This window comes from Anoplopoma fimbria, chromosome 4, assembly GCF_027596085.1.
Source record: "Anoplopoma fimbria isolate UVic2021 breed Golden Eagle Sablefish chromosome 4, Afim_UVic_2022, whole genome shotgun sequence".
Classification (NCBI taxonomy): Eukaryota; Metazoa; Chordata; class Actinopteri; order Perciformes; family Anoplopomatidae; genus Anoplopoma; species Anoplopoma fimbria.
The window spans coordinates 15,867,232-15,923,065 of record NC_072452.1 but is presented as its reverse complement, the minus strand read 5'-3'; the positions used below and the strand labels follow the sequence as shown (position 1 = coordinate 15,923,065).

Here is a 55,834-nt window from a genome sequence, read left to right as displayed (position 1 = left end):
ACTGAAACTGCCAAGAGCATGGCATTTACAAAGCCTACCTGGTGCTCATTGGCCCATTTCCCTGATGGGTCTTATATTTCATATTTCAACTAAACTACACCTTGTCATAATGAGGACACATATGCAGGATGTTTTTTTGTTCAATGTGGTTGATCATATGAAAGGATTGTGGGTGAAACGTGAATGCTAGATGACTAAAGCTTCAGGAATGCATGATGCCACACCATGTCTCTTATTGTGACATGTCCCAACATGTGGAGCACCTTTTTTCCCCCTGATTACATCCATTCATTCACCAGCTGTTTCGTTTATGTCTTATTTGATTAGGACATGTCTGCTTATCAGACACACACATTTGGGTGCATACATTCTTTTTTAAGTTTATGTATATTCTTATGTGAGGGTTGGTAAGTAAGTTGTTGTTTTCTGATTTTCTTCAAATTTCCCCTACTAAAGTGTCTGGAATTAATGAAGGAAGTTTAGATTTGATAACCAATTACTCACCCTAAAACTCATTTACTCACCCTAAAACTACTCCTCCACACCCACCCACCCACACATTCATCCCACACACACATGCTTCACAGAACATAAAAACATCCTCATGACACACACTGAAATGTATTTGGTTTAGTGGGTTTTGCCTTGTCAGTTCATGATTAAGTGCCTAGATTATTATACCGGGTTGTACAGTAGAGTTTTGCACATGCCTGTAAAAAAACCAAATTATCCAGGTCATGGTTTGTTGAGGTATATATCAAGAAATAATCACTTCAATTAAATACAATGTGAATAATATTAATTCACTACAATCCATATGGTTTGGGAAATATAATTTACCTTGGTATTACAAATGTTAAAGTAAATGTACATTAGCAGCTTAATGTACTCAGGTAAGTAGTTAAAGCACTGTAGAGGTGGTAAAAGTAAAAATCTTTAAATGTATAAATACCTCAATATAGTAAGTTAAACTGTTTAAAGTAATAGAAACCAAATGTTCTTAAGTTGCAAAAGTGAAAGTAGCAGCTTTTCAGCTGGACCAGATGGAGCATTTTTATAGAGTGTATATTGTAGACCACTCTTTAGTAGTTTTATGTCATGTTAAGGTTCATGAATTCAACATATGCTCAGAATTTAATCTGCAGAGTATGTAGTAACTCCGTCCACTATGTTGAATTTAAACAAATAATGCACCATTATGCCTTTAAACATTACATTACATTAAATTACATTACAGTCATTTAGCAGACGCTTTTATCCAAAGCGACTTACAATCAGTAGTATATTACATATCATTCACCCATTCACACACTGATGACAGGCTACCATGCAAGGTGCCACCATCAGACTCTAACTAACATTCATGCAACATCCAGTCCACACTGATGGCAAGCCTTCGGGAGCAACTTGGGGTTAAGTGTCTTGCCCAAGGACACATCGACTGCCGAAGCCGGGTATCGAACCACCGATCCTCTGATTGGATCGGTGGTTCGATACCCGGCTTCGGCAGTCGAGCCCTGTAGAGGTGGTGAATGTAAAAAGCTTTACATGTCTAAATACCTCAATATAGTAAGTTAAACTGTTTGAAGTAATAGAAACCAAATGTTCTTAGGTTGCAAAAGTGAAAGTGGCAGCTTTTCAGCTGCACCAGAGTTTATATTGTAGACTACTCTTTAGTAGTTTTATGTCATGTTAAGGTTCGTTTGTGGCGTAGTGGAGAGCAAGGTAGTTCTCCGATCGGTGGTTCGATACCCGGCTTCGGCAGTTGATGTGTCCTTGGGCAAGATACTTAACCCCAAGTTGCTCCCGAAGGCTTTCCATCGGTGTGGACTGGATGATGAATGTTAGTTAGAGTCTGATGGTGGCACCTTGCATGGTAGCCTGTCATCAGTGTGTGAATGGGTGAATGATATGTAATATACTACTGATTGTAAGTCGCTTTGGATAAAAGCGTCTGCTAAATGACTGTAATGTAATGTAATGTAATGGTTCATGAATTCAACATATGTTCATAATTTAATCTGCAGAGTATGTAGTAACTCCATCCACTATGTTGAATTTAAACAAATAATGCACCATTATGCTTTTAAACGCAGTGGAGCAACGTTAAAAGTATAAAGTAAGAGTCACACGTGGAGGTAGTAGTCACTCTGTTCTTTCATGGTTTGTTGAGGTATAGATCAAGAAATAATGACTACAATTAAATACAATGTGAATAATATTAATTCACTACAATCCATATGGTTTGGGAAATATAATTTACCTTGGTATTACAAATGTTAAAGTAAATGTACATTAGCAGCTTAATGTACTCAGGTGAGTAGTTAAAGCCCTGTAGAGGTGGTGAATGTAAAAAGCTTTAAATGTCTAAATACCTCAATATAGTAAATTAAACTGTTTGAAGTAATAGAAACCAAATGTTCTTAGGTTGCAAAAGTGAAAGTGGCAGCTTTCCAGCTGGACCAGAGTTTATATTGTAGACTACTCTTTAGTAGTTTTATGTCATGTTAAGGTTCATGAATTCAACATATGTTCATAATTTAATCTGCAGAGTATGTAGTAACTCCGTCCACTATGTTGAATTTAAACAAATAACGCACCATTATGCTTTTAAACGCAGTGGAGCAACGTTAAAAGTATAAAGTAAGAGTCACACGTGGAGGTAGCAGTCACTCTGTAGTCCGTGGTTTGTGCCACGCAGGCACGCAGGAGTCAGCCCCTCGGGTGGGAGGGATCATCAGTCTGTAGCCACGTAGCGAGCTAACAGCGTTAGCCGTGCAGGTAAGTGCTGCTGTGCTCGTTTTTGACTTTATTCTCGTAATGATATCTCTCCTACAAACTGTGTCGGCATTTGATATGTAGCTGTGTGTCTGCCACGTGCCTCTCCACCGACTGTTACCCGACCATGTGATGTTATATTAGCTTAGCTGGTCCGGATAGCTCGCTAGCGTTGACTGGTTGCTATAGGGGTTAGCTAGCAGGGTTAGCATAAGTATGTAGCATGCTAACCTCTTATTGATACAGTGTAACGTTAACTCATCAGATGTTCTCAATGGGACTGTGGTGTAACATAACAGGGCTTAATTCAGAGGATATAGTTACTTTTAAGTTAACGAGCTGAGACTTGATTAAGATAAATGTTTATAAACGTGTCATTGTTTTTATTTCTAGAGAGCGTCACGATGGAGTTGCCACATCCGGGGTACCGAGCAAGTAAGTGGTGTCTGCAAAATATGTCACATAACGGAGGAGTACAACAACATGATCCAGTTAATGAGGTGATGTGGCACCGACGTTGATGCAGTGTAAGACGACCGGTACTGGATCAGTCTCACATGCACGAGGGTGTTAATGACAATCCGATTGAACGGTTGTCAGTTTAATGCAACACAATTCAACAGCACCACAAACTACAGCCTCCAAAAGGTCCATTCAATTAAAATACATTTTGAGCAGAAACTTTATCGTATAACCTTTGTGAAGGTAGGATTTAGTGCAGAACTGCATTAGTTTATATTCTACTGCATTAGTTTATATTATACTGCATTAGTTTATATTCTACTGCATTAGTTTATATTATACTGCATTAGTTTATATTATATTATACTGCATTAGTTTATATTATACTGCATTCGTTTATATTATACTGCATTAGTTTTAACTTTAGGTACCTAATAAACTGGCAACTGAGTGTAAACCTTGGCTCTTACTAATCTTCACTCATAGTATTTTACTGCCTGTTTATGTTTGATTGTCTTGATAATAAGATAGTAACTCTATGAAGTGTAAATAAAAGTAAATTTTTGGTATACAAATTCAAATGCCCTTCATTTACTCTATTCACAGCTAAACCGAGGGCTCGTGCAGCTCCTACAGCTGATTCCATCCTGTTTGATGACACCAGCTCTGCAGCACCAGCAATGAACAATCAACCTTATTACACTCCTGGGTACAATATGGCAGGACCCTCAAATGACATGCAAGGAGGTGCTGTGCCGAACAACCTGTTTACTGACCCAGTGGCCAATGCTGCAATGATGTACGGCTCCTCATTGGCCAACCAAGGAAAGGATATAGTGAACAAAGAGGTGAGGAAAAAACGCGATGTTGAAAGGTTTCCTTCAGATATGATATATGCTACAGAAGGGGGTGTTAATCCAGTAATCTATGAATATGATTAATTATAACAACAGCTTTACACCTGCCACAAAAATATGTTTTGGGGGATTCAATCTCAAGTTGACAGTTGTAAATACTAAATATGCACCAATTGCAGTTTTTCTTGTCGGATTCAGATTTTAAACAATTGTCTGACTGGCTGTTTCAGATTTTTGCCACTTGCAATTTTTTGTCTTTCTAAAAACTATAATTGACAGACACAACATTTTTTGTAACCTTTCTTTCAAAAGTGAATTTTGTAGTAAGTTCATAAAACATTGAACATTAAGCAACTCCAAACTGTACCAAGTTACAGGACCTTCTTGTTGTCAAAACCTTTTTATTAAGGATGTTCCTCGAAGGCTTATTTTTGATTTCTAGGTGTTGCAAAGTATGAACTTTGTCCTGACATGATGTGTATGTAGCTGTCCGTGTGTGTGCTACATTCAGGTTGCATGTGTGTGGCTGTGTACACAAAGTAAAACTTTATCAAACCAAAAATGTATACATGAAATTATTGGCCAATCAGTCTGCGCATCTCTTTTTAATTCAGGTTTAAATGCACCCCAAACACATTTTTATAAGGTTTTGAAGTTTCTCTGGAGCAACATAACGAAAGCATAAAAGCAAGACACAGCCTGACTCTTGATATGGAGAGATAAAATATCTAATCAGGAGAAGAGAGTCCTCTCAAAAAAACACCACTTTGCTCTACAACTGTGATTAACTAATGTTTTCCTCCATGGTGCTTTTTTTGTGCCTTGTAATTACATTTTTGTTCCTAAAGGTGACTCAACAAGTTCATCATTTAAAGTTTTTCTACTTAGAGAACCATACAAATGTGTTATTTTATTGACATGGCCACTCTCCAGGAGCAGACTAATACTTTCTGCTTTTCAGCTACTCTGAAATACTTCTTTGCCAGATAGTAGTCAGGATTAAACTGATGTTGTTCGACTAGATTGATGGCTCATTGTACATAGACTGGTGTCAAAGTGATGCACAGTCCTTAGGACAGCCACAGCCTTTTGGTTTTTAAAAAATGCCTATGACTCAACTGTATTAATTATCTTTGACATACTGTCACTCTACATCTGTAGAATTAATGTTTGTACTTCCTTTGCCTTTCAGTTCAGCAGATTCATGTCTGTGAACAAGCTGAAATACTTCTTTGCAGTGGACACCAGATATGTAATGAAGAAGCTTATGATCCTTATGTTCCCTTACACACATCAGGTAATCAGTGCCATTCACCCATCACTGTTCTACATCAACGCACGAGATGACACAAAACATTAAATAGCGTGCATAACTGCCTGATAAATTTCCCTGGTATCATATTTTCCCCCACTTATCAAGTGAAACCATGTAAACAATATAATCAGCCACTTAATCACCACTACAGCTTTATTTATGAACATGAGAATGCTGTGATTGCCAGTGTGGCTATAAAAGCACACAGAGCTCAGTTTATTCCCACACGCTTTAACTTACTGAGATTGTAAATTAACTCACCACTCCAAACATTTTGTGCCCTGATAACGTACGAACAACGCAGAGTGCAAACTCTTCTTACAAGACCAGGGTCACAATAAGCCATACTAAAGAAGATCCTTGTCTTGATTTACTTTTCCCACAATGTGATACTGTGCTTTAAGTTTAATATTTTATGCTCCATTTACTCCAGTTTTACTTCAAATGATCATCTACTACTGCTGTTGCCCCTAATTTATTATTGAGCTTTAATCTTATCAAGTTTATGTGAACTTTCATTCATTTTATTGTTTAATGAAGCCAAGTTGGCTTACATTCAGGGGGGAAAAAAAGAGCCCGAAACATAATTTGCATATATTATTTTTAGTCCAGTCTTTAAGGCGATTCTTACTGTACTTGTGTGTTAATGGTAGGATTGGGAAGTTCGTTACCATCGGGACACTCCACTGACTCCAAGACAGGATGTGAATGCACCGGATCTTTACATACCAAGTAAGATTACTATAAAAAAATAAATATTTTTTTTTTAGAAAAAGCAGAGCACTCTGTGGTGCCTATATAATGTTTTAAATGTACTTTTTTCTTTTTTAGCAATGGCTTTCATTACCTACATTTTACTTGCTGGAATGGCCCTTGGCATTCAAAAACGGTGAGTGACCCTTCCTTATCTAATTTAATCTATGACTCAAAGTAAATTTGTTTGTATCAGTTAAGCTAAATAAGGAGTGTGGATTGTCTTTGTGTGAAGGTTCAGTCCAGAGGTTCTTGGACTGTGTGCCAGCACCGCCCTCGTGTGGGTCATCATCGAGGTCTTGGTGATGTTGTTGAGTTTGTACCTGCTGACGGTACACAGCGACCTCTCAACCTTCGATCTCATCGCCTACAGCGGATACAAATATGTCGGGTAAATGTAATGTTATACTTGAGATAAATATGCTGTGATGAAATGAGGGTTAGTCTAAGGACAAAGCTTCAACCTGTTGTGTATTTTAGCTATAATGATTAACTGCTAAACAAAGATGTAAATACATTTATTCAGAATCAGCTCAGTGGTTAAAAAGTTCCTTTTGGAAATAAGGCATTTTTAAATGTATCTCTGCTCATGTTAACTGCATGATAAATTGATATTGAAGGACATTATAAACATTTGTTGATGCTTCTCCTCTAGGATGATCTTCACAGTGTTGTGTGGCTTGCTGTTCGGCAGTGATGGTTATTATGTGGCACTCGCCTGGTCCTCTTGTGCCCTTATGTTCTTCATCGTAAGTATTTCGAGCAATTTTGGAAGTTAATTCAGATTCAGTGAATTCTCTTACGCAGAAAATTTTATCAGTCTAAATCCGGTTTTAGTCATTTTTATCCTTCATAGTTTTCGTCTAATTTCAGTTGACAACTCAAAACGTCTTAGTCCAGTTTTAGTCATTACTTTTTGTCAAAATGTTATTAATTATCGTAAACTGTTGAAAAACACAGGTTGAATGATTAAGAATGCAATTATTGCAGTATTGTTTTCTTCAGCGAAGGATATTTTTAGTTCAGAAAATGTGCTAATTTCCTATTTAATTATATTCTATAAGTAGGTCAGATATAAACATATTTAGAAGCTGTGTTTTACCATGTCAAGTGTTCTTTCCCAGGATGTTTAAAAAAAGAATAGCTAAGAAACAAATATACACAGAAGAAAGTACAGCTAATACACACAAAACCTAAATAAATATCTCTATGAACAATATTAATAATCCTTAGGTTTAGGCTTTACAGTGCAACCACCAAGTGTGATAAATACACTGTCTAATGCATCTAAAAAGTACACCTTTTTGCATTGTTATGTGTTGCATTATTAAACTAAAATACATTTAGTAAGTAACAAACCTCAACAAAGACCAATTACTTTACATATGCTACAATATTTTACTGAAAATATACTTTTTGTTGTAGCCTTATTTGCAGTTTAAAGATGTTTCTGACTTTGCAGGTTCGGTCTCTGAAAATGAAGATCCTTCCCTCGCTCTCTGCGGACTCCATTGGAACTGGATCAAGTGCCAAACCCCAGTTCCGTCTTTATATCACTGTGGCTACTGCAGTGTTTCAGCCAGTCGTTATATATTGGTTAACCTCTCATTTGGTCAGGTGACCGTGATGCAGTCAACAACTTGAAGTCTAATATTATTGGAGCCAAAACATTTTGTTGTTGGGTGTTCGTACTCCTGCCTTTATACGCTCATTTGTCAGTAAACTCAAAACGTATGTTGAACTGCAGCGTGTGTTGATCTTATTAATGAAATGGTTTCACTGATTTAACTACAAAGTGGGACACAGAAAATGTCTAATTTACAGTAACTCTGACAAATGCTTATTTTTGGCCACCTAACTTTGAAGTCAAGGGCTTTCTTTGTGAAATCTGTTCATACATAACTCTGATTCAGTTCAAGTTTCCTTTTTATATAATGTCCCCCAACCTGCTTTACAGTATTTCACCCCACAGAACACACACTCACACCACAAAGACATAAATTGCACATTACACACATGATTCAAGTACCATTTTTCTGGTATGATGGGTATGTTGCTGCATAATCCCCCTTTTTTCTTGTGAGTCTTGGATCGTATTTATCTAAATTTGACAAAGCATGACAATGTTTGGATTTTTTGTAGGAAAAAAATAAATATATTTAGCTTTTGTGTATTCAATTTGAACCATTTGTGAGACCTTTTTTGTTTTGTTCTAATGGAAAAACCAGTCATGCTGCATTATAACCGCTTTTGATACTTAAAGTACTATTCGCTGATTCTCCTTTACATTTTTGAAGGCAAGACTTTTACTTAAAACAGTATTTCTACACTGTGATCATGCTACTTTTACTTTAGTAAAAAGACAGAATGCTTCTTTCACTACTGGGAATTTGGTACTGCCCACCATTTCCTTCTTGTTTAACCATGTGCATCACTTTAAAAAGTTGCTCTCTCCGTGTTGAAAATCATCCTAGCCATCAAATTCTAATGTTTACTTTAGCCACTGTTATTTTAATAAAATAAAATGAATAACTTCTTGTAAGCTTTACTACATGCTAGGAGTTTCTCACAGAGATGTGTCAGATGATTAGCATCAAACACATAATGCAGCAGCAACGCCCCTAGTGGACACCAGGAAAATAACACAATAGTCCCACAGGGCCAACATGAGAAAATGGCTCAATCTGGTGGAAAATAGTGAAAACTACAATTGTGAAGCCATGGCTTCAGATTTAAAGTCTGATACGATAGGATCAATGATTTAATGCTTTAATGGGTGTGGGATCAAAGTGTGTGGTTTTCACTGGGAACATGTTTGTCCTTAAGGGTCTGAGTTTCTTTAACTAGACAGTTAATTATTGACTTATAATAGGAGGTTGAACTTTCCAAATTTGAAAAGAAACCAACACCATTGTCATAATTGAAGCTGTACACATAACCTGGTGATGCATAAGGACACAAGGTGTTTGACATCGTGACATTGTTTGTTCATGACCACGTTATTATGCTGATGTAAAGTCTAAGTTTTTTTTGTTGGTGCTGGACTGTATAATTTGTGCGGGAGCGCGCATGTGAACGCGCACCCAGCGACGCGTCCTTTTTGTTTCCATGGAGACCTCGGAGGGCAACAGAACACGGAGGGAAGGTGTCCGCGCGGAGTCTCGTTCTGAACCAGCTTCACCTTTAACTCCTCAAACGACGCGTTGACGTCGGAGGAGATCTGGACTCTGCTTCAGTTACCGCTTCCGTTATTTGGTAAGTTAAAAAAAAAGTTCATATGAGACATTTTTTAAGCACAAGGTAACAACACCTGTGAGGGGAAAAGGCGGCTTTCTTCACTAAATGTAACTTTATATCGTTCCGCCATTTGGCTCCTGAACCGCCTCGTAGAGCCATGTGGCCTCACACACACATACATACACACATACACACACACACACACACACATACACACACACACATACATACATACATACATACACACACACACACACACACACACACACACAACACTGATTTGACTCGCATGTTAGTTTGTTAAATGCATTTAATCGATTTAGCACAACCTCCAGTATGTATAGCTGCGATCAACAATGCCTTTCTGATAGACCTGCACCTGTGCACTGGTTTTTGATAGACCTGCACCTGTGCACTGGTTTTTGATAGACCTGCACCTGTGCACTGGTTTTTGTAGACCTGCACCTGTCCACTGGTTTTTGTAGACCTGCACCTGTGCACTGGTTTTTGTAGACCTGCACCTGTGCACTGGTTTTTGTAGACCTGCACCTGTGCACTGGTTTTTGTGTGGTCACATAGTGGACTTTGTGCGTTTAGGGGATGCTCACCAGAGGGGAACGGAAAGCTAACATTTAACTGAAATATTTCTCTTTACTCCTGCATTTTCCATCAGCTTCTTTAGTCAGTAAGTTAGTAAACTTGGAGTTTGAATGGACCTGGAAGTAAATAAAGTTTGGTTTACTATGCCTTTACAAAGGGGGAAAACAATGCAAATACGTAGAGTGCAATTTCACTATTGTTATTTCTGTCCTCTCAAAAGACATGTTGTATCTGGACAGATTGTAATGCTCTTTGTGATTTGTGGGCTAGGCTGAATAGATAAAACCGACTCCACTTGACTTCTGTCCATAGTGCAAAGTGTCTCTCTGCTACTTTTATATTAAATTTGTTTAGCTTTGATTCAACTTCATTGTAATTGTACAGATTACAGGTACAAGAAATTCAGTTTAGCATTAAGTGCATAAAACAGTAACGTGCAGAGGAATATTTAGAGCAATAGTATAAACAGTAAGGGATAGATATCATGTACTACAGATATATTCCATATGAACATGTGCAGCAGTTACAGTACACTTTTAATCCTGATTTACATGATTAATTCCTTCTAGCAGTAACTTTGATTGATTTGATTGATTTCTGTCATTTCTTCCAGCAGTGTGCTGAATGACCCTGGAAGTTGCCACTTGGGAGAGAGATGGAGATTAGCTCTCATACACTGCCACCCTCGTCACCATGTCCTTCCACTTTTGAAGGGTCCCTACCGTTCTCCTCCTCACCGCGGCAGGCCTGCTCAGATGGTCGTGTTTCACTCCCACTCTCACCTATTTCGTTCCCCTCGTCCCCTACCTCACTTTCTCCAGCAACAGGCGAGTCGATTCATTCTTCCTCACCTCTTTCACACTGCTCAGCCTCTCACTGCCTCGAAGAACAAAACATACAGTGCCTCAGCCTGGCGAACGTATCTGACCAGGATGACCTGACCTGCCTCAACTGGCTGCATCAGAGGGGCAACCTGCTACCTCTGCAGTCCCTTCACAAAATGACCCCACTGCCTCAGCTAGAGTCCTCTGTGCCCACCCGTCCTCTTCCTCCTGCCTCGTCCAAGCCACCGTACTCCTTCAGTAGTCTTATTTTCATGGCAATAGAAGACTCTCCTGACAGGAGGCTTCCAGTGAAGGACATCTACAATTGGATTGTGAATAATTTCCCCTACTACCGGACAGCTTCTGGAGGCTGGAGGAACTCTGTTAGACACAACCTGTCCCTGAGCAAGAGCTTCCGTCGTATTCAGAGGGACAAGAGCCAGGTGAGGACATGACTTATGTTTACCACATTCAGAGCCACTCAATAGTGTACGCTTATATTAAAGGACAGATGTTCAAGCATCCATATCACTGGAATGTCCTTGAGCAACACAGTGAATGCAGATGTGCCGTTCTGTAGTCGAGTCAGCAACTAAACTGCTCTACAGGGATTTTTTTTATTATGTACTCCATATGTGTTGAGGTTGTGATATGGTCTACTGCCAGTGTTGCTTAAGACTATCTTCTTTGCATGGGCATTTGCAGTTTGAGTGTTTCAAGTGTTTTCGTATGTTTTTTTCAGTCAGTGGGTAAGGGATCGCTGTGGTGTGTGTGTCCAGATTATCGGCCGGCGCTCCTCGAGGTGCTGAGGAAGACCCACAGTTATCACAGCACCAACATCAATCTGTTAAACAAGCCTGCACTGTGAGTGTTATCACACCTTTTTTAAAGTATGAGCAAAAAATATTTTCATTATGAATGAATACATCTTTTTTTCATATTTAATGTATTCAGTTCATGACTATAACAATTCATACAGTTGCTGTTGACTTATTCTAGATATAAAGTCAATACTTAATGTTAGTGGCAATACGATTTGTTGATTACAGAAAAATCATTCAACAATTCAAGAACAAATGCCAAACATCAAATAGGAGAACTTAAACAACTTAAATTGAATATCTTTTGATTTTGGGCTATTGGTTGGACAAAACATATCATTTTAAGACTTATTGCAAAGTGCAATGTGAATCTTTCACTATTTTCTGTTTTTCATAGATAAATTGATTGATTGATGAATTGTAAAAAGAAGAAACATAATCATTAGTGTCAGCCCTATAAAATGGTACTTTTATTTTCTGTTAATACTTTACATTCTATGGTTTTTGCTTTCCATCCAGAGAAGTAAATTATAGCTACTTTGCCTCTAGTGGATGAGAAGTTTTTGAATTTTGAACTTTCTTACTGAGGTGTATTTTATGTACTTCTCCAACTAACTATTTGGTCATTTTATGTGCAGGTTGGAGGGAGCTGAATTTGGGGTGCCTGCAGTGTGCGACTCTATGGAAATGTCAGGTTAGTGAGGCGGAGACCCACAGCACTTAATTAGCACATGAGCTAACATATTTGACCTTTAATACATTTCTTTATATGTCATCAATGGAGTAGTTGGTCTCTGTGACACTTTCATTACCTGCAACTTTTCTCCCTCTCTCTCGCTTTCTCAGCGTGCAACATTGTTCCTGTGTTTGTGTTCCGTTGTCATGGCAACAACCTTCTATTACCTTGGCAACCCAGCAATAGTCTCGCTTAGTCTCCTTTATGTCCCCACATTTCATTTTCGGGGCCTATGGCGCTATATGGGCCCATGTGTGCTCACTGAAGAGTCTGACAAGTGGTTGTTCGACCAGGCTGCATGAAAACAGGTTATTAATATTAATGTCTTACTTTCTGACTCATATTCTGCTTGATGTTTTGTTTTGTTCTCTCATGCAGATCCTCTCTCACATGCCCTCCTACTCTCCACACCCTCATCCCAAATCCTGACCGCCGATAACCCAACTTTCTCGGAAAACCCTTTGTGCCCTTTGACCCCAGATCACGAGGAGCTCGTCACCATGGAGTCGGTTGAATACCAGCAGGGGGAGGTCAGTGAGGAGATGGAGAAGGACCCCCTGTCAGACAGCGGGTACATCGAGCTTCACTATTACCAGTCTCACCAGTACCAGTACCTGGTGCTGCCGGGAGACACAGAGTTGGACCTGGAGACTGTGGAGATCCTTCAGCTCGATGCCGAGGCCCAGGAGGCTGCTGGGTCACTGCTGGACCTGGCAGGCGGCGGATATTAATGTTACATCCCATTTAACAATCACAACTGATAGAAAGCTTCAGTCCATTGTAAGCAAATACTCCAACAAAAAAACATAAATAGGGATTTATGTTTTAAAGTCCTAAGTGATAATGGATGGGGTGATGATGATGATGCAAGATGGCTGCTTAATCCTGAAACGTTGACACTGCCCTACGGCTTGTTTTGTAGTTAGGTAAATAATATAGATCATCTTTTTGATGGACAAACAAGAACATGGATCATATTACTTAATATGTGTTCAGGCACTTTCAATGCAAAAGCTGAATTTACCGCCGTACAATACCATACATACAATGACAACATGGACAAAGACTTGTGAGTGTAATGTTCAACTGAAATATGGGAGGGAAAAGTATTAGTAGAGAATGAGCTTCACATACAAAACGTTCTGATGTTTTCCACTGTGTTTTTTACTCTTTAAGTTCATCACTCTCAGGGTGAAAGGAGTGCTTCCAACTCAAGTTGAAGTACAGTTTTTTAATGAGGATGTTTCCCAAGTTAAAGTATGTGACCAAATGTTCTTTATAAGAAGGTTTTTAGAGGTTACTTTTTGAGCAAAAAATCTTAAAAACAAACTTAAGTTGAATATCTTGTCCTTGACTATGTTACAGTTACCCGTTCTGACAATGCTGCCTTTTTAAAAGTAGTTGATTATATTAACTGATTTAAAAGTACTTTAATTCATAATGTAGTTGCAATTGTAGATTGCTCTCAAAAATTGGGCTAACGCCACTCAATTAGTACCTCCAGTTTAAGTTCTGACTGATTTTCTTCCGCCTGTTGTCATTCTCCTGATCATATATGCTAGAGTTGATTTATGTAGGCTTCATATTGTTATGTTACCGAAGTTCTACTGATTTTCTGTGAAAACTTAGATTGAATCCTGTAAGATAACTAAATTGTCTTCAATCAGGAATAGTTTGATTGGAATTTTGAGTAAAAATGCAAAAGGAACTCACTGCCATTTAAATTACTTTACATTTCAGGTACACTAAATTTGTGTTTGTAAATTGCATGTATTTTCAAAAACTAGATAATTTCATATAATAATAGAATCTGTTATGCCGTTCTGTGAATAAAATTAGCTTGTTTTTATTTTATTTTTGTTTGTTTTAAATTGCACTGCAGTTTTTTTTTATGTATTCATCATCTATCCTGCATTGTTATTTCTTACACTAAAGAAACAATTGAGGGGAAATTAAATTAGAACTACAATTAAGTAACTGCCAAATATCTATCATGGTAACGTCATCAGTCAAAACCAGTTGCTAAGATACTCAGATATGATTTGTTTACACGCAAAACACCGAACTCCTGCTTTACATCACCTGTCGTAGTTCCGTATTCGTTTAATGATTTATCTTCACATTAAAAACTACATTTCCCAGAGCGTTGGGACCGGTCGGGCCCGTCGGGTAGCGAAGTTCGTTGACGGACTGAGTCAAATGCACGACACCGCATTCGAAACTCTATTTCCCAGAAGACCTTGCGCGGGGTAAAGCCGGAAGTGTGTGACTTTCGTGGTGGAAAAAAGTTCTCATAGTTTTTTTCACGCCAGTGTGAAAAACAAAGTCCTCTGTTGTGTTGAAGCCGTTTGAAGACGCCAAAGGTAAAAGTCTCTGTGGAATAAACACGTTGTTAAGACAGGTTTACGTTTAACAAGATGCCGTTAACACAGTTACGTGTCCGCTTTTCTCTGTTTCCTTTGAGTTCACTCATGTATTCAGCCGATTGGCTACAACTCTTCACTAGCTAGCTGATTAGCCAATCAATACTTGTGTGATTTAGCTCGATAGATAGCTGCTGAGCTTCTAGATTACATCAGGATTAGTGTTGGAGGTGTGTTTATCTTGTCCACACTGGTGTGAGACCTGCCAGTGTGGCAGATGCTAAGATCAAGCTAGGTCAACTTTAGAGAAAGTACTGCAGAGTTTAGCTTGGGCTTTCAAAAAGCACAGGCAGATTACAACATTTTAATCTCAGAGCTGCAGAAATTCTTTCTACATTGCAACACATTCACTGCAGAGAAATGCCAGGCATGCTGCTTCTGGGTGCCACACCTTTTTGAGTTTTTTGGTGAAGGGAGAAAGGGAGCTTTGGGTAGTACAACCACAGATAAACAAAAAAAAGCAGTGCACCTCCCTGTGTTAGTCATCATGGGAGAGAGGACGTCCAACCACAATGAAGTCCTCAGAGGCAGCTGAAGTGAACAGTGTGTTGGAGAGCATGGTGAATCCACTAGCTGGAGGCAAAGCACCATGACACCCATAACAGACGGCTTCACACAGCAAAATATTTTGTTTGACGAAAGGATCAGTGCATGTCAGATTTTTCAGTATGCACTGGTGGAATGGTATTTCTGAGTAAACAGCTTTAGTTTGGATTATCATCTAAAACTCATATTTCATTGACGCTAGAAAGAAAGCCAGTTGCTGGCCCAGCAATTTGACCTTCAAGGAATTTACGCTTTGGGCCTACAACTAATGGCTATTGTCATTATTGATTAATGTACTGGTTATTTTTCCATTAGTTTTCTTGTGACCAATTTTTTTTTTATTTCTGCTCTGGTCATGGATAGACAATAACTTTATTGTGAAATTCCATTACAAGTAACTTGAGTCCAAAACATTTCTTAGAGTTGCTTGTGACCAGCAAACACAGAAAAACAAAACAACTTGAAGTTGTTCTAAAAGTTTATATAATAACTTAAGATAAAGAAAAGTAAGCAACTCTACACATTTGTGAAACTGGAACCAGCAGTTGTTTGATGGTTGTGTTTGGTAAATATTGATAACACAACGGGGAAATTTGCAGGATTACAGCAGCAAAGAGGATAGTGCAAACAAGAGACATAGTAAAAACAAGATCAAAACAAGTACTATAAATAAGTCAAATAAATAGATAAAAAAAGAGGAAATAGCTCAGTTTTGAGCAGGAGCTGCTGTAACAGGCTGCCACTTGCGCGGTGCCATTTCTTTAACTGGCATATCATTATTTGGAACATATTGATTGATTAATTGTTAAAGTTGTTAATCTAAAAAAAAAAAATTACAGATTCACTATTCCCACTTTCCTACGTAATTATTTGCTGCCTTTATATGCTTTATGTCATTTTAAATTGATATTTGTTTTACTTGTCAACCAATGGTTTCTAGTACTAACATTTTGTTTTTGTCTGTGATGTTGACATGGACCAGAACCTCTTAAGGATGGCAAGTAAACCAGGCCCAGTTCAGATCGTCACAGTGTGTAAGGAGGATCACCTCTTTGCTTTGGACACAGAGGCTTTGGCTCGGGTCCTGTTGGCCCCCGAGGTCAGGGACAAAAATGTGGTGGTGCTGTCGGTGGCCGGAGCCTTCAGAAAGGGCAAGAGCTTCCTGCTTGATTTCATGCTCCGCTACATGTACAGAAAGGTGAGTCGCACTCTGTAACAGGATCTTTCAGTGCCCCACTTCACCAGACAGTTTATCTTACTCACCATATCTATCGACTGTACTCTGAGCTCAAGATCACCTGAAATATAGTCATTTTAACTAATGGGTGATAATGATACTGCAAATTCATCCTCTTGTGTTGAAGGTGTGATAACCTGTAAAATCACTAATAGTCTGATGTTGAATGCTTCATTAATGCCCATCCCTGCTGTAACATGTGAACTAACTTGTTTACATCACAGGAGTGTCTGAGAACGTAGTCATGATCTATAGTAAGGAGTGGAGTCAATGTCGATGCCCTTAATTCTTTTTGTACATGTAGTTTAAAATACCTAATAACTGGCATTACATTTGCTGTGCTAGTTGATCACTCACATTGATTTTGGTAACTCCATTACCTTTAACACCAAACCTATTTATTTGTACATAATCGTTAAATGTTTATCCTTACCTTTGTTCTTCTTTGATCTCCTTGTCTTTTATTTTTTTGTCTATTTCCATGTATATACAGTACCAGTCAAAAGTTTGGACACACCTTCTCATTCAATGGTTTTTCTTTATTTATATATATATATATATATATATATATATATATATATATATATATATATATATATATATTATATATTATATTACAGAACCAGTCAAAAGTTTGGACACACCTTCTCATTCAACTACTCTGAAGAATCTAAAATATAAAACATATTCTGGTTTGTTGAGCATTTGTTTGTTTACCACATAATTCCATATGTGTTCCTTCATAGTTTGGATGTCTTCAATATTAATCTACAATGTAGAAAAATAAATAAAAGAAAAACCATTGAATGAGAAGGTGTGTCCAAACTTTTGACTGGTACTGTACGTTAGTGAGTGGAAGAAACCAGAGTAAAATTCTTTGCTGATTCTGACCTTTGCTGCAGTGCCACCATCAGGCCAAATGTTTGTCATGTAACCAGTACAGCCAAAGTATCGCTAACTGGGTAATCATGGATAATTATGACCTGACTAAGATCTACAAGTACTAGTACTTTTCTGTGTTGATGAACAGCCAGGATTTTTTATTAACAATTTAGTGTGAAATGTGTGCAGCTGCTGCTATATTCTGCTGAATTATTGGAACTACGTGACGAGGCATGTTGAATTTTTTTGTATAAGCCAGAAGGTTTTTATGCAGCGAGTTTCATGTAGAAGCGTCATTTTGCCCCAAACTTATCTAAAAAGTGTATTTTGTATTTCTGCAGGATGATGAAAACTGGCTGGGTGACGATGAGGAGCCGCTGACGGGATTTTCTTGGAGAGGAGGTTCTGAACCAGAGACAACAGGCATCCAGCTGTGGAGCGAAGTTTTCCCCATCCAAAAGAGCGATGGAACAGAGGTACGTTAAATATATTTGTTTATCTATGGACCATATGTTTGTCAAGAAACAAAGTATTTAGAACTTAGATAATGATGTCAAATAATATCTATAAAAGGTTTCTACTTGGGTCAATATCTGATTTTTGTTTTTTCAAAATTCATCCCATATTTTCCTCTTATTAATCTTTTCACTTTTCATCTTTAGAGCTTCACTTTCTCATTTGTTTGCTTGACTTGCATGTTTGTTTTGCTAAAAAAAAAAGAAGGAAATCTACAATAAAAGTAGTGAACAATCTTGCTAATCAAATAATTGTTTCAGTAATAAATCAAGAAAAATGTCAAACATTTTCTGGTTGCAACTAATTAAATGTGATTATTTGCTTTTATGCCTCTGTGCCAGCGACAAGCATTATGTTTTCTGGTTGTACGTCAGTCCGTCTGTATGTAGCATCCTTCCATCTGGTCCATTCTTGTGAAGGGAATTTCTTTAAATTTGTCGTCCACCTGGACTCGGGGATGAATTGATTATTAGCAGCCTTGCAATGGGTACATTTTTGGAAGAAATTTGAGTAGTTTTCTAATATTGCACTCAGTGTTAATGTCTTTTTCTGTGTTTTTGTGGCAGGTGGCAGTAGTGTTGATGGACACTCAGGGAGCCTTTGATAACCAGTCCACCGTGAAGGACTGTGCCACCATCTTCGCCCTCAGCACCATGACCAGCTCAATACAGGTGACTGATCTCTGATTGTCGCTGATTTAATAATTTCTTTAAATTCATGTAATGTATGCTTAAATAGTATCTCTTTTTTAGATCTACAACCTGTCACAGAACATACAAGAGGACGATCTGCAGCAGCTACAGGTCTGTTTACTTAATCATGAGATCAGATTAGTCAGAGTCAACCTGAGCGTTACAGCAGGTATTTTGGTTAAATGGACTTGCATTTATATAGCACTTTTCTAGTCTTCTGCCTGCTGAAGGCGCTTTAATCTACATGTTAACATTCACCCATTAACACACACATTCATAGCATTCATGCCATGCAAGGTGCCAACCTGCCTGTCAGGATCTTTTATAATGCTCATTCACACACAGAGGCACAACCGAGGAGCGTTTTGTGGCTCAGTATCTTACACCTACATGTTCGAAGGATTGAGACACAGGATATGAAATACAAAGTTCTTATAATAAGCTTTTCTGCGTCTGACAGAAGGGTCTGTTCGTAATCTCACTTCTTAACATAAGTGCTCTTCAGATTTTTCTGTCTCAGTAATAACTTTGTATATTCATAGCTGTTCACGGAGTACGGTCGTCTTGCCATGGATGAGATCTTTCAGAAGCCCTTTCAGGTAAGAGAAACCACAATATGTGATTCATTCATTGCTGATGTTTGACATTCATCCGATTGTTGCTCTGTTTAACAAAATGTTCTTTAATTAAACATCTTTCATTGTCCTCTTACAGTCTTTGATGTTCCTGATCAGGGACTGGAGCTTTCCCTATGAATATTCCTACGGGTTCAAAGGAGGCAATGCATTCCTGGATAAACGGTTACAGGTACCAGTTCTGTCTTATTGAATTGGAAAATTATAATGAGTATACTTGGCTGATCTTAAATACTGAGTATTGGATTTTGCCTTACTGTTGATGTCTAAAGGTGAATGAGTCCCAGCATGAGGAGCTGCAAACAGTGAGGGATCACATCCATTCATGCTTCACCAACATTTCCTGCTTCCTGTTACCTCACCCTGGGTTGAAGGTTGCCACCAGCCCTAATTTTGAGGGGCAGCTTAATGGTAAGATCCCCCGTTTCAGTTTTCTACTGTGTTTATGGTTTGTGTTTAGCAGAATGCCGGATGTACCATGTGCTGTCCTAACTTTTGGCAAATATTTATTAACTCAGCTGTTGCCCCGGAGTTCAAAGACGAGCTGAGGAGCCTGATCCCTAAACTGCTGCATCCCGATCGTCTGTCTGAGAAAGAAATAAATGGAAACAAAGTCACTTGCAGGGGCCTGCTCGAGTTCTTCAAGGTAACATCTTCTCCATGTTAGCAGGAAAACATGTTAGCAGTTTTCCTGCTAAACCGGAGACAGTTTTTCATGTCTAATATTGTAATTTTCTTCCTACCAGGCTTACATCAAGATTTACCAGGGAGAAGATTTGCCACAGCCAAAGACTATGCTCATGGTATGTACAGGATTAACACAAGTTTTCACATGTAGTTTTCTTTTTGTTTTTTAACTTCAACACAATAAACATGTGGCACTTTTGTTTCACCAGGCTACAGCAGAGGCCAACAATCTGGCAGCCGTGGCAACAGCCAAAGATCAGTATAGCAAGAACATGGAGAAGGTGGGTTCACTTGAATGATGCATCAACTACCCTTTTTCACTCTGTTTGTTTATCATTGTTGGCACTGTGGGACATTGGAAAAGGTATTTTCATATAATCATGTCTACAAACGTTCTTTCTTTCTGCTCTAAGGTCTGCGGGGGCGACTTGCCCTATGTGGCCCCTGAGTCTCTGGAGGAAAAGCATCACTTTTACTTCCGAGAGGCTCTCCACAACTTCTCCAAGACCAAGAAGATGGGCGGACAAGATTTTTGTGACCGTTACCAAGCAGAGCTGGAAACAGAGCTGGAGGAAATGTGGCAGTCACTCAGCAAGCACAATGCGGTAAGAGACTACTCCATAAACATGAGAACCTTTATTTGACTTTGAAATAAATATCAGCAAGTTAAACATTGAAGTTGTCAGATTTATCAATCAAAACACAACTGTTTTACCACTACAACCGATTGATTGTTGTGTTTTATTATTGAATGCATCGCTGTTTAAGGCAGTGATATTATTTTCTAATCATCTGTTTTTTCTCTTTGCTGTAAAAAGGCAAAAAACCTCTTCAGTGCCTTCCGGACGCCTGCGGTGCTGTTTGTCCTGGTGTGCCTTCTCTACGTGCTGTCTGGTGTGTTGTTCTTCGTTGGCCTGTCTACCTTCGCCTTGGTGTGTGACTGCACTCTGGGTGTGGTCATGATGTCCATGCTGACGTGGGCCTTCATCCGCTACTCTGGACGGTACCAAAATGTGGGAGGAGCCATCGACCAGGCCGCAGGTGTCGTCCTCGAGCAGGTGAGAATAATGTGGCTGGTGTCTGTATGTAAGGCTTTCAGAGCCTTTAGCTTTGTCATTATAGACTTTGTTTAGTCACTGCATGTACCCATAAACGTCACTAGAGGGAGAAATTGATTTTGGGAAGAACAAAAATGGTATCCAGCAATCTCGGGGTAAGAGACATTTGTAATAATCCAGCTATTGACTCACCTGCCAAAAAACTGGTAAGAAAAACAAAATGGACAATTTAATATGTAAAGAGAAGTTCCATTCTAGTTTATAGAGGTATTTACTGTATGACAGAAGCTGGATATGAGCACAGTAACTTTAATTTTAAAATATGCTCACTGCCTTAAACAATAGGTCTGTAACATGTAACAACTCTAAGAACACAAGGGAAGGAGAGGGTTTTTAGATACAACCATCTAACAACAACAAGTACTTTTGTTGCAGTGTACTGGGTAGTAAACTTATCAATTTATTAGCTTGATGCTTGACATTGTTCACCAGGTGCAGTATTCGCTAACTTGGTGTGTCTGGTTTTTGGTGCAGGAACGGTTGCATACAGTGGGTTTACCAGAGCTGGTTTGCTTCTTAAAAACAGGGTTGGTAGGGGTGGTGAGACTGAACCGACCAGTACACAGTAAATGTGTATAAAAAACAATGAGCTGTTAGAGACACAAAAACGGTATATCTGCAGAGTTGGGTGATAATTATTTGTGGGTCCTTAAAGACTTGTATAATAGAATTGCAGGACTTGTATGTTTGGATTTTAGCTTGTAAACCTGCTAAAACACCGAATGTGGTTGAGGTCTGATTTGTTGATTTAACCGTCCTCATGACTGAATAAGGCAGGTAAGGGAAGCCTAGGCGCCACATCTAGTTGCTGGTTTTGCCAATTCAAACCGGTGTTAATGTTTAATTTAAATCCCTCTAGTAACCAAACCCCACCCACATATTCTGTTGCACATGGAAATACGATTCTCTGTGACTTTAACTATTGCCACCATTTTCATTTAGCCGTTAAGCTGGATCCAACATCAACAGAGTTCAAATAGAAAATTAAACTAACTTTGGTCTAGTCTGAAAGTCCTCAGAGGACGTTTGGAGTTCATCAAGTTGACACCTTTTTACTTATACAAAACCGGAAGTGGGTTTTATTCGTCGACTCAACTCTTTCCTGACAGATGAGACTGAGCGGCCTCAGTGAATTTACCACAAGCTAAAAAAAAAAAGAGGAAATGAGCGACTGTTGCAAGAAGCGCTTGACACAGTATGTCGTCACATTTAAAGTCACTTTTTGTTTCTCCTCTGTTTCCAGGCCACCGTGGTGATGAACAAGTCAAGAGGTGTGGGCACTGTAGACCAGAAGAAATCCAGATAAAGGACCTCTGGACCTTCGTATCTCGATGCAATGCTACCAGCACCCAACACAAGCACACATTCAGCACTAAAGCCTTATCATGCCTCCCATTGGAACAAACATGCAGATCAACCACATTGGCACAAGGTACAAACATGATGCCAATTCACCAGCATCTTTATAATGCACATTGAAGTCCTAGTTTATGTAAAGTTGACTGGATTCACTGAGGCAGGGATTCAAATCATCCCAACCCCTCTTATTGATACTTCATGTCTTAAATTGACACTGCCATCATTTTACAAGTTTACAATTGGTCTTAAGAGACATGTCAATGTTTACCTTTAAACCTTTGAACCTATAAAACACTTACTTGGTTTGTCAGGGTGATTATCAAAGAAAGCTTCTGCAGTAAATCTTATTACCTTAAAAAAACAAAACAGCTTTATAGCTTATATGTTTATACATATCACTTTGTGGCTATATTTTTTTACTTTGCGGCCTTAAAACATTCCATTCTGTTTGTAGATTTGCTTTATATTTGATATAAACTAGCATTTCTACTTTGAAAGGATAAGAGGATACGCACTTTCTATATAGCACAGTAGATTTTGGAAGTTGCATGTTATGGGAGTTCAGTTGAATCTCATTCGTCTCAAGTGCTTTGCCGTTTATTCCTTGATGGAACGTGTTACACTTTGTAGATTTTGATACTTTATGCTAGACTCTTCTAGGGAAAATGATATAGAGGAACTTGTATTCTGGACACTTTTCAACTCCAAAGATAAGACATTATTGGAATACTCAGAGGTGTTTAACGCACAAAATACTATCTACTAAGCTAGCGACCAGTCAGCCAAAGAGTTAGCTTTTAATATTTGATTTATACTTTGATTTAAACTCAGTGAAAAAACACTTTGCAACTCAAACATAGCAAGTGTTGAACAAACATAGAACAAATAACAAGCAGGATGTAAAACGGTAATAAGAATAAGGAGTAATAATCAGTAGATACCAATAGAAAATGTTACAGCATGGCTGTTGGTACACTTCTCCATTTTCAGTTGCACCTCAGATTAATTCTTGATGTAATGCTTTTAGCGGACATTTTGTAGCCTGTGCTATCAGCTCCACTGTGAGAAAACACTCTGTGATTCATCACTATGACGCATTGCTCACATTAGTGATCCGGCTGCAGCTGAAAGTTTCAATGTGATAATTACTGAACTCGGACTTCTTTTTTAATATGACAAAAAAAAAATTTGGTTAATTTTCACTTTAAGTTTATTTCAATCAAGCTTAAAACCATTGCGTGCTTAGGTCAGAGCTTTGCTTCAATAGAATTGCATGCAATGGTTACATAACATATAATGAAAACATTTAGCATAAAAATAATAAATGCTGACTATTTTCTTAGGTCCTCGGTTGCCTGCAGCATTTAACCATCAGCCGTATTTTTCCAAAATCAGTCGTTCTTGGAATTTAGAAGGTAGACTTCACAGTGGATTTATTATGTTTTAGTTTTCCTTTGCAGGGCCAAGCAGGACATCTCAGGCCAACTCAGAAAGAACACGTCATTGCATTAAAGGACTCTGATTATTTAAAACTATGCCTTACATCTCTTAACATGAGAGGTGGATTCTTTCAGAATTATTCAATTGGAGAACTGGAATGGTAATCATTTAGTATTGTATTCTAGGTCTTTAAAATGCCACAAGATTGTTAGACCTGAGAGCGGATGTAGGATAATATAGACTAATGATTTTTCATTGTGTACTTCAACAACTAACCATATATTAACTGCGCTCGAATACAGAATGGTCACAGAAAAGGCCAAAAAAACAGTGCATTAATCTCAGTTGTTCCATGATACTGTAGGTATAAATCATAAGAATACGAGGTCAAAAAAGAGTGTGAAAATATGGATGATGAGAGACTTTCTCAAGCCATGATTTCTGACCATCATTTTGCACCTTCTATGTCTGTCCCTTTGCACAAGAGGAGGAAACAAGCACTTTCTTTTGCACTCCTCCTCCTCCTCTTTGGTGCTTTTTGCACTCTGCTCATTCCAAAGGTAAACGCATGCAATATTGTTGTTAAAGCTAATGTAATAATCTCTTGCAGGGGTATTGTGGCCTTGACTTGAGAAATGCTGTTTTCTAAAGAATAAACAAAGCTTGAAACTGTAAATGCGCCTTTCCGATCCATTCTTTGTTTAAAAAGTGTCATCAGAGATGTAACTCAGCTGTAAATGTTGTACAAAACCAAAATGAGGATGAAGGATATTTGGTGTGTCTAACCTCACTGACCCAGCAGCAGGTTCATCATTACAAACACCTTCTGTGTGGCAAAGTGGTGATCAAAACCTCTCATATTTTACTCAAGCTTTTGATACATTTTCATTTAATGTATTTGAAAAGCCACACAATGTTCCTTTTCAGATTACATTTGAATATTTGACTCAGATAAGATAACATTTTATTAGATTAAACTTCATTGTCATTACACAGAGTGAGTACAAGTACAACAAAATGCAGTTTAGCATCGAACCAGAACCTGTAAACATAAGCAAAGTGCATAAAAATACAAATATTAATGATTATACAAAATGAACAATATGCCAATATTGAATATGTATGGTATGTGATACAATTAAAATATATACAATTTAAACAATATACAACATATAATGTAAAGATATGTAAACTACAGTCTGAGTAAATGTAGCTATGTACAGTAATTTAATATAAGCACTGAACTTACTGTTGTAGCTGCTGCACATACTATGTGTATATCTTAGCACATTCATACAAAGGCTACTAATATCTGTGTATTCTATATATTCTTATTACTCTATATAGTACTCTGCACTTTACGGCTTTTTGCCCTTCCGGTTTAGATGTGAAACTGAATTTCTTTGTCTCAGTACTTGCACCCTGATATGATAATTAAGTTGAATCTCATCTAATATTCATGAGCACCAACAATATATTATATGTTCAGAAGGACTTGTGTGACTGCTGTGTTACATTACATTACATTACAGTCATTTAGCAGACACTTTTATCCAAAGCGACTTACAATAAGTGTGTTCAACATAGGTATTCAAGAGAACTACTAGTCACCAGAAGTCACAAGTGCATCTCCTTTATTAGACAAGCATCTAAGAGCATAAACCAGAGCAATTATGTGCAGCATAAACAAATATCTGAAGATAATAAGATGTAACATTTAATATTCTGCCAGCTATGGTGGAACACTATTGTATGAGACACTGACACTATAGTCAACATATGAGTGTGTGTTTCCTTTCATTGAGTTAGTGTTGCTTGTTTGGCCACATGATGAATGTGGGTCATATTTTACAGGCTTTGTGTTTACAACCAGAGCACCGTTAAGCAGTAATGCGCATGTCCCACAGCAACAACACAGCCTCAGTATGAATGGAAGCCAGCTGTGATATTAAAGCGTTTATATGATTGTATTCTCCGGATCAATGTGTGCATTTATCTCGCTGCTTGATGTGTCACTTCTGCCGCTCCTCTTCCGCCTCTCATCCTCACTCTCTCTCTCTCTCTCTCTCTCTCCCTTCGTGTACAAAAAATCTGCTACAGCGAGTTTTGTGTCCCTTGTTTCCTTATATGGTGATCAGCGTCGCGGCCCGACCCTCCTCGCGCTGTGAGCGAGGCGCGTGCACTGACCGCCGCCGCTCACCGTTCACTTCCAAATATGGAAGTGAGTCCAACAAAAACCGCACGGGAGGGGCGGGGCGGAGGAGGGAGGAGGAGGGGGGAGAGAGAGAGAGAGAGAGGGGGAGAGGAGGAGGTGATGGCGGATAAATTCCTCTCATCCTGAACACCGTGTCTCGCTGTCTGGCTGCTGAGTTTCGGTTAAAACAACAGCTTCATTTATTCATCTCTGCTCGCGACATGGAGGATGAATCCGTCGCAGCTGAAGACTGAACATTTGGTGTTAAAGTCACAAAATGGCTTCTCAGACGCAGGGTGGATTAGACACTCCTACATGAATACAGGCTACCATGAAGTAAACCAGAAACGCAAAGGCTCATAGTTGTATTAAAGGCTTTAAGGAGGCGTTTTATATTTCACTATATTTAATGTCATTATCAGGTTCTTCGTCCTCACAAACACAGACACAGACTCAAACACAGACTCCCATCATGCTCTTCGTCCCTATTTGGTGTGTTTGATTTGTTCATCGGTGCTGACCGCGACCGCCAAAGGAAATAAAAAGTATTAATAGAATTGAAGGAAAACAGAAGAATAAAACAATAATTGAAGGATAACAGTGATAAGAGGTGTGACACTGTTTCCCTCAAATGGTGGCTGAGTGTCATGTGGTCAGTAACGTGTTAAACGTCTGTGGAGCCGTTTTATTTTATTTCATATTTAATCTTCGTGTTCAACATATTGATCTGAAGTTATTCATGTTTATATTCCATCTTAAGTGCGTTTCTACAACACAAACACGGAGTAAACCCGCCGCCGCCGCGAACAGCCGTCGGACTATTATGGGTAACAGACGAGCGCTCCCGCTCGTGCACTTGTCTTGTGTCGGGGGCGCGCTCAGAGGCGCGTTCACGAGGTGTATCAGTGTGTGAGCGAGAGCGGCGCTTCATCCTCTCCGCTCATTCACGAGACGACACAGCTGCAGTCATGGTAGGTCTCCGGTACCGGACACGGACCGACGGCCGGTGTAGTAATACTGTAATGTTACTGTACGGGTAGTTTAATAATAATGTAAGATTAGTTTATTAATAGTTTAATGTTGGTTTATGTTGGTTTAATGTTGGTTTAGGATGTTTAAGGTTGTTTGTGTGGTTTCGTGTCGGTGTTCATCGGTAAACGGAGCCGCGGCTCACACCGGGGCCGAGGGAGACACCGACACCGCCCCGTGAACACGGTGCTCCTCCTCGCGTTGATATAACCGTTATGACGGTATTAACGGGACGAGCACGGGGAGAGCAGGCCGGAGCCGCCGGCAGTCTGCGGACAGACGTCCCGGTCTCCGGTCCTCTTCTCCTCCGGTCCTCTCGTCTTCTCCCCGGTCCTCCGGTCCTCCGCCCCGGTCCTCCGGACGCTGCCCTCCCGCCGCCGGGCCCGTTATCCCGCCTCCACGTGATGATAACAGCGGACAGGTGCGTCGCCGCTATTGTTAGCCGAGGCTAGCCCCGTTAGCTCGTGCTAAGCTAACCCGACTCTCCTCTTTGTTCTCGCGCTCTCGCGGCTCGGACGCTGCCTGTCCGCGAGCTCCGGACCGGGTCTGGACCGGAGCCGGTGTCTCCGGTGGGTCTCTCTGGGTTCATCCTCCGACACCACCCGTCAGTGGACTCACATCTCCTCCTCCAGCACGTGCGTGTGCTGCATTCACGGCCCCACCCTGAATTTGGTGCAAAGACATTTTCTTCCTCTAACTCGGGCTCATCCGGGCTGAGACGCGTCCTCCTCCCTCGTCAGCACCTCGGCCCGCGTTAACCCGAGACGGAGGACCGGGTCCCGTTATTATCGACGGTATATAAGAGTTTGAACCACGCTCGAGCTAACGGGCCTCCGGGTCACGAGCGGTAATGCGCATCATCTTTTTGTTGCGCATCTAAAACGCACCGTCGTCCACACACACACACACACACACACACACACACACACACACACACACACACACACACACACGTCACGGCCATTAAACTATAGACAATTCAAATGGATGCTTGTCATTTATGCAAAATGAAATGGTTGTTTTTGTGCCTCACTGCAATGCGAAAAATATAAATAATCACACTGTTACATATCTGCATACCAACCGGATGCTCACCTAAATCTGCCACTGCACACTCTGCCTTTGCAGGGTTTGAATTTAAACCCATCAGGCCCATGTTTGCCATTGGAATAGGCTCCTATGAGGCCTCTACCTCAACTGTTACTCTATGTAAAGGCATCCAGGACTTGGATTATGACCACATTTATATTGAGCCACTTGAACCTTGACGTCTGTAAAAAGTACCTCGATTGAGATTAGGTAAGGCTGGAGTTTAGTGATCAACGTGGGGATATTAGTTTGCTGCAATAACAAAATATAAGCAGTATCTTGAGAATTGAAAATAGTTCATTGACTTTAAAGATGGTGTTTGTGTGGAGAAGATTTTGACTTGTAAATCACATGATCGTAATGATTTCTGATCATCCCCATGGGGGAAGGCTGCCGTGTGTCATGTGCTATCTCGTATGCAAAGATTGTAGACATTTGTAAACCTCAGCAAATCTTTTCCAAACGGACGAGGATATTTGTATTCATGTTCCTTGCAGTTATAGAAAGTACGATTCTTATTTTATTGATACACAGGGATTAAGGAAGTGAGTAAGGTTGTTTGCTGGTTAATTATTACTCTAAAATCTGCTGTTATCTCATACTGGTCTTTTACGCCCTGAGCAAACATACAGCGCCTGACTGTGCTGCTTTGCAGTTTAGTTCCTTTTCCGTCTTTCCTGCCCCCATTATTTCCTTTTCTTTGTTGTGTCTATTTTTCCTCTGACACATTGCTGGTAGAAAGCAGTTTTCTTCTCCTGAGACTGCATTTTCCTGTGTTTGAGTGCCTTAAACAGGAGTCAGAAGACCCAATTGAGTTATGGAGGGCTGTGACTCTGCAATGTGACTTGTATCTATAGGCCGTTTCTTCAAAAGCCCCATTGTTTGAGACTGAACGCTGTGCTTTAATGCTTAATTCCTGACCACACCCTCACCAACATGGTCATCTTCATGGAAGAGATGCACAGCTTTTTCACTCTGAAAAAACATGCTTTTAATACTTAATAGTCACAGTCACAGAAACTTGGACACACCTGTTAGCTGAACTTTAGTATTCATGTGAGAGATGGACTTTGGACATGCAGTACTGGCCACATATTTTATTTCTGTTCTTCATTATTGACCTTATACAACAATAATTAAAAGGCACTGACTGAGTCATCAGTGTTTTCATTTGTACCAAATTTGCTGACAATCTGATAACTTTCCGAATGCATTAGACAACTTAACTCTTCGACCACCATGACCAACGGCTTGTCGTGGCCACACCTTTGCATTTCAATCCTCCGAATCAATAGACTTTGTAATGAGTATTCCTGCTGTGTGTGAGAGTGGCATGCCGCCCTCTCTGGCCTTCAGTCTTTTTTATGTCTGCATTATTTATTGTATTGAAGTTGCCACTTCTGGCCTGTTAGCACAATTGCCTCATTCAGGCAAAACTCTCACGGTGGAGAAGGGCTGAAATGAACATTACTTTCATTAACAATTAGCCAGTTTGTTTAGATACATTTTTTTGGTCCATATGTCATTCAAGCCCACATTGAGATATTCAGTCTGCTTGTTTTGTCCGACCAGCTGCTCAAAACCTAAATATTAACTTAGTTTATTATCACAGGACAAAGAAAAACTAGCAAATATACACATTTGAAGGTTGGAACCAGCGATTTTTTTATTTAAAAAAAATTATTTGGGGTTTCAAAGGATAATCAATGTGGAACCTAAAAGCATTAGTTTCAATTTCCATTTAAAACTTTTTATATTTACATAACTTCGTCCGCCAGATCAATTCAAAGTAATTAAATCAGCCATTTAAGGTCCTGGCAATCGATTTTTCTGTGTATAAAAATGTGACGGAATTAAATTATATTTACCTTCATTCATATCTAGCTTTGTGTTGGTAACTTGTCATAACCATTACGGGTGGTATGCTATTTAAAATGACTTTTGCTGTGGTATCATTATCATTTAAAAAACAAAATGGACAGCTGCAAAAAAAGCAGCTTCCATGTTAATACTTTAAACTCTTGAGTTAACAAATGACTCTCTCCACAGGCCTCCGGTGTGAAAGTCACAGAGGAAGTTATCGCAGTCTTCAATGACATGAAGGTGCGTAAGGCTCAGGCGAATGAGGATGAGAAGAGGAAGAGAAAGAAGGCCATCCTGTTCTGCATGAGCAAGGACCTCAAGAACATTGTCCTGGATGACGGCAAAGAGATCCTTCTGGGTGACTTGGGAACCACCGTCCAGGACCCATACCAGCACTTTGTGAAGATGCTGCCCCCAGACGACTGTCGCTACGCTCTGTATGACGCCACCTATGAGACCAAAGAAACAAAGAAGGAGGACTTGGTCTTTATCTTCTGGTAAGAGGCGGCCATTATCGAAAATTACAGGTTTTTTCACAAATAATTAAAAAAAACAATTGGCTTTAATAATATTTCTCCTTCACTCACAGGGCTCCAGACAGCGCCCCCTTGAAGAGCAAGATGATCTATGCCAGCTCAAAAGACGCCATCAAGAGAAAATTCGAAGGTACATAGCAGCGTGTATATATGTTTTTGTTGTAATCATTCATGCATTTAACTATTATTTAATCTCGATTGATCATTAAGAGCAAGCTCTCATTCACAATGATGTTGAGAATATATAGTACATATTAAACACTTTTAACAAGTACAAGAAAAGTCATTCAGTAGACAATTTTAAGCAAATGCTGACTGGGGTAAAATGTCCGATGGGTACATGTGCATTGAGTTTTAAATTACACTACAAAGCACACATAAACTAAAATCAGATTTTCCCAGTTCTGTGCTAACTCTGGGTGCATTTAGTGTAGGTCAATCATTGGAGCCACAATGGTATGGTCCAGGGGTCCAGACCAATATTTTTAGAAAACATTTGCAATATTTGAATGACAATCTAGCTTATGTTACCAGGATATATCTATTTCTTTGTCCAACCACTTGTACAACATTGTAATGTTTTAACTTTTTTATTTTTTATTTCAGGTATTAAGCACGAGTGGCAGGTGAATGGTTTGGAAGACCTTAAAGACCGGCACACCCTGGCAGAAAAGCTTGGCGGCTCATCAGTAGTCAGCCTGGAAGGAGCCCCTATATAAATACTCCCCTCCTCCTCCTCCTCCTCCTCTGGCTACGATCGAGGCCTTTCAGACACATCTGTTGGGTTTAGCTGTTCATTCCAGTGTGGTTTGGAGACGGGCAAGAGCAGAACCTGCACCATTTGCGTGACTCTCGGGGTGGGATATTGTGGGTGGGTTTGGGGGTCAAGTGACAGTTTTAAAAACAAAAAAAGAAATTCCGCAAATGCAGACTGTCATTCCACTTCACGCAACATAAAGAATATGAACAAAACACACACAAAGGAAAAAATTAAGATACAACTGAGGAAGGATGATGATGTTAAAACTTAAATACACATATTGTTCATGTTTAAAGACAGGGTTTTGTTCTTTTTTTTTTTTTTTTTTTTTTTTTTTTTTTTTTTTTTTCAGGTTCCATTTTAATGATTCAGAGAAAGGGACAGACAATAACCGTTTTAGTTTTCCAAATGTTGAATCCTGACATAATCGTTCCAACTACATTTTTTTGCCAAACTTCTAGTTAAGTTTTGTAAGTGTGTGTAGTTGAGACTATTTATAGTATGAACTAATTCATAAGATCTATCAAAACCTTCTCTGGGGGGAACACGGTTAAATATATATATATATATTTTTCTTTCTTTTGTTTTGTTATTCAATTTGTTTTTGTTCGTTTTTTTCTTTTTGAACATGCAAATTCCAAAAATTTGAATGATTCCTTTTATTTTCCAGTTCTCGGTCAGATAACCATGGCATTTGATGTAGTTAACAGACAACATTCCTTGTTCTTGTTAAAACCAGGATCTCCTTGAATTAAAAACTTTGGTGTTATGAAGGTCTGATGGGAGCGATGTGTATATGAAGGAGCAGCGGTCAGAGTTAAGACTGAATATTGAATGGTGGATGTTTTGTATCGTCTCCTTATCTCTAATAAAAAGCACTAAACTACTGACTTGTTCTGCTCTTTTTCCACTTTTTATACTTTACTAAAAACAAAGAATAAAAAGCAGTTGGCCTACTGTTTTAAACTCCCGGTGTTTCAGGTTTTGAGTAATGGCTCACACATCGGTTTCTTTAATCTATAATAGCATCATGGTTGTGGATGGCATTCATTAAGAAATATTATCAAGGATGGTTCTCAGACCTTTCTGCACAAATTATTAAGTGATAAAGAATCTGTTCGTCCAATTAAAGAAGGGCAGCAACTAACTACTATATTCATTGTAAATTGATTGTTTTGTCAATAAAATGTCGGAAAATATTGTATTTATTGCCGATCCCAATAGCCTCACTCACAAATTGAATTATTCAAACAAGTTGAGTAGTTTTATTTGAACACTAAAACCCACAGATATTCAATTTACTATCATGGAAGATTAAACAACAGCAAATATTTACATTTGAGAACTTCGGACCAGTGAAATTTTGTAATTATTCTTTGGAAGAAAATCTACTCGTTTGAAGATTTATTTTCTGTCAATTTTATAAATTATTTCGACTGGATTCAATTTAAACCAATCGAGTGCTTCCGTTCAGTTCTATTGCAGTACTTGTTCTTACCAGAAGAGGGCGCTACAACATCACTTCTGAAGCTTCAAGTAAAGACCACTGACACAAACTGTTATAAATCTCTCTTTATTAAAATATATCAAGCATTTTTCAAAAAAATAAAATTAACACTCTGTCTCTCCAGTCCACATTGAGAAGAGCATATTGTCTGCTGAAATGTCAGGAAGCATCAGTGGTGGCATCAGAACTGTTTTTTAAATCTATGTATTATGTAGGTGTGAACGCAGATCAATTGGATAAACCAAATGATCCTAAAAGAGCAATAAAAATACTAAACCATTTCACCAAAGTCAGAAAAGAGAGCAGGAAAGATGTAAAGACAAAACGTCAATAGACTGCTGTCATCCACAGTAGGAAAATAATCTGGTGCTACTGACGCACTGCACACACAAGGACAAGTGTTTTTTCCCTCCTATAAAAAGTGGCTTATGTTAATAGGCGAATGCGGAAACACTGACTGTAGGCAAATACATATGAAAGGATGCCGTAGTGATGAGCTCACAGGCAGATTTGTCTAATAGGCCCAGAGGTTACAGGGGGAATTTAAAGGAGATTAAAGGACAGAAATCCCTCAATGAAGGGGATCCTAAAGTTATTTATCTGCTCTATTGGTGTGTTACTGAAGGGTGTTATTTTGGGTTTGATTTAATCTTGTTTCACTCTTCTTTCTTTAGGGAAATAAGATATTCCACCCCATATTTTTACACTTTGTGCTTTGCTACGGTCCCTCTTAGTCCTGCACACAGTCTAGTCGGTTTCCATGCACCCAGTAACAGATCTGAGCGAACTTCAGAGGAGTGATTCTCACGGCCACATTGTAATCCCTGTTCTCCCCATCTATTTCCAGCCACTGGTGTCCAGAGAAAATGCCGATGACCTTTCTTTCCCAGCGCTCTAAACTGTTGTCCCACACTCTTCCATACACTCCAGAGCCGCTTGCTCCAGGTCGGGCGTCACAGTGCTGGTATATCAGGTTGCTGGACTCTTCTTCCACTGGACAAAATCTGTACACAAGCTCTCCGGATCGGTCGCTGTCAAAGCCAGAGAAGTGGATGCGATTCCCCGCCAGGTCATCAGAGGAGGGAGCCACGGAGAGGCGCATGAAGGGACGTCGGTGAGGCCAACGCAGCTCCAGCAGGGCGTAATCAAAGTCCATGCTGACCTCCTGAGGGCCCTGGATCCAGCCCTTTGGCACGCGGGTACGTTTCACCCTCACCCAGCGGACCAGAGGCCTCTTGGAGGAGCTGAGGTCTGCTTTGGTGCCGTTGATGGATGGAGGGATCAGGAATCCCACCCTGAGCCTTCGCGCCCCCTTGACATAATCCTTTCCATCATGCACACAGTGGGCAGCTGTGAGGACATGCTGCTGAGACACGAGAACGCCGGTGCAGCCGGTGGAGATCCGCACAGCTGTGGAGAAAGGGTAGTCCAACAGGAAGTTGTCACCCTGGATGTTAAAACGTCCGTCTGCTCCGTAGATCTGCCGCCTCACGCGTCGGTGCCTGGGCTTCAGTCTCGGCCCTCTACCCGGTGAAGGGTGATCGAGGAGATCTCCTTCAAACTGCTCATCAGCCTCCACATCTACAGTGGTGAGAGTGCGGGAGCCGTCGGCGTACAGCGTCTCAAAACCCAGCTTCTCCGTGAGCTGCTCCTTCTGGGCCTCCTGCTCGCCTCTGTGGAAGCAGCTGGAGTTGCAGTGAGTGGTGAAGTCCAGCTGAGTGTGAGCGCTGAAGCGGGAGCGGATGAGAGGCGTCGGCGCGTGAGGGACGAGCGTTGGGACGTGGACCGGCGGAGGGTGAGGAGGGTGAAGAAGGGACCAGGTGAGAGGGAGGAGGAGCTGGAGGAGCATGAGCAGGTGAGTCAGCAAGAAGGAGCACTCGCGTGGCGTCATCATGGTGGCGGAAAACACTGAAACGACACAAAATGATTTGCTGTTACAGAAACAGTTTACAAATGTATCTTAGATTGCATGAATTCCTGCGTGTTTGTCAAGACATTCCGAAACAAGCTTACAAACTCTAATTCCCATAAATCTGTAAGACTTTTTACAGTTGGTTGTTGATTGTGAACCGCAGCAGTGATTTGTGAGGTCAGCTTGCAAAATCTAATGTTGCAACAGACGCCTGACTTTCTTCTGGTGTGACGGGGGAACAATGAACCTCTTGTTTCTGTAATATAGATTAACAGGAAAGCTAGGATTTCAACCTGATGGAAACAAACAAGCATTTTTCATGTGTGTTTGGTACAAAAGTCACAGAGAAATTGAAGAGGAAAGAAAAGAAAAGTTCATTAAAGAGGAAGCAAAGTGGCCACAGACATAGCAGAGAAACCAGAACAAAGCTGAGTGGTCAACACTAAAAGGAAAAAGAAATGCAGTGTGTGATTATTTCAGACATTTGAAAAAACAGGGTGTTGTTTCCTAGATGTCATCCACAAGACAGACATTCTGCATTATGGCAGACTTAACAAGAGGTTGAGAGATTACAGTGAATTCCCTGCAATCAAATATTTTACAAAGCTCAGAGACAAGACGTTGTTTTTCCATCAAACATTAACGACTTCACAGAGTATGTGGGGCTTTAGGGGCAGATTAGCAGCAACAAGGAGATACTTGATCCCTTCTTAAGGTCGTGGACTCGGAGGCACTCATGGCATGAAGAGAGCAGGTGTGTAAAAAAGTGAAAAAAACAAGTCGAGGCACGGCGGCAAAAACAGAGCATTATTGCTAACAAAGTGCAGGGTGGGGCCACTCACCTATGTGCAGCTTCTTTTAACACTACAAAGGAGGCAGCATTACAAAAAGAGCTTCTGTAAGCATTGGAAAGTACAAACTTCCTTCCATGTTGACGTGTCAGATACTTGACACAAGTGGCAGACAGTTACAGAGGATCTTAAGTGGTAAATTGACTGTTGAAGAAGTGTTAATCTGTGATGTAAAACTGTGGTACAACTTATTAAACACATGTAAAGTGATATGTTCATGCCCACTGTTAAACAGGCTGAAGTAAAGAGAATCTAAGTGATTTTCTGTGATGTAAAGGAATGAAATAAATGTGTTTTCAGAGCCTGTTCTCGTATTCAAACACATAGTTGGATTTTAAGAGAACATTTTCCAGCTCTTATCTAAAAACAACAGCTCTTCCTGAGGTTTGGGACTCATTCTGATTAAACCACAGTGAAATGATCCAGAGGACATCCCTGTGCTAAAATATAACTAGAGAGTGTTGATTCTGGGGCTGAAACAGAAACTTGAAGCTTATTATGGTGCATCTTTTAATTAGTGATGCATATTTTCACAGTTATCAGGCTATATTGCACATAAAAGTGAGAAAAACACTAAGAGTCTACTCTTTCAGTACCCAAATCACAGGCAGTCTGATACCTATAGAAGACTCCCTGTACAGCACCTAAATGTGATCTAATCCTGTCTGACATAACGTATGCAGCAGAGTCAAATGAAGTTCAGCTCCCTTTAGCATCTGTCATACAACAAAGAAGCACAAGTTCCCTTTCAGTTTTAACAAGGAAGATGGTTGAAGTGGGACCATGATTCAGTACGAAAACACCTGAAAACATCATACAGATGATCCCTTTTTCATTTATTTAATTTCCAATCATTGACCAGCTTTTCACCCTATCATTGGGTAATATTTAGCCTAAATAATCACCTTATATCTGGCTGCATAAGGCTGTGAAAACCCCTCTTTTAATTCATGTAAAGACCTCTAAATGCAGTAGTGGTGGTCTGTCCCAAACTGCTCGTTTTTAGTCATCCCAGTAGAAAAAGAGCAGCAGAAAGCAAACCCTCTGACAATTCCCAATCAAACCAATACACCTAACACATTACCTTTGGATTAGAGATCGATGGCTCGTGTTTACATCCCATTCAAGTGTTGCTCCCCATCAGACGAGTCCCTCGGGATCTTTCCGCAGGTTTCCCCTCATCCTCTCCGGTGACAGGCAGGTAGTTTTTCCCCAGAGGAAAGTCCTGCTCGCTCTTCTACAGCTTGTACAAATAAAGCTCAGTCGCTCTGAATGTCCGGACCCGGACCCGTCAGTCCTTCTACTGAAAACCTGCTCAGCTCAGACACACAGAGCCACAAATAAAAGTCACTTGTCTGAAAAGAAGTGTTGACTCTCTCCGGAGCGTCCTGCTCCTCGGCCCTAGAGCCCCGCCCAGCCTGCCTGCTGAGGGGCGGGGGGCCGTTAGTTAATGTTTGGCTACCAGTTTGATAAGAACCTTCAATTACAGCTTATTCTCACACTTAATATTGGTTTTTTTTATACATTCATTACACTTGATAATAGGTGGACACCATGTTAAACCAACACTATACCATGAGAAGTTTAATATAATTTTGGCACTCTATATATTTTTATTCACTACTATACTATAACTTTTTTTTTCGACATACTATGCTATGATGCTTCTATGACTTTTTACACAAACAATACTATGACTTTTTTTTGACATTCTATACTATCATGTTTTTTTGACATGCTATACTATGACTTTTTTTTGTCTTCTTATATTAAGTCCTTTTTGTCGACATACTAGTATGTATTTTTATTCAACATGTTATAATATTACTATTTTTGACACTATGAGTTTTTCGACATACTATATCATGACTTACTACGCTATGACTTTTTTTGTCTTCGTATATTATGACTTTTTTTCACATACTATACTATGATTTTTTGTCGACATACTATACCATGACGTTTTTTCGACATACTATACTATGACTTTTTTGTCTTCGTATATTCAGACTTTTTTCACATACTATACTATGACTTTTTGTCGACATACTATATTTTCACTTTTTTTCGACATACTATACTATGACGTTTTTTTGACATACTACACTATTGCTTTTTTTGTCTTCATATATTATGACTTTTTTTCACATACTATACTATGACGTTTTTTTACATACTACACTATTTTTTTCGACATACTATACTATGACTTTTTTTGTCTTCGTATATTATGACTTTTTTCACATACTATACTATGACTTTTTGTCGACATACTATATTTTCACTTTTTTTCGACATACTATACATGATATTTTTTTTCGACATACTATGTTATGACTTTTTTGTCTTCGTATATTCATGACTTTTTTCAACATACTATACTATGACTTTTTATTGTCTTCCTATATTATGATATGTTTTTGTAAAATTATATAATTACTTTTTTCAACATACTATACTATGACGTTTTTTGACATACTACACTATTGCTTTTTTTGTCTTCATATATTATGACTTTTTTCACATACTATACTATGACTTTTTGTCGACATACTATATTTTCACTTTTTTTCGACATACTATACTATGACTTTTTTCAACATACTATACTATGACTTTTTTTTTTACGACATGCTATACCATGACGTTTTTTCGACATGCTATACTATGACTTTTTTTTTTTTTTCGACATACTATATTATGACTTTTTTGTCTTCGTATATACAGACTTTTTTCACATACTATACTATGATCTTTTTCGACAAACTATATTATGACTTTTTTTTCGACATACTATACTATGACGTTTTTTCGACATACTATACTATGACTTTTTTTGTCTTCGTATATTATGACTTTTTTCACATACTATACTATGACTTTTTGTCGACATACTATATTTTCACTTTTTTTCGACATACTATACCATGACGTTTTTTCGACATGCTATATTATGACTTTTTTTGTCTTCGTATATTCAGACTTTTTTCACATACTATACTATGACTTTTTGTCGACATACTATATTTTCACTTTTTTTCGACATACTATACTATGATTTTTTTCGACATTTTTTGACATACTATACTATTGCTTTTTTTGTCTTCATATATTATGACTTTTTTTCACATACTATACTATGACGTTTTTTTACATACTACACTATGACGTTTTTTCGACATACTATACTATGACTTTTTTTGTCTTCGTATATTATGACTTTTTTCACATACTATACTATGACTTTTTGTCGACATACTATATTATGACTTTTTTTCGACATACTATACTATGACGTTTTTTCGACATGCTATACTATGACTTTTTTTGTCTTCGTATATTATGACTTTTTTCACATACTATACTATGACTTTTTGTCGACATACTATATTTTCACTTTTTTTCGACATACTATACTATTTTTTTTTGACATACTACACTATTGCTTTTTTTGTCTTCATATATTATGACTTTTTTTCACATACCATACTATGACGTTTTTTTACATACTACACTATGACGTTTTTTCGACATACTATACTATGACTTTTTTTTGTCTTCATATATTATGACTTTTTTTCACATACTATACTATGACTTTTTGTCGACATACTATATTTTCACTTTTTTTCGACATACTATACTATGACGTTTTTTCGACATACTATGTTATGACTTTTTTTGTCTACATATATTCAGACTTTTTTTCACATACTATACTATGACTTTTTTATTGTCTTCCTATATTATGATATGTTTTTTAAAATATATAATTGACTTTTTTTCACATACTATACTATGACGTTTTTTTACATACTACACTATGACGTTTTTTTGTCTTCATATATTATGACTTTTTTTCACATACTATACTATGACTTTTTGTCGACATACTATATTTTCACTTTTTTTCGACATACTATACTTTGACTTTTTTTCGACATACTATACTATGACTTTTTTTTTTCGACATGCTATATGATGACTTTTTTTGTCTTCGTATATTCAGACTTTCTTCACATACTATATACTATGACTTTTTTCGACATACATATTACTTTTTTATTTTCACTATTTTTTCGACATACTATACTATGACTTTTTTATTTTTTTCGACATACTATACTATGACTTTTTTTTTTTCGACATACTATACTATGACTTTTTTTGTCTTCGTATATTCAGACTTTTTTCACATACTATACTATGACTTTTTGTCGACATACTATATTTTCACTTTTTTTCGACATACTATACTATGACTTTTTTTTGACATACTACATACTATGCTATTTTTTGACTTACATATTTTATGACTTTTTTCACATACTATACTATGACGTTTTTTTACATACTACACTATGACGTTTTTTCGACATACTATACTATGACTTTTTTGTCTTCGTATATTCAGACTTTTTTCACATACTATACTATGACTTTTTTTTCGACATACTATCACTTTTTTTCGACATACTATATTTTCACTTTTTTTCGACATACTATACCATGACGTTTTTTCGACATGCTATATTATGACTTTTTTTGTCTTCGTATATTCAGACTTTTTTCACATACTATACTATGACTTTTTTCGACATATTATATTTTGACTTTTTTTTTTCGACATACTATACCATGACGTTTTTTCGACATGCTATACTATGACTTTTTTTGTCTTCGTATATTCAGACTTTTTTCACATACTATACTATGACTTTTTTTTATTTTTGTCGACATACTATATTATGACTTTTTTTTTTTTCGACATACTATACTATGACTTTTTTTCGACATGCTATGACTTTTTTATGACTTTTTTTGACATACTATATTCATGACTTTTTTCACATACTATACTATGACTTTTTTCAACATACTATACTATGACTTTTTATTTTTCGACATATTATGATATGTTTTTGTAAAATTATATAATTACTTTTTTCAACATACTATACTATGACGTTTTTTGACATACTACACTATTGCTTTTTTTGTCTTCATATATTATGACTTTTTTTCACATACTATACTATGATTTTTTGTCGACATACTATATTTTCACTTTTTTCGACATACTATACTTTTTTTGACTATTTTTTCGACATTATACTATGACGTTTTTTCGACATACTATACTATGACTTTTTTTTTTTTGTCTTTATTTAGACTTTTTCACATACTATACTATGACTTTTTTCGACATACTATATGACTTTTTTTCACTTTTTTCGACATACTATACTTTTTATGACGTTTTTTCGACATACTATACTATGACTTTTTTTGTCTTCGTATATTCAGACTTTTTTCACATACTATACTATGACTTTTTGTCGACATACTATATTTTCACTTTTTTTCGACATACTATACTATACTTTTTTTTGACTTTTTTTGACATACTATACACTATTGCTTTTTTTGTCTTCATATATTATGATTTTTTTCACATACTATACTATGACTTTTTTTGACTTTTTTTACATACTATACTATGACTTTTTTGTCTTCATATATTCATGACTTTTTTCACATACTATACTATGACTTTTTTCGACATACTATACTATGACTTTTTTTTTTTCGACATACTATACTATGACGTTTTTTTCGACATACTATACTATGACTTTTTTTGTCTTCGTATATTCAGACTTTTTTCACATACTATACTATGACTTTTTTCGACATACTATATTTATGACTTTTTTCGACATACTATACTATGACTTTTTTTTTTTTGACATACTATACTATTGCTTTTTTCGACATCTATCTATATATTATGACTTTTTTCACATACCATACTATGACTTTTTTTTTACATACTACACTATGACTTTTTTCGACATACTATACTATGACTTTTTTTGTGACGTATATTCAGACTTTTTTACATACTATACTATGACTTTTTTCGACATACTATACTATCACTTTTTTTTTTTTCGACATACTATACTATGACTTTTTTATGACTTTTTTCAACATACTATACTATGACTTTTTTTGTCTTCGTATATTCAGACTTTTTTCACATACTATACTATGACTTTTTGTGAACATACTATATTTTCACTTTTTTTCGACATACTATACTATGACGTTTTTTTGACATACTACACTATTGCTTTTTTTGTCTTCATATATTATGACTTTTTTTCACATACTATACTATGACTTTTTTTGACATACTATACACTATGACATTTTTTCGACATACTATACTATGACTTTTTTCGACAACATACTATACTATGACTTTTTTTATTTTTTCGACATACTATACTATGTTTTTTTTATATAATACTTTTTTCAACATACTATACTATGACGTTTTTTGACATACTATACTATACTTTTTTTGTCTTTTTTCATATATTATGACTTTTTTTCACATACTATACTATGATTTTTTGTCGACATACTATATTTTCACTTTTTTTCGACATACTATACCATGACGTTTTTTCGACATGCTATACTATGACTTTTTTTGTCTTCGTATATTCAGACTTTTTTCACATACTATACTATGACTTTTTTTTTTGTCGACATACTATACTATGACTTTTTTTCACTTTTTTTTGAACATACTATACTATGACGTTTTTTTGACATACTACACTATTGCTTTTTTTGTTTTCATATATTGACTTTTTTCACATACTATACTATGACGTTTTTTTTTTACATACTACACTATGACGTTTTTTCGACATACTATACTATGACTTTTTTCGACATACTATACTATGACTTTTTTTTCGACATACTATACGTATATTCAGACTTTTTTCACATACTATACTATGACTTTTTGTCGACATACTATATTTTCACTTTTTTTCGACATACTATACTATGACTTTTTTTTTTTTGACATACTACACTATGACTTTTTTTGTCTTCATATATTATGACTTTTTTTCACATACTATACTATGACTTTTTTTTTTACATACTATACTATGACTTTTTTATTTTTTCGACATACTATACTATGACTTTTTTTTTTTTTCATATATACTAGACTTTTTTCACATACTATACTATGACTTTTTGTCGACATACTATATTTTCACTTTTTTTCGACATACTATACCATGACGTTTTTTCGACATGCTATGTTATGACTTTTTTGTCTTTATATTCAGACTTTTTTCACATACTATACTATGACTTTTTTCGACATACATACTATATTTTCACTTTTTTTCGACATACTATACTATGACGTTTTTTTGACATACTACACTATTGCTTTTTTTGTCTTCATATATTATGACTTTTTTTCACATACTATACTATGACGTTTTTTTACATACTACACTATGACGTTTTTTCGACATACTATACTATGACTTTTTTCAACATACTATACTATGACTTTTTTTTCTTCGACTATATTATATATGTTTTTGTAAAATTATATAATTACTTTTTTCAACATACTATACTATGACGTTTTTTGACATACTACACTATTGCTTTTTTTTTTACATCTTATATATTATGACTTTTTTTCACATACTATACTATGACTTTTTGTCGACATACTATATATTATGACTTTTTTTCGACATACTATACTATGACTTTTTTATGACTTTTTTCGACATACTATACTATGACTTTTTTCAACATACTATACTATGACTTTTTTTTTTTGACATACTATACTATGACTTTTTTTCGACATACTACTATATTTTCACTTTTTTTCAACATGCTATACCATGACTTTTTTTCTGACATCCTACACTATGACTTTTTTTTTTCTACATATATTATGACTTTTTTTTTCACATACTATACTATGACGTTTTTTTACATACTATACTATGACTTTTTTTTTTCGACATACTATACTATGACTTTATTTTTTTCAACATATATTATGACTTTTTTCACATACTATACTATGACTTTTTTTCGACATACTATACTATGACTTTTTTTCGACATACTATACTATGACTTTTTATGACTTTTTTCAACATACTATACTATGACTTTTTATTTTTTTCGACATACTATATATGTTTTTGTAAAATTATATAATTGACTTTTTTCAACATACTATACTATGACGTTTTTTGACATACTATACTATGACTTTTTTTTTGTCTATACTATATTATGACTTTTTTCACATACTATACTATGACTTTTTTTTCGACATACTATATTTTCACTTTTTTTCGACATACTATACTATGACGACTTTTTTTTTTTGACATACTATACTATTGACTTTTTTTTTGTCTTCATATATTATGACTTTTTTTTTTCACATACTATACTATGACTTTTTTCGACATACATACTATACTATGACTTTTTTCGACATACTATACTATGACTTTTTTTCAACATATATTCAGACTTTTTTCACATACTATACTATGACTTTTTTCGACATACTATATTTTGACTTTTTTTTTCGACATACTATACTATGACGTTTTTTTCGACATACTATTTATGACTTTTTTGACATACTATATTATGACTTTTTTTTTTTTCACATACTATACTATGACTTTTTTGAACATACTATACTATGACTTTTTATTGACTTCCTTTTATGATATGTTTTTGTAAAATTATACTATGACTTTTTTCAACATACTATACTATGATTTTTTTGACATACTATACTATGACTTTTTTTTCTTCATATATTATGACTTTTTTTTTCACATACTATACTATGACTTTTTTTTTCGACATACTATATTTTGACTTTTTTCGACATACTATATTATGACTTTTTTTTCATACATACTATACTATGACTTTTTTCGACATACTATATTATGACTTTTTTTTTGTCTTCTATGACTTTTTATTCAGACTTTTTTCACATACTATACTATGACTTTTTTCGACATACTATATTATGACTTTTTTCGACATACTATACTATATTTTTTTACATACTACACTGATACTATTTTTTCGACATACTATACTATGACTTTTTTTTCGACATACTATACTATGACTTTTTTTTGACATACTATATACTATGACTTTTTTTCGACATACTATATACTATGACTTTTTTTTTTCGACATACTATACTATGACTTTTTTCACATACTATACTATGACTTTTTTCGACATACTATATTTTGACTTTTTTTTTTTTCGACATACTATACTATGACTTTTTTTTTTCGACATACTATACTATGACTTTTTTTCGACATACTATACTATGACTTTTTTCACATACTATACTATGACTTTTTTCGACATACTATATTTTGACTTTTTTCGACATACTATACTATGACTTTTTTTTCGACATACTATACTATGACTTTTTTTGTCTTCATATATTCAGACTTTTTTCACATACTATACTATGACTTTTTTTCGAACATACTATATTATTCACTTTTTTCGACATACTATATACTATGACTTTTTTTGACATACTATACTATGACTTTTTTTTTTTTTTTCATATATTATGACTTTTTTTCACATACTATACTATGACTTTTTTTTTTACATACTATACTATGACTTTTTTTCGACATACTATACTATGACTTTTTTTTTGTTTCGTATATTCTATGACTTTTTTTGACATACTATATTATGATATTTTTTGTAATATTATTTATGACTTTTTTCAACATACTATACTATGACGTTTTTTTACATATTACACTATGACCTTTTTTTGTCTTCATATATTATGACTTTTTTCAACATACTATACTATGACTTTTTGTCGACATACTATATTTTCACTTATTTTTTTTTTCGACATACTATACTATGACTTTTTTTCGACATGCTATACTATGACTATTTTTTTGTCTTCGTATATTCAGACTTTTTTCACATACTATACTATGACTTTTTTCGACATACTATATTTTATGACTTTTTTCGACATACTATACTATGACGTTTTTTTGACATACTACACTATTGCTTTTTTTGTCTTCATATATTATGACTTTTTTTCACATACCATACTATGACGTTTTTTTACATACTATACTATGACATATATACTATTTTTCGACATACTATACTATGATTTTTTTTGTCTTTGTATATTATGACTTTTTTTCACATACTATACCATGACGTTTTTTCGACATACTATATTGACTTTTTTTCACTTTTTTTCGACATACTATACTATGACGTTTTTTTCGACATACTATACTATGACTTTTTTTTTTTTTCGTATATTCATGACTTTTTTCACATACTATACTATGACTTTTTTGAACATACTATACTATGACTTTTTATTTCTTCCTATATTATTTTTTTTGTAAAATTTTTTCGACTATATATTACTTTTTTCATACATACTATACTATTTTTTTGACATACTATACTATTGCTTTTTTTCGACATTCTATATTATGACTTTTTTTTTTCACATACTATTTATGACTTTTTTCGACATACTATATTTATGACTTTTTTCGACATACTATATTTTGACTTTTTTTTTTCGACATACTATACTATGACGTTTTTTCGACATACTATACTATGACTTTTTTTGTTTTATATTCAGACTTTTTTCACATACTATACTATGACTTTTTTCGACATACTATATATGACTTTTTTCGACATACTATACTATGATGTTTTTTTACATACTACACTGACTTTTTTTCGACATACTATACTATGACTTTTTTTTTTTTCGACATACTATACTATGACTTTTTTTTCGACATACTATACTATGACTTTTTTCGACATACTATTTATGACTTTTTTTTTTTTGACTTTATTTCAGACTTTTTTCACATACTATACTATGACTTTTTTCGACTATACTATATTTTGACTTTTTTTCGACATACTATACTATGACTTTTTTCGACATACTATACTATGACTTTTTTTTTTTTTCGACATATATACTATGACTTTTTTCACATACTATACTATGACTTTTTTCGACATACTATACTATGACTTTTTTTCGACATACTATACTATGACTTTTTTTTTCAACATACTATACTATGACTTTTTTTTATCTATGACTATTTTAGACTTTTTTCACATACTATACTATGACTTTTTTGACATACTATATATGACTTTTTTCGACATACTATACTATGACTTTTTTTTTTTGACATACTATACTATGATTTTTTTTTTGTCGACATACTATTATGACTTTTTTTCACATACTATACTATGACTTTTTTTTTCGACATACTATACTATGACTTTTTTTGACTTTTTTTCGACATACTATACTATGACTTTTTTTTTTCGACATACTATACTATGACTTTTTTCGACATACTATACTATGACTTTTTTTGTCTTCGTATATTCAGACTTTTTTCACACATACTATACTATGACTTTCTTTCGACATACTATAATTTGACTTTTTTTCGACATACTATACTATGACTTTTTTTTTGACATACTATACTATGACTTTTTTCGACATACTATATTATGACTTTTTTCACATACTATACTATGACTTTTTTTATTTTTTACATACTATACTATGACTTTTTTCAACATACATACTATACTTTTTATGACTTTTTTCGACATACTATACTATGACTTTTTTTGACTTTTTTCGACATACTATACTATGACTTTTTTCACATACTATACTATGACTTTTTTTTTTCGACATACTATACTATATTTTGACTTTTTTTTCGACATACTATACTATGACTTTTTTTTTTGACATACTATACTACTTTTTTTGTCTTTATTTATGACTTTTTTCGACATACATACTATACTATGACGTTTTTTTACATACTATACTATGACTTTTTTTCGACATACTATACTATGACTTTTTTGACTTTATTTTATGATTTTTTTTCACATACTATACTATGACTTTTTTCGACATACTATATTTTGACTTTTTTTTTTTCGACATACTATACTATGACTATTTTTTCGACATACTATACTATTTTTCGACATACTATTTATGACTTTTTTTGACTTTTTTTACTATACTATATTATGACTTTTTTTCGACATACTATACTATGACTTTTTTTGACTTTTTTCGACATACTATACTATATTTTATGACTTTTTTCGACATACTATACTATGACTTTTTTTGACATACTACACTATACTTTTTTTTATGTCTTCATATTTATGACTTTTTTTCACATACTATACTATGACTTTTTTACATACTATACTATGACTTTTTTCGACATACTATACTATGACTTTTTTTGACATACTATACTATGACTTTTTTGATTTTTCCTATATTTGATATGTTTTTGTACATATTATATATGACTTTTTTCAACATACTATACTATGACTTTTTTTGACATACTATACTATGCTTTTTTTGACTTCATATATTATGACTTTTTTCACATACTATACTATGACTTTTTTTTTCGACATACTATATTTTGACTTTTTTTCGACATACTATACTATGACTTTTTTCGACATGACATATACTATGACTTTTTTTTTTTTTCGACATACTATACTATGACTTTTTTTTTCACATACTATACTATGACTTTTTTCGACATACATACTATATTTTCACTTTTTTTCAACATACTATACTATGACTTTTTTTTTGACATACTACACTTTGCTTTTTTTGTATACTATATATACTTTTTTATGACTTTTTTCACATACATACTATACTATGACTTTTTTACATACATACTATGACTTTTTTATGACTTTTTTTCGACATACTATACTATGACTTTTTTTGACATTATTTATGACTTTTTTCGACATACTATACTATGACTTTTTTATGACTTTTTTCGACATACTATACTATACTATGACTTTTTTCGACATACTATACTATGACTTTTTTCAACATACTATACTATGACTTTTTTTTTTTTCGACATACTATACTATGATATTTTTTGACTTAATACTATACTATATTTTGACTTTTTTTCGACATACTATACTATGACTTTTTTTGACATACCATACTACTATGACTTTTTTTTTTTTTTCGACATACTATACTATGACTTTTTTTTTTTCACATACTATACTATGACTTTTTTCGACATACTATACTATGACTTTTTTTTGATTTTTTTTTCGACATACTATATTATGACTTTTTTTCGACATACTATACTATGACTTTTTTTTTTTTCATACATACTATACTATGACTTTTTTCGACATACTATACTATGACTTTTTTTCGACATACTATACTATGACTTTTTTTGTCTTTTTTTCAGACTTTTTTGACATACTATACTATGACTTTTTTCGACATACTATACTATACTTTTTTATGACTTTTTTTCGACATACTATACTATGACGTTTTTTTACATACTATACTATGACTTTTTTCGACATACTATACTATGACTTTTTTTTTTTTTTCAACATACTATACTATGACTTTTTTCACATACTATACTATGACTTTTTTCGACATACTATACTTTTTTTTGACTTTTTTTTCGACATACTATACTTTTTATGACTTTTTTCGACATACTATACTATGACTTTTTTTTTTTTTTTGACTTTTTTGTGTTTCGACATATATTCTATGACTTTTTTCACATACTATACTATGACTTTTTTCGACATACTATATTTTCACTTTTTTTCGACATACTATACTATGACTTTTTTTTTTTTTTGACATACTATACTATGACTTTTTTGTCTTCATATATTATGACTTTTTTCACATACTATACTATGACTTTTTTCGACACTATACTATGACTTTTTTATGACTTTTTTCGACATACTATACTATGACTTTTTTTTTTTTCGACATACTATACTATGACTTTTTTTTGACATACTATACTATGACTTTTTTTTTTTCGACATATATACTATATTATATTTGACTTTTTTTTCAACATACTATACTATGACTTTTTTTTTTTTTTGACATACTATACTATGACTTTTTTTTTTTTCGACATACTATACTATGACTTTTTTTTTTTTCACATACTATACTATGACATTTTTGACTTTTTTCGACATACTATATTTATGACTTTTTTTTCGACATACTATACTATGACTTTTTTCGACATACTATACTATGACTTTTTTGTGTACATACGTATATATGACTTTTTTCACATACTATACTATGACTTTTTTTTTTTGACTTTTTTTTCAACATACTATACTATGACTTTTTTTTACATACTATGACTTTGACTTTCGACATACTATACTATATTTTTTTTTTATGACTTTTTTCACATACTATACTATGACTTTTTTTGACATACTACACTATACTTACTATTTTTTCGACATACTATACTATGACTTTTTTCGACATCTATACTATACTTTTTTTATGACTTTTTTCACATACTATACTATGACTTTTTTTACATACTATACTATACTTTTATGACTTTTTTTCGACATACTATACTATGACTTTTTTTCAACATACTATACTATGACTTTTTATTGTTTTTCGATATACTATATATGACTTTTTTTTTGACTTTTTTCGACATACTATATATGACTTTTTTCAACATACTATACTATGACTTTTTTTTGACATACATACTATATATATGACTTTTTTTGTCTTATATTTATGACTTTTTTCACATACTATACTATGACTTTTTTTACATACATACTATATTATGACTTTTTTCGACATACTATATTATGACTTTTTTTCGACATACTATACTATTTTTTTCGACATACTATACTATGACTTTTTTTTTCATACATACTATACTTTTTATGACTTTTTTCGACATACTATACTATGACTTTTTTTTACATACTATACTATGACTTTTTTATTTTTTCGACATACTATACTATGACTTTTTTTTTTTCGACATATATTATGACTTTTTTCACATACTATACTATGACTTTTTTTTTTTTCGACATACTATACTTTTTTTTGACTTTTTTTTCGACATACTATACTATGACTTTTTTTTTTTTCGACATACTATACTATGACTTTTTTTTTTCATACTATACTATATTCATGACTTTTTTCACATACTATACTATGACTTTTTTCGACATACTATATTTTGACTTTTTTTCGACATACTATACTATGACGTTTTTTTGACATACTATACTATGACTTTTTTTCTTCATATATTATGACTTTTTTTCACATACTATACTATGACGTTTTTTGACATACTATACTATGACTTTTTTTTTTTCGACATACTATACTATGACTTTTTTTCTATTTTTTATTATGACTTTTTTTTCATACTATACTATACTTTTTTATGACTTTTTTTTCGACATACTATATTATGACTTTTTTTCGACATACTATACTATGACTTTTTTCGACATACTATACTATGACTTTTTTTTTTTTCGACATACTATACTTTTTTATGACTTTTTTCGACATACTATACTATGACTTTTTTTTTTTTTGACTATTTGTATATTCAGACTTTTTTCACATACTATACTATGACTTTTTTCGACATACTATGACTTTTTTCGACATACTATACTATGACTTTTTTCGACATACTATACTATGACTTTTTTCGACATACTATACTATGACTTTTTTTGACATACTATACTATGACTTTTTTTGACATTTATTTATGACTTTTTTCACATACTATACTATGACTTTTTTCGACATACTATTTTTTGACTTTTTTTCGACATACTATACTATGACTTTTTTTTTCGACATACTATACTATGACTTTTTTTTTTTCGACATATATACTATGACTTTTTTTTCACATACTATTATGACTTTTTTCGACATACTATACTTTTTTTTGACTTTTTTCGACATACTATACTATGACTTTTTTTTTTTAACATACTACACTATATGACTTTTTTATGACTTTTTTCAACATACTATTATGACTTTTTTTCGACATACTATACTATGACTTTTTTACATACTATACTATGATTTTTATTTTTTCGACATACTATACTATGACTTTTTTTTTTTCATACTATACTATGACTTTTTATTTTTTTCGACATACTATACTATGACTTTTTTTTTGACATACTATACTATGATATTTTTTGACTTTTTAACATACTATACTATGACTTTTTTTTGACTTTTTTTCAACATACTATACTATGACGTTTTTTGACATACTATACTATGCTTTTTTTGACATACTATATTATGACTTTTTTTCACATACTATACTATGACTTTTTTTTCGACATACTATTTTTGACTTTTTTTTCGACATACTATACTATGACTTTTTTTCGACATACTATACTATGACTTTTTTGACATACGTATATTCATGACTTTTTCACATACTATACTATGACTTTTTTTCGACATACTATATTTTCACTTTTTTTCAACATACTATACTATTTTTATGACTTTTTTGACATACTATACTATGACTTTTTTTTCATGACTTTTTTCGACATACTATACTATATGACTTTTTTCACATACTATACTATGACTTTTTTACATACTATACTATGACTTTTTTCGACATACTATACTATGACTTTTTTTGACATACTATACTATGACTTTTTTCACATACTATACTATGATTTTTTTACATACTACACTATGACTTTTTTCGACATACTATACTATGACTTTTTTTCAACATACTATACTATGACTTTTTATTGACTTTTTTACATATATTATGATATTTTTTGTAAAATTATATACTATGACTTTTTTCAACATACTATACTATGACTTTTTTGACATACTATACTATGCTTTTTTTGACATACTATACTATATTATGACTTTTTTCACATACTATAGTATGACTTTTTTCGACATACTATACTTTTTTGACTTTTTTTCGACATACTATATTTTGACTTTTTTTGACTTTTTTCGACATACTATACTATGACTTTTTTCGACATACTATACTATGACTTTTTCGACATACTATACTATGACTTTTTTCAACATACTATACTATGACTTTTTTTGACTTTTTTTTGTATATATGACTTTTTTATGACTTTTTTCGACATACTATACTATGACTTTTTTCGACATACTATACTATGACTTTTTTGACATACTATACTATGCTTACATATATTATGACTTTTTTCACATACTATACTATGACTTTTTTCAACATACTATACTATGACTTTTTTTTTTTTCGACATACTATACTATGAAAACTTACTATATTATGACTTTTTTTTCACATACTATACTATGACTTTTTTCGACATACTATATTTTCACTTTTTTCGACATACTATACTATGACGTTTTTTTTCGACATGCTATACTATGACTTTTTTTCTGACATGTATATTATTTAGACTTTTTTCACATACTATACTATGACTTTTTGTCGACATACTATATTTTCACTTTTTTTCGACATACTATACTATGACGTTTTTTTGACATACTACACTATTGCTTTTTTTGTCTTCATATATTATGACTTTTTTTCACATACTATACTATGACGTTTTTTCACATACTATACTACGATGTTTTTTCGACATACTATACTATGATTTCATTTGTCTTCCTATATTATGACGTCTAACTACATAATTACTTTTTCAACATCCAATATTATGACTTTTTTTTAACCATACCATTTTTGTCTTCCAATTATATTACTTTTTTTGACTGACTATATTATCACTTTTTTCAACATATTATACTTTGACATTTTTCCGACATACTATATTTTAAGTTTTTGATTATGTACTATAATACTATACCATAATAAGACTTATTGACTTACTAAACTATGACTTTTTATGAGTTTTTTTCGACACGCTATACTATGGCTTTGGGACCAAGCGAGTTGACCAGAAAGACACAGGTGATTTTTTGAAAAACAAATTTCTTTATAATTTCAGAAAAGCAAAAACAACTATACTTCTGGGCCCATGATAGACGTCAACATAACAGAATTAAATCGCAGCACTAAAAGAAGAGTATTGAATTCAGACATACAAGGGGATCGATTAATACATAACCATAAACACAAACTACAATAAATACAATAAATGTCTGTTTAGTGCTACCTAATATTTACTAAGGCAACATAAGGAAACATAAAGCACTGTTTGTCCAAATAATATGTGAAAACGCTGCCTCTCCTCATGATACAGGAGGAACGTGGTGCAGTCCAACTGAAAACCAGCACTCCTTGAAGCAGGACTGATGCATCTGGAACTCCTTTTGTTTGACAGCCAGATATCTCCAACAGCAACCACGATGAACTGGCAACAGGACAAAAACCGAATGAACTGCATGAAAATGAAATAACTTGAAGTTATTTAAAACTGATGTAGCAAAATGAGCAAAGAAAGCTTACTAAATGTGTGCACTCCGATGTTGTCAAAAACTGCCAATAAAACTGTATTTTATATGAACCCCAAATCTATGTGTCCCTTTTTTATCAGTTTGTATGTGTGAATTTTAAGTATCGTGCTAAAATGAACTCTGAATTGAGCAAATGAAACAGATGCAAAAAACCCACACCACATGTTCTGTGGTTGTGTGGTTGCTGGTGTGCCATCATAATGGGATTATAAACTATAACACTTTTATGACATTTTTTATGACATTCAATACCATGAAAAGTTACTATGGTATGACTTTTCAAGAGGTTATTTTGACATGCTATACTATGACTTTTTTGACATACTATACATTGACTTTTCATTTAGTTTTTTCATGCTATACGACATATATTTGACATGCTATACTATGACTTTCTTCGTCTTCCTATATTATGACTTTTTTTCACATACTATACTATCACTTTGTTTGTCTTCCTATACTATCACTTTTTTCAACCTAATATACAATTACTTTTTTGTCTTACTATATTACGACGTTTTTTCGTCTCACTATATAATTACTTTTTTCGACATACTATACTATGATGTTTTTTGGCATGCTATACCACAACTTTTTTCGACATACTATACTATGACATTTTTTTGTCTAACTATATTATTACTTTTTTCACATACAATTACTTTTTTTAACCTTTTTTACTATAATGTTTTTTTGACATTCTTTACTATGACTTTTTTCAACTTACTAAAATATTACTTTTTTCAACATACTATGACTTCTGTTTGACATACTATATATAAGGTTTTTATGACTTTTTTGTAACTCTATGATATTACTTTTCTCATAGTATAGTAGGTCAACAAAAAGTTCAACATCTTTGGTAACAGCTACTTGTTCCCTGAACCACAGGAATGATAAGATGCGCTATTATCTTTGGTCTTGTTCCCTGCTATTATCTGGTAGTGTGTCATTCAAACAAAGTGACTCCTTCCAACTGGGCACTTGAATCAAATGGGACTCAAATATTCCCTGGTTTCTGATGATGATACAACACAAATGTGGGCTAGTACCAACACTCTTCACCTTGCCTCAGTGGGAGTGCTGGTTCCCAGTGGTGAGCTTCATCAATGTAGACTTCTCTGTCAATTATCTCCATAAAGACGTCGTCTTTGACAAACAGAGCAACTTCGTCATCATCTGAGCTTATTTGAAAAACCTTGCCTCCAGGAGCACTGAACTTCTTTATACAGACTGTTCCAATACAGGGCATGAGAAATGAGGTGGAGCACGTTTGTCCTGTAGAAGTTCACATTGAATGGCTTGTGAGCTCTTCCAAGGCAGACTTATGGTTGTCTTACACTGCATACCCTCCGAGCCTTGTCAGTATGGTTAGTGGGGTACGCATAAAACAATGCAGAGTTAAGAACATGATCACAGTCACAGATTTCTGTGCACTTTGATGTGACTTCAGTTGATGAATCGCTTTTTTGCTTCCCGCCAGTCTTTCTCCGTTACCAGAGCCTCCACTGACAAAGGGGCTGTACCTGGCTGTAATGCAGAGATGTGCTTATCACTATTACACTGCTTATGCCTCACAGCTGCCTTACAGTCCTCAGGCAAGTGCTTTGTAGATGCGCAACACCAGAAGCAGATGGACATTTCCCTCAGATAAACTTTCCTTTCTTTCCTTTCCTAGACCCGCTTGATCCTCTTGCTGGAGACCTTTGACCTGGTCTCCAAAAATTTCTGCATCTGGTGTATATTATTTTGTCGCTCCATGATGCATCTGTCCACTT

At 35.0% G+C, this 55,834-nt stretch overlaps 5 protein-coding genes across 7 annotated transcripts; 4 read left to right on the top strand and 1 right to left on the bottom strand.

Annotated features, from left to right (window-relative positions):
- The first annotated feature begins 2,653 nt into the window (after positions 1-2,653).
- On the top strand, positions 2,654-8,338 carry yif1a (Yip1 interacting factor homolog A (S. cerevisiae)). Its single transcript, XM_054597482.1, has 9 exons — positions 2,654-2,781; positions 3,172-3,213; positions 3,847-4,088; positions 5,290-5,394; positions 6,066-6,144; positions 6,244-6,301; positions 6,401-6,556; positions 6,821-6,914; positions 7,628-8,338. The coding sequence occupies exons 2-9, from the start codon at positions 3,183-3,185 to the stop codon at positions 7,784-7,786; spliced, it is 924 nt and encodes a 307-aa protein (XP_054453457.1). The 5' UTR covers positions 2,654-2,781; positions 3,172-3,182; the 3' UTR covers positions 7,787-8,338.
- A 783-nt stretch (positions 8,339-9,121) lies between these two features.
- On the top strand, positions 9,122-14,084 carry si:ch211-145o7.3 (forkhead box protein N2). 2 transcript variants are annotated; one of them, XM_054598001.1, is made up of 5 exons: positions 9,122-9,420; positions 10,619-11,269; positions 11,569-11,690; positions 12,286-12,341; positions 12,762-14,084. In XM_054598001.1, exons 2-5 carry the CDS (start codon positions 10,658-10,660, stop codon positions 13,112-13,114), a joined length of 1,143 nt encoding a protein of 380 aa, XP_054453976.1. In that variant the 5' UTR covers positions 9,122-9,420; positions 10,619-10,657; the 3' UTR covers positions 13,115-14,084. The 2 variants fall into 2 exon arrangements, with proteins under 2 accessions (XP_054453976.1, XP_054453975.1); XM_054598000.1 differs by having other exon boundaries at positions 10,616-11,269.
- Positions 14,085-14,619: 535 nt separating this feature from the next.
- Positions 14,620-24,588, top strand: atl3 (atlastin 3). 2 transcript variants are annotated; one of them, XM_054597108.1, is made up of 14 exons: positions 14,620-14,746; positions 16,335-16,550; positions 17,813-17,947; positions 18,554-18,658; positions 18,740-18,790; positions 19,222-19,278; positions 19,394-19,486; positions 19,587-19,725; positions 19,833-19,960; positions 20,061-20,117; positions 20,211-20,282; positions 20,415-20,606; positions 20,820-21,059; positions 22,363-24,588. In XM_054597108.1, exons 2-14 carry the CDS (start codon positions 16,347-16,349, stop codon positions 22,423-22,425), a joined length of 1,536 nt encoding a protein of 511 aa, XP_054453083.1. In that variant the 5' UTR covers positions 14,620-14,746; positions 16,335-16,346; the 3' UTR covers positions 22,426-24,588. The 2 variants fall into 2 exon arrangements, with proteins under 2 accessions (XP_054453083.1, XP_054453082.1); XM_054597107.1 differs by lacking the exon at positions 14,620-14,746 and adding an exon at positions 14,982-15,366.
- A 2,395-nt stretch (positions 24,589-26,983) lies between these two features.
- cfl1 (cofilin 1) lies at positions 26,984-32,276 on the top strand. The gene is made up of 4 exons (XM_054597742.1): positions 26,984-27,083; positions 30,280-30,590; positions 30,683-30,759; positions 31,236-32,276. The coding sequence occupies exons 1-4, from the start codon at positions 27,081-27,083 to the stop codon at positions 31,346-31,348; spliced, it is 504 nt and encodes a 167-aa protein (XP_054453717.1). The 5' UTR covers positions 26,984-27,080; the 3' UTR covers positions 31,349-32,276.
- Positions 32,277-33,014: 738 nt separating this feature from the next.
- Positions 33,015-36,938, bottom strand: LOC129090298 (serine protease 23). Its single transcript, XM_054597898.1, has 2 exons — positions 36,744-36,938; positions 33,015-34,804 (listed from the first exon to the last, which is right to left on the bottom strand). Exon 2 carries the CDS (start codon positions 34,788-34,790, stop codon positions 33,627-33,629), a length of 1,164 nt encoding a protein of 387 aa, XP_054453873.1. The 5' UTR covers positions 34,791-34,804; positions 36,744-36,938; the 3' UTR covers positions 33,015-33,626.
- Between the last annotated feature and the right edge of the window lie 18,896 nt (positions 36,939-55,834).

Coding starts and splice junctions, on each gene's coding strand:
- yif1a (XM_054597482.1), top strand. CDS start 3,183: ATGGAGTTGCCACATCCGGGGTACCGAGCAA. Junction 4,089..5,289: donor AGGATATAGTGAACAAAGAG/GTGAGGAAAAAA, acceptor TTTGCCTTTCAG/TTCAGCAGATTCATGTCTGT. Junction 5,395..6,065: donor TGTTCCCTTACACACATCAG/GTAATCAGTGCC, acceptor TGTTAATGGTAG/GATTGGGAAGTTCGTTACCA.
- si:ch211-145o7.3 (XM_054598001.1), top strand. CDS start 10,658: ATGGAGATTAGCTCTCATACACTGCCACCCTCGTCACCATGTCCTTCC. Junction 11,270..11,568: donor TTCAGAGGGACAAGAGCCAG/GTGAGGACATGA, acceptor TGTTTTTTTCAG/TCAGTGGGTAAGGGATCGCT. Junction 11,691..12,285: donor CTGTTAAACAAGCCTGCACT/GTGAGTGTTATC, acceptor TTTTATGTGCAG/GTTGGAGGGAGCTGAATTTG.
- LOC129090298 (XM_054597898.1), bottom strand. CDS start 34,790: ATGATGACGCCACGCGAGTGCTCCTTCTTGCTGACTCACCTGCTCATG.
- atl3 (XM_054597107.1), top strand. CDS start 15,319: ATGAAGTCCTCAGAGGCAGCTGAAGTGAACAGTGTGTTGGAGAGCATG. Junction 15,367..16,334: donor ACAGTGTGTTGGAGAGCATG/GTGAATCCACTA, acceptor GACATGGACCAG/AACCTCTTAAGGATGGCAAG. Junction 19,961..20,060: donor GCCTGCTCGAGTTCTTCAAG/GTAACATCTTCT, acceptor TCTTCCTACCAG/GCTTACATCAAGATTTACCA.
- cfl1 (XM_054597742.1), top strand. Junction 30,591..30,682: donor GACTTGGTCTTTATCTTCTG/GTAAGAGGCGGC, acceptor CTTCACTCACAG/GGCTCCAGACAGCGCCCCCT. Junction 30,760..31,235: donor CATCAAGAGAAAATTCGAAG/GTACATAGCAGC, acceptor TTTTTATTTCAG/GTATTAAGCACGAGTGGCAG.